At 48.7% G+C, this 57,648-nt stretch overlaps 6 protein-coding genes across 25 annotated transcripts; 4 read left to right on the top strand and 2 right to left on the bottom strand.

The window, feature by feature from the left end:
- The first annotated feature begins 3,512 nt into the window (after positions 1-3,512).
- LOC104581404 (mucin-5AC-like) lies at positions 3,513-5,671 on the top strand. The gene is made up of 4 exons (XM_010228904.1): positions 3,513-4,530; positions 4,644-4,736; positions 4,815-5,233; positions 5,348-5,671. The coding sequence occupies exons 1-4, from the start codon at positions 3,513-3,515 to the stop codon at positions 5,669-5,671; spliced, it is 1,854 nt and encodes a 617-aa protein (XP_010227206.1).
- A 13,364-nt stretch (positions 5,672-19,035) lies between these two features.
- On the top strand, positions 19,036-22,403 carry LOC100833846. Of its 6 annotated transcripts, none has more exons than XM_010241865.3 (6): positions 19,071-19,185; positions 19,297-19,366; positions 20,197-20,383; positions 21,030-21,080; positions 21,536-21,587; positions 21,966-22,403. In XM_010241865.3, the coding sequence occupies exons 3-6, from the start codon at positions 20,255-20,257 to the stop codon at positions 22,172-22,174; spliced, it is 441 nt and encodes a 146-aa protein (XP_010240167.1). In that variant the 5' UTR covers positions 19,071-19,185; positions 19,297-19,366; positions 20,197-20,254; the 3' UTR covers positions 22,175-22,403. The 6 variants fall into 6 exon arrangements, with proteins under 6 accessions (XP_010240165.1, XP_010240167.1, XP_003580192.1 ...); XM_003580144.4 differs by having other exon boundaries at positions 19,072-19,185; positions 19,297-19,417; XM_010241866.3 differs by lacking the exon at positions 19,297-19,366 and adding an exon at positions 19,922-19,989 and having other exon boundaries at positions 19,115-19,185.
- A 263-nt stretch (positions 22,404-22,666) lies between these two features.
- Positions 22,667-26,648, top strand: LOC100833341 (probable polyol transporter 4). 2 transcript variants are annotated; one of them, XM_014896069.2, is made up of 2 exons: positions 22,667-23,009; positions 24,925-26,648. In XM_014896069.2, the coding sequence occupies exons 1-2, from the start codon at positions 22,796-22,798 to the stop codon at positions 26,325-26,327; spliced, it is 1,617 nt and encodes a 538-aa protein (XP_014751555.1). In that variant the 5' UTR covers positions 22,667-22,795; the 3' UTR covers positions 26,328-26,648. The 2 variants fall into 2 exon arrangements, with proteins under 2 accessions (XP_014751555.1, XP_003580190.1); XM_003580142.4 differs by lacking the exon at positions 22,667-23,009 and adding an exon at positions 24,137-24,479.
- Positions 26,612-28,525, bottom strand: LOC100831105 (lactosylceramide 4-alpha-galactosyltransferase). The gene has a single exon (XM_014895688.2). The coding sequence runs from the start codon at positions 28,481-28,483 to the stop codon at positions 27,131-27,133; it is 1,353 nt and encodes a 450-aa protein (XP_014751174.1). The 5' UTR covers positions 28,484-28,525; the 3' UTR covers positions 26,612-27,130.
- Positions 28,526-30,570: 2,045 nt separating this feature from the next.
- LOC100832517 (RNA polymerase II C-terminal domain phosphatase-like 1) lies at positions 30,571-41,571 on the bottom strand. 2 transcript variants are annotated; one of them, XR_733177.3, is made up of 17 exons: positions 40,894-41,571; positions 39,391-39,867; positions 38,837-39,047; positions 38,501-38,658; positions 38,346-38,416; positions 38,125-38,230; positions 37,962-38,048; positions 36,292-36,837; positions 36,130-36,196; positions 34,371-34,504; positions 34,222-34,275; positions 33,841-33,937; positions 33,184-33,389; positions 33,042-33,105; positions 32,617-32,682; positions 32,280-32,353; positions 30,571-31,318 (listed from the first exon to the last, which is right to left on the bottom strand). XR_733177.3 is itself a non-coding variant. In XM_003580139.4 (17 exons), the coding sequence occupies exons 1-17, from the start codon at positions 41,161-41,163 to the stop codon at positions 31,213-31,215; spliced, it is 2,814 nt and encodes a 937-aa protein (XP_003580187.1). In that variant the 5' UTR covers positions 41,164-41,570; the 3' UTR covers positions 30,571-31,212. The 2 variants fall into 2 exon arrangements, 1 of the variants encoding a protein (XP_003580187.1); XM_003580139.4 differs by having other exon boundaries at positions 33,022-33,105; positions 40,894-41,570.
- Positions 41,451-45,476, top strand: LOC104585389. Of its 13 annotated transcripts, none has more exons than XR_002960995.1 (3): positions 41,695-41,835; positions 41,915-41,960; positions 45,229-45,476. XR_002960995.1 is itself a non-coding variant. In XM_024455840.1 (2 exons), the coding sequence occupies exons 1-2, from the start codon at positions 41,486-41,488 to the stop codon at positions 45,363-45,365; spliced, it is 531 nt and encodes a 176-aa protein (XP_024311608.1). In that variant the 5' UTR covers positions 41,451-41,485; the 3' UTR covers positions 45,366-45,476. The 13 variants fall into 13 exon arrangements, 1 of the variants encoding a protein (XP_024311608.1); XR_733178.3 differs by having other exon boundaries at positions 41,915-41,988; XR_733180.3 differs by having other exon boundaries at positions 41,915-41,988; positions 45,185-45,234.
- The last annotated feature ends 12,172 nt before the right edge of the window (positions 45,477-57,648 follow it).

Raw genomic sequence — 57,648 nt, 5'->3', positions numbered from 1 at the left:
GTGGAGCAGCTGAAGCCCACCGACCCATTCCGGGGGGTGAACCCCGGGATCGTGCGCCCTCTGGGGCGCATCACGCTGCCGGTAACCTTCGGGTCCCGGGAAGCGTTCAGCACCGAACACATAGTGTTCGACGTGGCACACACCCCGTTGCCCTACAACGGGATCCTTGGTCGGCCAGCGCTGATCGAATTCATGGCGGTTACGCATTGCGTCTATAGCGTGATGAAGATGCCGTCCGTATATGGAGTTCTCTCCATCAGGTGCGACCTCAAGGACGTGGCCTGGTGCGTGGGTGAGGTCGTCAGGACCGCCGCCGCAGCTGACGCCGGCGACGAAGATGTTGCCGGAGACGACAGCTCGCCGGGCGATGAAGAAAGCCCGCGCTGCCGCGCAAGAGCTTGCCGGGGGAAGTGCAGGCTCGAGCTCATGCCCCGGCAAGGGCCAGAAGCTCCGGGAGGAGGCCGCCAAGGTGAAGAAGCTGCCCCTTCAAGCCGGCAATAAGGAACGCACCGTCACCATCGGTGCGAACCTTACTGCCGAATAGGAAGGCACCCTCATCACTTTCCTCCGGGAGAACGCCGACGTGCTCGCTTGGGAGCCGTCGGACCTTCCCGAAGTCCCTAGGGAGGTCATTGAGCATCGGCTCGCAGTGCGCCCGGACGCCCGCCCCGTCAAGCAGAAGATTCGTCGGCAAGCACAAGAGTGTAAAGATTTCATCAAGCAGGAGGTGGACAAGCTCAAGGCTGCCGGGGCTATCAGGAAAGTTCTGTACCCCACTTGGTTAGCTAACCCTGTAGTAGTACCTAAAGCAGGGAACAAGTTTCGCATGTGCGTAGATTTTACTGATCTTAATCGTGCATGTCCCAAGGATCCCTTCCCTGTACCCCGTATCAATCAAATAGTTGACTCTACCGCTGGCTGTGACTTGTTGAGTTTTCTAGATGCTTTTTCCGGCTACTATCAAATTAAGATGGCGGTCGAAGACGAGGAAAAAACAGCGTTCATCACCCCAGTTGGCTGCTATTGTTATACATGCATGCCTTTCGGGTTGAAGAACGCGGGCTCAACATTTCAGCGCGTGCTGCGCGAATGTTTGGGACCCCAGCTAGGCCACAACGTGGAGGCCTACATGGACGACATCGTCATCAAATCAAAGCGCGGGGACTCGCTGATTGATGACCTGCGGGAAACGTTTGATAACCTCCGCAGGATCAAGCTCAAGCTGAACCCCAAGAAGTGCACCTTCGGTGTGGACTCAGGTCAGCTTCTGGGTTTCTTGGTCTCACACAGGGGGATACAAGCAAACCCAAGCAAGATAGAAGCCATCGAGAAGCTGAGGGAAGCTTCTGGCTCGAAGATCGGAGCTCGCCGGCCGCCGGATGTCGTCGCACGGGGCTCCGACACCGGGGATGCGCGGGCACCCCCTTTTAGGTTCGGCAGTGTGCTACGGGGATCGCTCCGGCGAGGCCAATGCAAAGCGTAAGAATGCAACGAACACGAAAACGCTACTTACCCAGGTTTGGGCCACCTTGCGGTGTAAAACCCTACATCCTGTTTGTTTGAGCTCGTATTATCGTAAGATCGAGTGTTTACAAGTTGCAGGGGAAGGGTCCCTGGGTGCTCTCTTTTTTTGGCTAAGTGCTCCTTGCTACTTTTGGCTACTACTAGTGGTGAACTGCTTGTTGGTTGAATGAGCGAACGAACGAACGAACCAAAGACTGAACCCTTTGACCGTTGGCGGGGGTCCTCCTTTCATAGCCAAGGGGATACCACAGGTGCCACGGTGCATGGATTACAAGTGGCGAGCAAGGAGCTTGGGCAGCTCCTCCTCGGTGCGCTGGCACGCATGCATGAGCGCCAACCCCGCGGCTAGGGGTCTAAGGCCAAAAACTAGCCCTGGGCAGCCACTCTTTGCCCGACTAGACGGACAACGCCCCTTCTGTCGGCTCATTAAAAGCGTCATGCGCCTCACCGCTTGTCCTGACGACCCTGCACACCGGGCGCCTGCCGCGCGCCCACGTGGCGCTGCTGCTCTGTTCGCTCAGCCCCGCCCTCGCGGCAGAAACCTGTGCCTGGGAACACCTCCTCCCGGCAAGCGCCTTCCTGGGAGGTGCCCAGGCAGGATTATTCCCCGAAACCCCGCTAGCCCTGCCGGGCTGGTAGCTTGCCGGGCAGCCTGCACGTTGCCGCCTGGGGTGAGATCCTTCTGGGATCCCAGCGATGCGACCCACGCGTCGTGCTGCGGTGGCACCCCGGGTGCCATTGGTGCGACAGTAGCCCCCGGGCGTGGGCCGGCAACACCTGTTCCCGGGTAAACCCTTCCCCGGCCGGTTGTCAGGCTACGCCTCAACCGACGCGTGGGTCCCGATTCGCCTCGGGCCCGCGTCTCTTCGTCTTCCAGTGACCCCGCCGTTACGGGCGGAGTAGTGGGTGCGAGATTTCCGCTGTGACCTCCCCCTTAAACAGGGAAGTTAAGGCCACTCTTCGCATTATCCTTCTGATTGGTAACTATCCCAGCGTACCCGTAGGGTGCGGAACCGGCCGTTACCAAACGACGGAGTGTTATAAAGCTTTTACTGCTGCGCTGAGGGGGAAACACTTAGCCCCCCAGCCTTCTTCCTCCAGCTTTTCGCATCTTGCGTCCAAGAGCCTTGCTAGCTTCCGCCCTCGGTCCCCATGGCGCCCCCCACCACCAGGAAGGGAAAGGAGGCGAAGCCCCCGAAGGGCAAGAGCGCGGCGGCCGCCAAGGCCGCCGAAGAGAAAGAGCTGAAGAAGCAAGAAATGCGGGCCACGCTTGCCTTCTTCCGACCCGGCTTCAACGGCGAGGCGGTGGGCAAACACCAGCACGCCGTCGCCTCGGACTTCAATGAGCACGGGAGGACCCTGATCTTCCCCGCCGGCGCCAACGTCGGGTCCACCGACTTCCGGGTGTTCGCGCGCTTCATACTCACCGGGTTGGTGACGCCGTTTTCCCTGTTCCTGCGCTCATGGAGTCATACCAGCTGCGGGTGGCGCAACTTCACCACATGTGCCTCTACCTCCTCGCCATCTTCTCCTTCCTCTGCGCGGGATTCGTCGGAGTGATGCCATCGGTGGCATTGTTCCGGCACTACTTCTACCCCCGCATCGATAACAAGAAAGCGATGTCGTCGGGGGTGGTTTTCCGTGCCCGCGACCGGATGAAGTCAGAGTTCATCGTCCGGTTGGAGAAGAAGATCGAGAAGGAGTGGCGCTCGGACTGGTGTTGGGTCCAAGTGGATAAGCCCGAGGAGTTCATCTTCCCGCCCACCGAGTTGCCGGTGGAGGCCCCCGGGTGGCGGGACCGGTACCACCGTGACGCCGACCTCTTCCCCATCGTGGAGAAGATCAAGGCCCTCCGGGTAGCCGGGCTCTTTGATCTTGACGTGGCGCGGGTCTACATCACCCGGCGCACCGCGCTGCTTCAGCGGCGTTCCCTCCCCGCGTGGGCGTACACGGGGGCCAGACACAGGACGCGCCTCCGCGAGGAGGGCATGGATAAGGAGTCGCTCCAGGTGTGGGTGAGGGGGATCTCCCGCGAGGATGTTCCCATCACGAAGTTGCCGCCGGGGTTTTTTGCCCTCCACGTCGGCGTCCCCGGCTTGAGCAGCATCATCGGCTCCTTCCCACCCTGCAACGAGTGGGGGCTGATGGACGATACCCCTACTCAGTCCCTACGCTCTCCTCCGCCCGCACCCCGTGGGAAGCAGGTGCAGGAGGAGAGCGGGAGCGAGTCAGGGGCCAGCCAGCCCCACGACTCGTCCTCCGACGACGAGCCGGGTCGGGTTGCCGCCGCCCGGGAGGTCATCCTTGTGGACAACGCGGAGGAGGACAGCGACGACGCGCCCCTGATTGTGCGCGGATCAAGGGCGCACGCAGTGGCCGCGGCCACCACCACGGCGGCGACGATGGCATCCGCCCCTGCGGAGGCTACCAGCTCCGCGACGGTGGCCGCCCTGGGGGCGTCCCCCGGCACCTCAGTGACGACCACCCCCGCAGCGGTTACCGGAGCCACGGCGGTGACCACCTCGGCAGCGCCCGCTAGCGACCCGGCGGCGGCTCCCAGCTCCGCGACGGCAGCCGCCTTGGGGGCCTCCGCCGGCACCTCAATGGCGACCTCCCCAGCAGCGGTTGCCGGAGCCACCGCGGTGACCACCCCGGCAGCGACTGCCAGCAACCCGGCAGCGGCTACCTCAGCAGAAACTGCTGGAACCACGGCGGCAGCCACACCAGCAATAGCCCCCGACACCGCGGCGACCCCTTCGACGGTTCCCGCGGCGCCCCGGGCCGCGGCAACCCCTCGGGCACTCACGAACCCACCCGCTCAGGGGTTCTTCCAGGGCTTCACGCTCCGGCGCAACCCCCCGAAGGCCGATTCGTCGGCAACCGCCGGCAAGAGGGGGAGGGATGATTCCCCGTCGGCCGCGCCGAGCAAGAAGGCGCGCACGGGCGCTGGCAGCGACGCTAACCCGGCCGACACAGGGGCTAGTGGCGCCGCCACCGCATCCGCCGGCGACCCAGCCCCGATGGAGGTGGCGCCGGCAACAGGTATGGCACCCCACGCTTACTTACCTGCACTTCCATTTGCCAGTTAATCCTGCAACTGTTCCTTCTTATTTTCGCAGGCAATGCTCCGCCCGCAGCAAGCCTCCCGGAGACCCTTGCCGGGACGGAGGAGGAGGGGGAGGCTCCCCCCGCAAGCCCAGTGGCCTCGCAAGGTAACCATCCTAAGCCCCCGCGTCTGCCTTCGGGCAACACGTCTAGCTTCCCACTTCTCATACTTCTCGCTGTTGCAGGCCCAAGCGCGCCCGCACCGGAAGCGGGCGCTACGGTAGTTGACCTCGACTCCGACGTTGAGGATAAGGGGAGGGCGGAGGAGCCGGAGGCAGTCCCCACGCCAAGCCCTGCTGCGCCGGCCGTGGCGGCAGCGACGACCACTGCCGTCACCGGGACGGCACTCGACGACGCGTCAGCGACTGCAGACGTCGCTGGCACGGATTCTTCTACCGCCCAGCAGGGGGCGGTCCCTGCCGGGGATGCAGCAACCTCACCAGCACTGCAGTCCCCGAGCGCGAGGGAGGGGGAGGTCGCTGAGGAGGAGCAACAGGATGCTCCGACGCAAGCGGACGACCCCCCGCCCAGCTATACGGTGGCAGCGGGGGCTTCGTCGTCGTCGGCTGCCACCTTCAACACCGACCTTGGCAGCCTTGCCGGGGTGGCTTGGAATCCCATCACTTGGGATCCGAGCGTCTTCGACCGGGGGCACCGGTTACTTGACGCTGTCAAAGACCCGCAACTGGCCTTCGTCACCTCCAACGAGGTGAGGGAGCACAACGCGATCGCCAAGAGCCATCTTGGCGAGCTGCGGCTGGCCTTGGAGAAGGAGCGTCAGGAGCTCTCCCGGCTGCGGGAGGAGACGCGCCTCGCCCGGGAAGCCTTGGAGGATGCCGACACACCGGTCGTCCTCGAAGAGGAGCTCTACCGGCGACTGGAGGCTCAGCGCCCCGAGCTCCAAGGAGCTCTGGACTCGCTGGTGGTGGCCCAGGCGGAAACCAAGAAGGAGCACGCTGACGTGCTCGCTGTAGCCCAGGCTCGGATCGACGAGAAGAGTGATCTGATCGCTACACGTCTGGATCGCCAAGTTTGGGACTGACAAGGTTGCCAACTGCGCCCGGGAGGTTGCCGAGATGATCCTTCCGAGGGTGCACCTCCGGGACCAGGAGTTCCCCTTCGAGACGCTGCTGGACGCCTGGTCGGACAGCGAGCACGAACCCACCCACACTCAGGCGGTGCGTGGGTTTGTCAACGAGGTGGTCGAGCGGATGCAGCAGAAGCCAGAACCCGAGCCATCCCCGGAGCCCCCGGCGAAGGACGCCGGCAACTAGCTGCCGCAGCCCCCTACCGGCGCTTGCTGCTTCCTTGTTTACCTTCTTTTGTTTTCGTTCCTGCAAGCATGGCGCTTGGCGCCGTTTGAACAATTACCGTTTCATTAGTTCATGTAATCATTTGCTACTTTGTTAATCCAGCTCTTTAGTTCTGTTTAATCCTTGTTCCTTGTTCCCGGGGCTGCCACGCGGGGTGGATCCCTTTGCCTTTATGTGTTGTGCTTTGTGTTGTCGGGGACTCGCGCGCCTCACCCTTGACCGGACCAGGGACCCGGGACGGACCCGCAGTGCCGACCTGGGGTCAAGCAGCAGCGGCGAGCCACTCCGCTTGCGTGGTAACTACTCCAAGCCATGCCCTCCCGGGACGGACCCGGAAGCCGCACGGGGAGGGCACTCCCCCCGCATGTGTCCTTCCAACGCCCCGGCCACACGCAGGTCTCGGGGCCACACTTAGCGAGACAGTGTTCAGTTACGTTTAGTTCTCAGAGAGTCTATCGTTTAGGTTCAAGCACTTAGCTTTTCGTTTGGTCTCGTGCTCGATACGCTTGCAGAAGGTGTGCGCCTGGAACGTCATCCCTGAGAGAGCCTGTTTGAAGGATGCGGCAGGAACGCCGCGGTAGGATCGCCGCCGGCGACAAGCGCCGATGACGATGCTACCGCCGCATCCCCGCAGCAACCCTCGCCTTTGGAAGAGCCCTTGCTTTCGGAGGAACCTATTCCGAGGGGTGCAGTAGGGACGCCGTGACATCCTCGCCACCACCGGCAGACGCGGGTGGCGAAAACATCACGGCGTCCCCGCAGCAGCCCTCGCTGCTTGGGGAAAGTCCATCTGAGGGACGCAGCAGGGACGCTGTGGTGGGCCGGAGCGAGCGGCGAGCGTCGGCACCGGCACCATCACAGCGTCCTCGCGACGACCCTCGCCTCTGGAGGCGCCCTCTGGAGGGGTGCGGCAGGGACACTACGGCAGTGCACCCGTCGGTGCTGAGCGCTGATGGCATGCACCATCATAGTGTCTCCGCGGCAACCCTTGCTACTTGCGGAGATACCCTCTGGAGGGATGCGGCAGGAGCACTGCGGCAGTGCACCCGTTAGCGCTGAGCGCTGATGGAATGCACCACCACAGTGCTTCCGCGGCAGCCCTCGCCCTGGAGTCGCTCGCTAGAGGAGGTGTGGAAAGGACACGGCGGCAGTGCACCCGCCGACGCCGAGCGCTGGTGGGATGCACCACCACCATGTCTCCGCGGCACCCCTCGGAGTGGGCTCGGTGGAGGGATGCGACAAGGGCACGATGGCAGTGCACCCGTCGGCGTTGGGCACTGATGCAATGCACTCCCATCGCGCCTCTGCGGCTCCACTCACCTTCGCAGCCTTTTCCCTGGCTCCGCCGCTTTTATGGCCAGGACGCCCCTTTTATAGGCGCGGGGGAGGGGCTTGCCACCACGCGCGCCGGGCCAGCGCAGCACCCGTGGCACCCCGCCCCATGAAGTGCGGTACAGTTTTCGCCACTCCGCACGCCAAGTTGCTGCGGCACACGTGCCGGCTCCCTCCTGAGTCAAGGGCCTCGGAGTGCGGCGAGTCCCTCGTGATGCGGTCGCTCCTCACCACAAGGCGCCGCTATGCGCCCCGGCCCGTGGGCGGTCCACGAGCATTACAGTACGCAAGATTCCGCCTTTACCCTGCACATTAGATTCTTACCAAGCCCGAGATGCTGCAAATTTTTTTCGAAATTCACGAAAACACAGAGCAGAATGGATAACTCTCCTGCCTCCCAGCCCCCGTGCACAGAAGGGTTGATGCCAAACTTGGATGTGAGCACTTTTATTTCCCAGGCGCGGCGACTGCAAAGAAGGCCTCGCGCGGTGGCGGTGGAGCAACTGAAGCCCATTGACCCGTTCCGGGGGGGAAACCCCGGGATCGTGCGCCCCCTGGGGCGCATCACGCTGCCGGTGACCTTCGGGTCCCCGGAAGCGTTTAGGACCGAGCACATAGTGTTCAACGTGACGCACACCCCGTTGCCCTACAATGGGATCCTTGGTCGGCCGGCGCTGATCAAGTTCATGGCGGCGACGCATTGCGCCTACGGCGTGATGAAGATGCCGTCCGTGTACGCTATCCTCTCCATCAGGTGCATTGGCGAGGTCGTTAGGGCCACCGCCCCAGCCGACGCCGGTGCTGAGGACGTTGCCGGAGACGAAGGCTCGCCGGGTGACGGCCCGGCAACGAAGAAGGCCCGCGCTGCCCCGCAAGAGCTTGCCGGGGGAAGCGCTGGCTCCAGCTCGTGCCTCGGCAAGGGCCACAAGCTCAGGGAGGAGGCCGCCAAGGTGAAGAAGCTGCCCCTCCAAGCTGGCAACAAGGAGCGCACCGTCACCCTCGGTACGAACCTTACTGCCGAATAGGAAAGCGCCCACATCACTTTCCTCCGGGAGAATTCCGATGTGTTCGCTTGGAAGCTGTCGGACCTTCCCGGAGTCCCTAGGGAGGTGATTGAGCATCGACTCGCGGTGCGCCCGGACGCTCGCCCCGTCAAGCAGAAGATTCGCCGGCAAGCACAGGAGCGCAAAGATTTCATCAAGCAAGAGGTGGACAAGCTCAAGGCTGCGGGGGCTATTAGGGAAGTTCTGTACCCCACTTGGTTACCTAACCCTGTAGTAGTGCCCAAGGCGGGGAATAAGCTTCGCATGTGTGTAGATTTTACTGATCTTAACCGTGCATGTCCCAAGGATCTTTTCCCTGTACCCCGTGTCGATCAAATAGTTGATTCCACCGCTGGTTGTGACTTGCTGAGCTTTTCTAGATGCTTTTTCTGGCTACCATCAAATTAAGATGGCGGTCGAAGAGGAGGAGAAAACAACGTTTATCACCCCGGTTGGCTGCTACTGTTACACGTGCATGCCTTTCGGGTTGAAGAACGCGGGCTCAACATTCCAGCGCGCGTTGCGCGAGTGTTTGGGACCCCAGCTAGGCCGGAACATGGAGGCCTACATGGACGATATTGTCATCAACTCAAAGCGCGGGGACTCGCTGATTGATGACCTGCGAGAGACGTTTGATAACCTTCGCAGGATCAAACTCAAGCTAAACCCTGAGAAGTGCACCTTCGGTGTAGACTCGGGCCAGCTTCTGGGTTTCTTGGTTTTGCACAGGGGGATACAAGCCAACCCACAAAAGATAGAAGCTATCGAGAAGATGGAGGCTCCCCGCAAGGTGAAGGATGTCCAGCGCCTCAACGGTTGCGTTGCCGCGCTGGGCCGCTTCATCTCAAGGCTGGGCGAACGCGCTGTAACATCCCAATTTTTCTAATTTGGATGTTATCACCTTTTTTTCATGTCACGTGCATATCATTTTGACCATATTTGATTTTGGAGATGATCTTACAATTTAATTGGGAGTTTATTTGGACCATAAGAGTGATTATATGCATTTGTTACAATTTATTTGAGCTCCATATGCATTAAAAATAGTTTTATAAATTATATTTCATGAGGAAACTATTTTTCCTAGCTTCCAAACAGGTATTTGGAATTTCAGGAATTTTTTGGAATTTTTCCGATGCCGTTTGGTATTTTATTTGCCTTATTTGATTTTCTGACAATTTAGAGACCCAGAAAAACTATTTCTTTATTTGTTTTTCTTCTATTCCACGGAGTACGTTTTCTCTACACGGAGGCGTATTTCCGTGAAATCCGTTTTCACTTAAGTGTACCGAAGGGGTATCTTTTAATCTCATCCATCCATTTCCCATCCAACGGCCATCCTTTTTTTTTTCCTTTTTCCTTTTTTCCTTTTCTTTTTTTTTCTTTTCTCCTTTCCTCCTTCTTCTTCCTCACGCACACAGGCATAGCCTGTGCTGGCTGCGTCCATGGCCAGGCCCAGCTCGGCCGCCGCTGCTGCTCGCCGGCCCCTGCCCCGCCGCCCTGGCTCCGCCCCTCGCCGCCGCAGCCCCGCCGCCCGCCCGCAGCCCCTGCCATGGCCGAGCCCGAGCTCGAGCTCGAGTCACCGGCGTCCATGGCCGTCCACCTCGAACACCACCCTCCAAACCGTTTTTCTCCGCGATTTCTTCGCTAATTCGTGACCCACACAGCAAGGAATCTATCCCAACAAGATTGAAACCCTCCCGGACTCTATCTCGTCCGAATTTTAAGCGAAACCGAATCCCGTTCAAATCTCACCCGCCGCCGGCCTTATCCCGAGCGCCCCGAGCCCTATAAATATCCCAAGCTGACGTCCTCGAGAGCCCAGACCAATCTCTCGAAATCTAGCTCGAAGCCGCAGTCAACCTTGCCACCAATTTCATGTTTTGTCGCCGTTTCCACGCAAACTCCGGCGAGCAATTCCTACCACCTCGCCCCAAATTAGCCCGAACCACCACCACCTTTAGATCCCTATCGACGCCTAGAACACCATACACCACAGCCTTGCCTCCGGAAACCTCTGTTTCGCCGACTCCCGTCAACTCCGGCGAACTCCATCTTCTCCGGTGAGCTTTCTTGCTCTGTTTTCGGGCTGCAGTCTATTTTGATTAGCCTACTTCTATACTCCGTATCTTTTGTTCCGTAGATCCTATTTAAGAAATTCTTTTTGTATCTGGTAGCTTACATCTTGCTCTATAAATTAGACCTCTTTAGAAGCCCCGTCTCTATCATCTTCAGCGGTGCATCATCGTTCCAAATCGGTATTCCCAGTTAGTCTGTTTTAGATTAGATACCTTTCGACGTTCTTGTTGAGTAGATTGTAGACCCGTTTAGGTTGTGAGCTCCTGTAGGATGACGAGTAGGTATTGTGTTACACCCTGTTATTTTTTTCACCTTTTGTAGGTTTAGAGTATGACCTAAAAGTTTGTCAAAACTAGCTACCTGTTAAAAAGAACTTAAGACACCGGTTTAGTCTAGCCAGCACTGTTATTGATTAGACACTTTGTAGAGCTTAATTTTTAAAACCTATAAACCCCTTTTCGTTTATTCTTTCCGTAATGTAAACATTGGTTAAAACTATACACCTCAGAACACTTTTCATGTAACATGTAATTAGATTACACTACTAGAATAATAATTGAAAACTGTATTCACAGAATGCTGTTTTTGATTAGCTACTTTCGTAGGCTTGTATCTTTTGTTTCGTAGCTCCGTTTTAGATGAAACTTTCTGTGTTATAAGCCTTAAGTTATGTTATTAGTTTCAGTACCTTCCGTACCATTAGTTCAGACGTGTTTCGACAGTCCCCTTCCCGTTAGATTCGCTATCTGCTATCAGCTCGTAGGTTATCATTTGTCTCCACTTGGTTCCAAATCTTGTCCCTAGCCTTAGATCTGTGCTTGCAGTTGGATTAGCATTACTTGTGCCTTGTTAGCTGCTTTTCTAAATTTAAGTTTTTGTAATTCTTATCCGGCTCTTATTGGAGTTATAATTTGGAGTTGTTGAACAAGTTATTCATTGTTGCTTTCGTTCTTCGCGATAGATTATCCCGAGTGTGAGTGCGAAGAGTGCCAGGGAAATTTTGATCGTTACAGCAACTCAGGCTCAGGCAAGTGGATACCTTTGATCATCTAGAATCCTATAATTTTTGCATATGCTACTTTGTTTATAAGTTGTAGGCATGCATGTGTAGGTTTATATTGTTATGAAGTATTTATAAAATGCGTTTGCAATTTATTAGCTATGTCCTAAGTAGTATGCCTATAGGTTATTGTCATGCCACCAATTACCCTAAGTTATTACTTGTATGATTTTACAAAGTGCTTGCTACATTATTGTACCGGGAGGGACCCAAAACTATTTTCAAAGTATTAAGTGCTCAGAATTGAGTCGTATGTGTTTGGAAAAATGTTTCGAAACAAAATCCTCAAAATGTTTTCAACTGGGCGGAGTGGTAAGTTTGAGACCGTTATTGGTTGTCGACAAGGGCAGCACCCAATTCGGCTCTGCAGATGCTCAGGATTTTCGGTGGGGACCGCCGTCCAGAATCTAAAAGTTCAATTCTTTTCCAATGGAACCCAAAAGCTTACATGTACAACCACCTGCTATTATGGCTCTGGCTTAGTCGAGTAACTAGCGGGAAACCCTTACTTGGGTATCGTCATCCGGAGAGGGGCCAATGTGCTCATATGGGGCGGGCGGTGCCAGGATTAAGTATAGGGGGCTTCTAGTGAAAGACTTCGTCACAATCTTTACCTGTTGCGCACGCTTGTCGTTAGGCAACACTTTGGACCGATTGTGTCTGGTGGGTAAAGTGTACAAACCTCTCGAGAGTGTCAATCTAATCGATTAGCCATGCCCTTGGTTACGGGCGACCTTTGAGCTACTAAGTCTGGTTAAGAGGAGATCTTCTAGTTTTGTTTTCAAAAACCAAAAACTGTTTTGACTCGATGGAAGCATTCACAGAATGAGTATCTACTCGATGGATCCCACAGAATGGGTCAGGGAAATCAAGGGTTGCTATGTGAGCGTCAGTTTGACCCAGAATACATAGTTAGGTCGTGGAGATTCCATAGAAAGACCATATCTACTTTTCAAAACTATTTTCTATGAAATTCTAAATTTAGAGTTTTGCAAAGAAAAGCTATTATGAGTATTTCAAAATGAAACTTGCTGTTTTGGCAAAAGAACCATAGAAGCCATTTAGGAACTATCCAATAAGCATATACTTGCATTTCTCCTAACCTCACAGGTATTTACTTGCGAGTACATTCAATGTACTTATCTGCACCTATCATGTGCAGAGAGTGATAATTAAAGGAAGGAGGTACGCACGGTCGCGAGTCTACATTCAACTTGCCTGTGGCGTGGATGGAAGCTCATTTATCTTCATTTGATATTTTAGACTTTCGTTGTGTAATAATACTCTGGATTGTTATCTTTTATACGTTGTAATAAACACATGAATTATGATATTTCATCGTGAACTGTGTGTACTAGCATTGATCCAGGGACTAGTACTATAAACACAGTGATTCCAGGACCTTAATGGTCTGGGTCGCCACACGCGCCCTGCCTTTCTTCAAAGTGATGAAGAAGAAGGGCCCAATCGAGTGGACCCCCGAGGCCGAGGCGATGTTCCAGGATCTTAAACAATACCTGAAGTCGCCGCCCGTCCTCGTTGCCCCCAAGCCGGGCGAGCCGCTGCTACTCTACCTAGCAGCGACTGACCAGGTGGTCAGCTCAGTGCTGGTTGCCGAGAGGGAGGAAGACGTTCCGGGGGCTGAGGCTGCAGGGCAGGGGGCTGAACGGCCCCCGGCAACCGCCTCGGACCAGGGGACCACCCCCGAGCCGGCAACGTCGGCACCGCGCAAGCGGCTCGTGCAGCATCCAGTGTACTTCGTCAGCACAGTGCTGCGCGACACCCGTATGAGGTACCCGCAGGTGCAGAAGCTCCTCCTGGGGATTCTGCTCACGTCCCGCAAGCTGCGCCACTACTTCCAGGCGCACCACGTCACGGTGGTGTCAAGGTTCTGCCTTGAGTGAGCCCTCACCAACCGTGAAGCCACCGGGAGGGTGGCCGAGTGGAGGATGGAGCTGTCGGAGTTTGATCTGCACTTCACCAACTCCAAGAGCATCAAGAGTGCGGCCCTGGCGGACTTCGTCGCGGAGTGGACATCGACGGGTGTGGAAGAGGAGGCGCTGGAGACCAGCCTGCCAGGCAAGCTGGACGAAGGCCACTGGGTCCTCTACTTCGACGGCGCGTTCAGCCTCCAGGGAGCTGGCGCTAGGGTCGTCATCGAGTCACCGACGGGGGATCAGTTGAGGTTTGCTGTCCAAGTCGATTTCCCGAACTCCACTAACAACACGACAGAGTACGAGGGTTTGCTCACCGGGCAGCAATCGCCCTGGATATGAAGCGCCTGGTCGTTCGCGGGGACTCCCAGCACGTGGTCAACCAGGTTAACAAGGACTACGACTGCCCGCAGATGGCACCGTACGTGGAGGAAGTCCGCAAGCTAGAACGCAAGTTCAAGGGTTTGCGATTCGAGCACATCAAGCGGAAGGACAACTTCGCGGCTGACGAGTTGTCCAAGATGGCAACAGAGCACCGGAAGCTCCCGGCAGGGGTGTTCTGCCACAAGCAGGCGGCTCCTTCAGTCGCCCCTAAGCTGGTTGCCGGGGAAGCCCCACCGACAACCGAAGGAAAGCCCGCAACAGCAGGGGTCCATGCTGCTGACGTAGCGGCATGCGTTGGCAGGGAGACCCCTCCCTGGGCGGTGGAAATCGCCCGCTACCTGAAGGGAGAGGCCCTCCCGGAAGACAACGTCGCCGCGGAGCGAGTGGCCCGACAAGCCAAAATGTACGCCGGTGGACGGGAACCTCTACTGGAGGCATGCAAATGGAGTCAAGCTCATCTGCGTGCCCCAAGACGAAGGGCGCGCACTGTTGGAGGAGATACATCGAGGCACATGCTCCCACCATGTGGCCTCCCGGGCGCTAGCAGGCAAGGCGTTTCGACACGGTTTCTACTGGCCCACGGCCCTGGCCGACGCGGAGCAGCTGGTGAAGACGTGTGAGGCATGCCAGTTCCACGCGAAGAAGAGCAACCAGCCGGCGCAGGCCCTGCAGGTCATCCCGTCCTCGTGGCCATTCGCGGTCTGGGGGCTCGACATCGTCGGCAAGCTGCCGAGAGCGGTTGGCGGCTACGAGTACTTGCTCGTGGCCATCGACAAGTTCTCCAAGTGGGTGGAAGTGGAACCAGTGCGGAAGGTGACCGCCCTGGCAGCCATCAAGTTCTTCAAGAACATTGTGTGTCGGTTTGGTGTGCCTAACGGCATCATCACTGACAATGACACGCAATTCACGAGCGCTGTGGTTAATCAGGACCACACCTAGTCGGGCAACGGGCGAAACCCTTTTCTCCCTTGTCTACGACAAGCGGTGCTGCCCCTCGAGCTCAAGCACGGATCTCCCCGAGTACGCGCGTACGGCAACTCCAGCCAACACGAGCAAAGGGTTGACGATCTGAACTTCATCGAAGAGCTTCGACGTCGGGTTGCTCTGCGAGCCGCGCGCTACCAGCAGGGACTCCGTCGTTATCACGACAAGCGAGTCCGTTCCCGGGGGCTCGAGAACGGAGACCTTGTACTGCGCCGGATACAAGGAACGAAGGCCGGGAATAAGTTGACTCCGAAATGGGAGGGCCCCTTCCGGGTAGTGCAGGAGACCAGGCCAGGGGCTGTCCGGCTGGAAATCGAAGAAGGCTTGCCGGTGCAAAATAGCTGGAATACTGAGCACTTGCGCAAGTTCTACCCGTGAAGCGACGGAGCCCGACCCTCAGGTGATGCCGCCGATGCATACCTCTTGAACTAGTGTAGCCAGGCAACCCCCGTATGTAAACCACTAGTTATTGTGAATAAAGATAACTGATGTTTCCTAAATTTTAAGTTTGCCTTGTTTATTTGCATGTTTCTCCTCCTTCTGTCTCCTACTCTAGGTGCACAGAAGTTTCTTTCCATACTTGGTTGTGAGCAGGGGGCTGCCGGAGCCTCGAAAATATAAACCCGCTGCCGGATCACTCCGGCACAGGGCATGCAGTTGCGGGGCTTCCCGCAACGTGCATCCCGGGACATGCAGTTGCCAGGCTTGCCGCAACATGCCTCACAGGACATGCAGTTGCGGGAAATCTTCTTCAGCAAACCCTCTCCTGGGCTCGCGGCAGCTTTAGCTGCAAGTTCGGGCGCTAAGCGCCCTTCCTCGACCATGGCACACTTGTGCGCCAGGGCGTACAGATCCTGCGTCGTCCGGATCCGATGCGTGCTTAGCTTCTCGCGCATCTTGGGGTCGCGGACGTTGATGGCGAAGGTGTTGACGATGGCGGCAGCCTCCGCCTCTGGGATGGAGTAGGAGAGACTAGAGAAGCGGTTGACGAAGCTCCGCAGCGTCTCCCCCGGCTTCTGCACCAAGGTGTGCAGCTCCACCATGGTTCCCGGGCGCTTGTAGCCGCCCTAGAACACGCTCACAAACTGCTCACGCAGGTCCGCCCAAATGGCGATGGACCCAGCGAGCAGGTTAAGCAGCTAGGTTCTTGCTGATCCTTTCAGGACCATCGGGAACCAGTTGGCTCTGACCTTGTCGTCGGCGCCGATGGCATGCATCCCCAACGTGTAGGTCAGGAGGAAATCATTGGGATTCACGGTCCCATCGTACGTACCGAGCGCGGGCGCTCGGAACTTGCGGGGCCATGTCACCCGCCGCAGCTCGTGCGTGAACGCCGTGCACCCATCCTCGGGGCCCATAGGAGCATCCTCCTGCTCCTGCGGGCGTTGCCGCTCTACCTCACGCCGGCGACGGCGCTCCAGGCGCCGGCGCAGATCCTCCTGCTGGCGGGCATTCAAAATGCCGCGCACGTCACCTCGCGTGACGGTGGGTGACGAGTCCGAGGACCCCTCCGGGTCCCCGCCTCCTGGGCCTCCCTGCGGGGGAGCATTTTCCCCTTGTCGCGAGGCGCGTGGGGCGTCTCCGTGCGCCGGGTTCTGCCCGCGGCCGGAGCCTGCCGGGGCACCCTCGCCCTGTGGCTATTGGGCGGCGAGCGCGAGGAGCGCGTCCAGCTCCTCGCTCCATGACTCGTGCACCGACGTGCCCTGCTGCGGCTCATACTGCACCATGACCCGCGCGGCGATGATGGCCTCCGCCGGGGTCCGTGCGGGAGGTAGCCTGTTTCCCGAGCGGCTGCCCTCCACTCTATCCTCGGACGCACCTAGGTGCGCGGGGTGCGACCCCGTCAGCGTCGCTCGCGAAGCGGTGTGCTCGTGGCGCAGCTGACGCTGCGCGCCTTCGACCCGCGATTCGACTCGCTTTTAGGTTCGGCAGTGGGCTACGGGGATCGCTCCGGCGAGGCTAATGCAAAGCGTAAGAATGCAACGAGCACGAAAACGCTATTTACCCAGGTTCGGGCCACCTTGCGGTGTAAAACCCTACGTCCTGTTTGTCTGAGCTCGTATTATCGTAAGATCGAGTGTTTACAAGTTGCCGGGGAAGGGTCCCCGGGTGCTCTCTTTTTTTGGCTAAGTGCTCCTTGCTACTTTTAGCTACTACTAGTGGTGAACTGCTTGTTGGTTGAATGAGCGAACGAACGAACGAAACAAAAACTGAACCCTTTGACTCTTGGCGGGGGTCCTCCTTTCATAGCCAAGGGGATACCACAGGTGCCACGGTGCATGCATGAGCGTCAACCCCGCGGCTAGGGGTCTAAGACCTAAAACTAGCCCTGGGCAGCCATTGTTTGCCCGACTAGACGGATAACGCCCCTCCTGTCGGCTCATTAAATGCGCCGTGCGCCTCACTCCTTGTCCTGACGACCCTGCACACCGGGCGCCTGCCGCGCGCCCACGTGGCGCTGCTGCTCTATTCGCTCGGCCCCGCGCTCGCGGCGGAAACCTGTGCCTGGGAACGCCTCCTCCCGGCAAGCGCCTTCCCGGGAGGTGCCCGGGCAGGATTATTCCCCGAAGCCCCGCTAGCCCTGCCGGGCTGGTAGCTTGCCGGGCAGCCTGCACGTTGCCGCCCGGGGTGAGATCCTCCCGGGAACCCAGCGATGCGACCCACGCGTCGTGCAGCGGTGACACCCCATGTGCCACTGGTGCAACACCGGAGCTCCAAATATGGAGCTCGCCGGCCATGGCCGGCCGCCCGCCGTCCATGGAGATGGGGCCGCCGGCGCGCGCGGGGGGCAGAGAGGAGGAGAGGGAGGAGGGGCTACCTACGGGGCTCGCCGTCGGCCATGGCGTCCAATTTGGGCATGGCTTCGCCGTCGCCGGGGAAGAAGAGCCGCAGCTGGTCCGTTACGACGCGCAGCGCGACCAGCTGCGGTTGTGTTCTGCGTATTTAAACCGCGACCCTCATCAGTGGCGGTCGGGACTTGGGTGACCGTTACTGATAATAGGGGGTACATCAGTAACGGTCGTTTTAACACGGCCCGTTACTGATGTGTGGGCCGAGAGCGACCGTTACTGATGTGTGGTTCATCAGTAACGGTCGTCTCTTAACCGATCGCCACTGATGTATGGCTGGGCGGGGACGGACAGATCCCGCTCTGTTCATCAGTAACGGTCACGGCCGCGACCGACATTGATGTTGTTCATCAGTAACGATCGCGTCGGACCCGTTACTGATGTGCCGTGACATATAGACCGTTTTGTAGTAGTGCCAGCATCATCCCTTCCTCGTACTCCACCGCCCACCCGGCACCTGCCGCCTGTGGTACCACGCCCTCCACCCGCCCCACTCTGCTGCTGCCCCCGCCTTCTTCTTCCTTGTCTCCCGCGGCCGCAGCTTCATCGCGTTGATGCTGTACCGCGTCGACGTCACCGGCACCGTCCCGTCCGTGTCGCCGCTGTGCACAGATTTGCACGTAAGAATGATTTGAGGTTTGCCATAGGGGCATAGGGCATAGCTTTTGATAGGCGATCCAGTGTACCTGTAAACCCAAACGTGCAGCCCGGCGCTCATGAGCTTCTTCAGGATGGGGAGAATCGTCGCCGGCGAGTCGTTCCATTTGCTTATGACCTCACTGCGACACACCACAACACACAGTTCGTCCACTCTGATTACCTTTATTGCATCCTTAAACAGCTTACGCAAGCACCGTAAAACATACTGTACGCATGGATGTTAAAACCGTGTGTAGCTTTGCAGTAGAAACGTACTGTACTACTAGTACTAAACCGCATGGCAACACAGGAGAATCAATGCAGATGCAAGTTGCGACATCAGATCTGAGGACGTCATCCGCCATTAAACATTTAGGGGCCGTTCGTTTGCTCCCAGCCCGGCCGGGATCAACTGGTATTTTTTAAATTGTAGACCAAATTTCCATGAATCCCTTCCGATAACCACCGGAAAATCTGCAACCGAACAAGCCCTTACATGGCAGCAGGTGCATGCAGATGCATGGGGGCTGAGGCTCAATCCATCAAGGACTGAACTATGGGACGCCCCACAAAACTTGCGTACGGCGCCCGTTAAGGGGCGACCCACCCGTTAAGGCGCGCGGGCGCAGTGCGAGCGGATGCGGCGCGCAGGGCGGCTTGGCGAGCGAGCGCTTGCGGCACGTGCGCGAGCGAATGGAATCGCGACCTGCATTGGAAGGCTCGGCCCCAGCGCAGCATGGACTTCCATCGTCTGGGCCCAAAAAACGGTAAAAAAGCCCATAAATCCCTGTCGCTATCAACCTATACCATATCATTCGCTCAAAAAAAAAAAAACCTATACCATATCAGGCTGCCGCGACCAGTCCCCATCTCCCTCCCCGATACGGTAGCCGCCGACCATCACCACCTACCTTCCCCGTTATCAGGTGACGGCAAGAGGTAACCTAATCGTCTCCTCTGAGCCCCCTAGTCCCGTCCCTACTCCCTCCCCTCTCGCTTTTGCTGCTGCTGAGTTGCTGGCTTTCTGCTGTTTTTTTTTTTTACCACAAGCTTTCTGCTGCTGCTGTTCCTTCCTTATGGGAGGCAGCAAAGACCACGTTATGAAGAATTGAGGAGTGAGGCATGGCAAATACTCTACTATCTCCATTCTATGTTAATTGGCGCGGATTCAGTACAAACTCTCTGTCACCCTCTCATCTAAATTTACGATTATCTTTATCATGTGTTTTTGAAAACACTTATATAGTCGCGGAATCCCACTATCGCTGTTTTTAGAAAATGCTGTATCCCCATGTCCGTCTGTGTCTCTTATGGTGCAAGCAATTGCTTTTCACGGATCCGTTTTGCCTCTGCAAGTTGAATATTGTTTGGATATTTGGCATATTGTAATTGCACGAGGTTTATAATTGGATCAGCCGATGAGCTACACAATGTATAATTTTGTTCTCGTATGGATCGATCCATTTGTGTTAAGCAGAGATATATATCCTTTTTTGTATTAAGTATAGAGATATTCTTATTGAGTACACACCTTAGCATAGAGATATTCATGCATGTAATTGGAGAAGACAAACAAACAGATAAAGGGCTCAGTGTCTCTGGTTGGGAGCTGATAGAGACAAAATAGATGAGAGGCGTGTATATCATTTGACATGGGGATATATTTTGTTAACAGTTGGCACATGAAGAAATTGGTATATGATCCCCTGCAAGGCAAATGATATGAGACACATGAACTTTAGGGCAAGTATCCATTCTCCCTTATAAAGAAGTTGTACCATCAGTAATCCCTCACTGTGGTATCTTAGTTTATTACTAGCCGTAAGCACAAGGGGATTTAAGTGATGCACTTTTTATCTAGGGAGTGCTGTGTTGTGTATTCACCTAGTGTAAACAAAATTCGTGGTAGTTGCATCTTGTGCGCTCATCTTCTGCTTCTGAACTCTGCAGCTAATCTGGTTGGTAAAGTGCGGGATTTACTACTGTATAAGTCCAAATCTTCTTGGGGATGGCAAAGGAACACGAGAAAGACGAACACATCTGTGAAGAGGAGGAGGAAGAAGAAGAATATATCTTGCTAGAGTTGGATGATTGCCTTTATTCTGACATACAACCAAATGCCCCGTATATACTCTCTGTAAGTTGGTTTTTCTCTGTGTCTGCAGGTTACAGGTACAAATAGACATCAGACTCTGGTGTCTATCTAATAATAAGATGCGGTGGCTCCAAATTTTGAAATTTGCTATCTCTATACCATTGATATCAAGAAAGAGTTTGCTTGAGATTTGGTTATGTCAGAAATGTTCAAATCCAAACAAAGTTTAAGGCATTTTTTTTGTTTAAAGTGAATATGAAACTGTAGGCTGTGTGCTGATTATCTAAGATGTTTTTTGCCATTAGTATGCTACTACCTGCTACATGAAGGGACAAGATATTGTTTCTTGTGTTTGGAACAATTTTTCTTCCAATTTTTTTGGTTGCTATGGTCAATGGATACCATTATCAGACACAAAATCCTGCGTAGTGTGCGTCTATGCCTCTATGGTAGATTCAAAGAGAAAATCTAGGTATAATTATGTCAGGAGATGCTAGTCTGTCAGCATGTCTGCAACTCATTTAGCTTTTTGATGCCTATGTGTGGTTCCTTGATTCATGGATGGAAAAGGTCAATGCTATCTTTGCCTGATGTTTAGTGATTGACTTATTTTCTTATATGACATATCTGCATAATTTTGTTTACCGCCTTTATGTGCACTTCACTAAGTTTTTGTAATGTTTTTCAGGGTTTGGATACATTGACTCCTTCCTTGGTAGTAGGTGATGGCCTGAAGATGGTGAGTATTGTTCATGTTATGTTTTGCTTTTGAAGATGTTTATTTACCAGCTTAAGGAGCACTGTTTATGTTTTTTCATATTGTTGCAGTCTATGTTTAACAATACCTCTGAGATGTGCAATGTCAGTTGGTTGTAGCGATAGATTCATTATTGGAGATTGTCTGGAGTATTTATTCAAGATTTTTTATATAATAACTGTACTTTGTTTCTGTTGAAGTTCTAAGAGAACAAAATGGAACTAAGTTGTATTTGAATTCCATACAATATTTATGCCAGCTTTAGCACTAACAACTCGCAGCGTTTGCTGGTGTTACTTGTACCACTAAACTTCATTGGTTTTCCTTCCCTTCTGATAATCTCAGCAGTTTTAGTTTTTGGAATCTGTACTATAGGGCTTCCAATTGTGAACCTAATTGCTGAGTTAGCTGGTAGCTGATGCCTTGTTTAATGACAGATTGGAGAATACGAAGAAACTGTTGGCATATGTTATTTATTTTCAGAAAGTGGTAAGTGCTTGCACTGATAACATTCCTGCTCCTCTTTCTTTGCAGCAAACATTTCTTCATAGCCTGTTAAATGTCATGCAGGCACTCTAGTTTATTATACTTATCTGAAACTATGTGAATATGCTGATGTTGTTTCCTGAAGATTTTAGATGTTTGTTTTAAATGAGATGCCCATATTTGCACATATACCCACGTTCTTGAATCCCTTTAATGAGTATAGTTCGAACCAGAAGAAATATGTATGCACTGAACTTCTCAGAAAGGCAGGTTAACACCATTCTGCACAATTCATTAGCAGCCCAGAATTCCACACGCTCACATAATGTGATTTTTACATTAGATTCATTTGGTGTTTTATTCTGTTCCTTACCGTGTCAGATGCTCAACCAAAACCCATTCATGGCGAGGCGGCACGTGCTAAAGAAAACAAGGACAGGCAAACAAGCAGCAGCAAGGAAGGAATGAAGGAAGCAGCACCCAAGGAGGTGAAACATCTCGCGAGCGTTCAAAAGATCCTCAAGTTCCGGTCCATCAACGATGATTATGAGCACCCTAGAGCATATAAGCATAAGGACAAGGGATTTTGAAACAGAATATGTAGCTGCTTTCCCTTCTACGCCTGCAGTGTACAGCAAGTAACCCCGTTGACCCTTCAAACAGAACGCAAAGATAGTACGGAGTACTACATTTTAACCTTGATTATCCTCTATCTTGAGTTCACTTTCGACATGTGATTCTGGCAGTGCTCCCTTGGTTGTCTACTCTTGTAACACCGTCTAAAACCTGATAAACATGCAGTATTTATTTTCCTTTTAATCCGTGAAGCCATCTGATACATCAACAAGAAGAGTCGTTGCCCTCCCGGTACATTTGCACGACTAGCCGGAGGACCAGTCCTCGGTCACGCGCAACCAAAACGGATCTGAACTTCTAAATCCTTCTAAACATGAAGACCGGAATCTAATAGTGATTCGAACTACAACCTTGGCCACTTGCAGCATAGAAAACCCCCAAAGCCCTGCCGTGAACGTGGGGGAGACTAAAAACTAATCGCAAAGGTCTTACTAATAGCATAACAAAACTAGCCAACCCAAGCAAAAAGGCAGGAGTTCATTTGAGCTCCTGCGCTAGATCTGAAGAGGAGGACCATACCCATTTCTTCCTCCTAAGTTCTAACCAAAACAAACAGAGCAGAGCAGAGAGGATTGATGATGACAATGGAGTCGGTGAAGGTGAGGTCGCCGAGGAGGAGCAGCAGCGGCAGCAAATACCGGAGGATGGAGCCGGAGCTGGAGGAGGAGATGGACGAGGCGGAGTGGAGCCGCAGGGCCGCGGCGGGGAGCCTCGGCCGCAGGAGGGCCGGGAGGTACGTCTTCACCTGCGCGCTCTTCGCCTCGCTCAACGCCATCCTCCTCGGCTACGGTCAGCGTCAATTCTCCTCTCTTTCTCCCAAGCAATTCGTTTCTTTCTTCTCCTCCAGGAGAATGGAATGGAATTCATCTTTGCGTATGTCGGGGTTTGAAATGTTGAATGCAACGGAAGCGTGGCCATAACGCGAATACGCGATACGGTGCCATGCACGCAAAGCTTATGCCTGCTATGCTCCGGCCGTTTAGAGGTTGTAGCAGAGTCCTAGGAACTCCGAAACATGCCGTTTGTCCCCCGACAAGTAATACGTTTATGTTGGCTCCTGAAAGCTGGAATTGTGCCAGTTCTTGAGTTGTCGAGTGTTCCTGTAGCAAGAACTGCTGGGTATCGTCGAAGGCCGAGTTTGGCAGATTCAGGTAGGTGGAACCGTGGAAGCATCTGACGACGGGAATGGAGGAGGGGACAGCTATTGCTGTCATGTAGTAACGGGGAACTTTCTGAGATTGTTGGTTCCTACTCGTACCGGCCGGAGGGTCGATTGGTCCGAACCACCTGGCTTTGCTTAAACTTGCAGGAAAGCGACATCTGGTTTCAACCAGAACCAGTAGAGCTCGTCTGACCTCGCCACTCGTCAAATTCAGGGCCGCTGTGTGGCCAAATGGTAAATCCCAAGATAATCCTGCTGATCGCACCAGATTTTTTTTTCACCCGGCTATCTGGCCCTGCCACCCGGCGAATTTAGGCTGCGGAAGCTCATCCCATATTCCCACGATCAGATTCAGGACAACGGTTAAACACGCAAATGAATAACCCAATTGTACTCCGTCTAAATTACTCCACAATGCAGCATAACTTAAACACGCAAATGAATAACCCAATTGCCACGGTCCCTTTTGCCGGCAAGGGCGGGGTCCAAGTCCAGCTCCCACTCTCCCAGGACTTTTCCATGTCAAAACCGAGTATTTTGACCCAGACAAATCCGACAAAAATATCAAACCGAACCTAACACAGTCTCCAAATTTAATTCTAGCCCTAAAGCAACTCAGGGCAGGGGATTAGAGATAGCTGTGGAAATACATTCAGTACTCCGGATTAACACGAGAAAGAGCTATACGAAATTAAAAATACATTTTCGCACCTCCTCCTCCAGTAGGAAAGTAACAGGCAAGCGGCGAGGCGGAAGGAACCGCGGAACACGTCGGCATCCCCTACCTTCCTCGCGCGGTCGCTGGGGTCGCACCTCATTCGCCTTTCATGACCCCCAAACCCGGCGCCATTCCGCCGCGAGAGCAGCAAAACCGCGTCGCCGGCAGCGCGGGGGCGGGGCGATGGCGGGCGCGGCCTCCAATGGCAGGAGCAAGTACGCGGTTCTCGATCCGAGCGGCGGGCCGGAGGTCGACACGGCGGGGCCGGAGGCGCGAGGGCGGAAGGCCTCGGCCTCGGCGTCCGAGAGGAGGAGCAAGGAGCGGTTCGTGTACGCCTGCGCCATCTTTGCCTCGCTTAACGCCATCCTCCTCGGCTACGGTGAGTTCTCGCAGTGCCGCCGCGGGCGACCTCGGGGATCCGAGCTTACTGATAGAAATAGTGTGTTCTCCATAAGTCTCTGCACCCGGGCGTGACTGGAATCGTAACAGAAATTTGGAACTGCTAGTGTATTGGTACTTTTTTCATGCCTTCGAGAGGCAATCTTCTCTTGATTTTTATTCCGAACGTTACACGGAAGGTGGAATCTGGAAATTGCAGCATGAAGTTCTTATGATTTTATCTCGATGTTATGTAACTTACAGTTATGTAGTAGATGATTTACAAGTGAGGTTCTGATCCCTGCTTGCCATGAACGTGGAAATCAGCATAAACATGACAATTTAGTTTGTATGGCTGCTATGCTATTGAATTTCTTAGGTATGAAAATAAGATTGACCGTTGTCTAACTCTTTTGTTAACCCAAGACTCATGTGGCTACCTGCAGATGTTGGTGTCATGAGTGGTGCAATCATCTACATCCAGAAAGATCTCCACATTACCGAGTTCCAGCAAGAAATCCTAGTAGGTTGCCTGAGTGTGATTTCTCTCCTGGGAAGTCTGTCAGGAGGAAGAACATCTGATGCAATTGGCAGGAAATGGACAATGGGCCTTGGTGCAATTATCTTCCAGGCCGGTGCAGCCATCATGACATTTGCCCCTTCATTCACTGTGCTCATGATAGGGAGGCTTCTTGCCGGGGTGGGCATCGGCTTTGGCGCCATGATATCTGCTGTCTACATTGCTGAGATCTCCCCCGCGGCTGCACGTGGGACTCTTACGTCCCTCCCTGAGATCTGCATCAATTTTGGGATCCTCCTCGGCTATGTTTCCAATTATGCTTTCTCGGGCCTTTCTGAGCACATCAGTTGGAGGGTTATGCTTGGTGTCGGGATCCTCCCATCTGTCTTCATTGGCGTCGCTCTTTTTGTGATCCCTGAGTCCCCTAGGTGGCTGATGATGGAGAAGAGAGTTCCAGAAGCGAGGGCAGTGTTGCTTCAGATAAGTGCGTCAGAAGCTGAGGTTGAGGAAAGGCTGGCTGAGATTGAGGAAGCGGCAAATATTATGAAGTCGGTGAAATCAGAGGACAAGGCAGTGTGGAGGGAGCTATTGAACCCTTCTCCTGCTGTTCGTCGGATGCTATATGCTGGCTGTGGTATTCAGTTGTTCCAACAGATCACTGGAATTGATGCTACTGTCTACTACAGCCCAACAATTTTCAGGGATGCTGGGATCAAGTCTGACCAGGAGCTTCTTGCTGCAACAGTTGCAGTTGGGTTTACTAAGACGATTTTCATATTGGTTGCAATTTTCCTCATTGACAAAGTTGGGCGCAAGCCTCTTCTTTATGTGAGCACCATTGGCATGACTGTCTGCTTATTTGTCTTGGGGATTGCACTTACGTTGCCAAAGCATGCAGTGGGGCTTATTTCTCCAAGTGTTGGGATTGACCTAGCAATATTTGCAGTCTGTGGGAATGTGGCATTCTTCTCAATCGGGATGGGACCGATATGTTGGGTCTTGTCTTCAGAGATATTTCCTATAAGATTACGAGCTCAGGCATCAGCACTTGGTCAAGTAGGTGGTAGAGTTGGCAGTGGTTTGGTTTCCATGTCATTCCTCTCCATGGCCCGTGCTATATCTGTGGCAGGAATGTTCTTCGTCTTCGCAGCAATCTCAACTGTCTCTGTTGCGTTTGTGTACTTCTGTGTGCCGGAAACTAAAGGGAAAACTCTGGAGCAGATTGAAATGATGTTTGAAGTTGGGAAAGAATCGAGAGGAGGTGAGGTAGAGCTTGAGGATACACAACACTTAATACAGGATGGGAAGAAGTCTGATTCTCTAGGCTGACATAATCAGTAACAAGAAACTTCATGTGATTCCATGTTCCAATGTTGATCAGGCTGCATCTTGCTTCTGTCACCAACAGGATTCTGAACATCCGGTTCGAAAATGATCAACCTGCCTTTAACCACTGCCGGTTTAGAGAGCTCGACACCACTTTAGAGGGCATAGGTGTAACATAGATGAAATTGTTCATGTTTTTAGTGTAAAGATATCCCAAATATGACCTGGGAGGGACGACACATGAATGATGTTGTATCTGGTGGTATCTTCCACCGACAAAAAGAATATAGTTGATGAAGAATTCATTATATAATTTGATGATAACTCATTACAAGTGTACCATTTTTTCAAAAAGAAAAAGGAATATGCTAGTGATATAGAGCAAGTGGTGTGGTTTCCATGTTCTCCTGGTTCGTATTGAATTGGTTCAATCCGAACCAAACGAAGCCATCTTGAATGGTCGAGGAACTTCAACGATACAGCCTCTCTTTTTTTCTCAAAGATCCAGCAATTGCTGGCTTTTCATATTATAGCAGGAGTTTAATTACAACACCCGAAGGTGCAAAACAAGGAAGAAAAACCAGAAAAATAGAGGGAGGGAACCTCTCACGGTGGCTCCCAATTCAGGGTCCCAAGGTGAGTGTTTCCGGCCAGGCGCCAAAAAGTTATCGTACCTTCGTTTCTTTGATCGGGATGGGGAAGCTGTACCAGGAGCACTCTGGTACTCTGGTACCGTTGGATGCACATGCACCCATCTTGAACGGCCGAGGCACTTCTCAAGCACCGGAGTATGAAATCATGTTGATTCAGGACACACTTTTCCCCTTGAGGTACCCTTGCATGGAGGAATTGCAGAACAAGCAGCTGTCCGCAATCAATCTTCCGATCACGCTCCCCTCCTCCACCTCCATCCCCCTGCTCTCCCTGTTCCACAGATGGATGCCAAAGCTCTTGCCTTTGATGCTATCCACCTTGGCTTTCACCCACTTCTCGCCCTTCCTGTCCTTGGGCGAAACGAAGAGCCCGCCGATCCTGTTCCAGTCCACGGGGTAGAACGCCCGGGGCGGCAGCACCGTGACGCCGAGCCACGGCATCATCCGTCCCCGGAGCCTCGCCACCACCCTCGACACCAGGTACGGCCCGTTGTGGCCCCATTTGCTGCCGTCGAACGTGGCGGCGAACTCGGCGATGAACTCGCGGAGCAGCGGGTGGCCCGGGCGGTCGAACACCATGACGGCGTTGTTGAGCCGCGTCCACTCCCCCGTGGCCGCGTCCACGGCCTGCGCGCCGATGGCGTTCCGGGCGCCGAGCTCCATGAAAGGCCTGAGCACGACGACGTCGGCGTCGAGGTACACGCCGCCGTACTTGTAGAGAAGAGCCAGGCGGAGGAGGTTGGAGAGGTTCTGGCCCAGGGGCACGCTGCCGGGGCTGACTTCCCCGCGGCGCACCGAGGCGAGCCAGGGCTCGGCGGGGGTGCCGGCCAGGAGGTGCGCCAGGTCAGGGGAGAGCGCGGCCACGCGGAAGCCGCGGTCGGCGAACGGGCTGAGCTTGGTGGCGCCGTCGGGGGAGTCCATGGTGTCCGAGGCGATGAGGACGCAGGCGTCCGGGTGCCACCGGAAGAGGGTCTCCAGGACGAGGGGCTCCCGGCTGCCAAACTGCTCCAGCGGGGAGAGCCACGTCATGAAGAACCGGCGCGCGCACGGGCGCGCCGGTGGCTGCGGAGCGAAGAGCTCGGCCGCGCGCGACGCGAACCGGCGCGTCCGGGGCGTCTGCCTCAGCAGGAGCTTCACTAGGCTCTTGTTCCGCTTCTTCGTGGACGCCTTCTTGCTGTTCGTCGTCTTGACGACCACCAGAGGAGGAGGCGATGGCGGCGATGAGGATAAATGGAATGCTCGCAGGGTCTTGTCCATGGAGGCATCGAGGCTAGTAGCAGCAGCACTGGGAGGAGAAGTGGTGGTCGTGGCATTTGCTGACCTCGAAGGCGACTGCGGGAGGAGGGGGCAGAGGAGGAGGCTGAAGGTGGTGTGCGACAGGAGGAAGACGAGGGAGAAGAGCAGGAGCAGGACGGGGAGTGAGAGGGAGAGGAGGAGCAATGGCTTCCGAGGGGCCGGCGTCATCGCCGGAGAAAAGAAGAGGGTTGCAGCAGGAGGGGTGGCCATGGCGGTCTTGGTTCCTTGCGCTACGTGTGCAATGGCTAGCTGCCCCCGTAGTTGCCAAGTAAACTCTTGTTAATTTTGCTTCCCTGTCTTTGTAACATGGGAAGGGAGGGAGCGCCATCCGCATGATCGAACAGCTGCTGATAGGTTAAAATTAAGTACACTTGCTTTGCTGTTCTACGAAGGATTTGTTTTACTTCGGCTGCCTGTCGTTAGTCTCGTATACATGCATGCATATGTGTGCGCGTCCTCTACTACCGTTTACGATAAAGGATTGACCCAGGTGTGCCCTTTGCATGAAATTAACTTGTGCTTAGTGATGGCTCAAATGAGGACGAGCACATGCTGGCCGAGCATTAGTTCATTTTTACTTTGAAACTATGGCCCAGAAATAGTCAAGTAGCGCCGCACTTGGGAATTATTACTTACTAATGAGATCGACTTCCACGTGATTCCGGGATATCTTATCAATGGACGATGCTTGATCAATCCAGCGTGTTTCATATAATTGAAAATACGCATGTGCATGTCAACGCTTTGGTTATGCAACTGTCCGGGGATTGGAAAATACACACCAAATAACCAGGGTACAGAGCACGCCGTGTCGGTGTGTATTGTTTCCCCACCCTCACTCTGTGGGTCCTTTTTTTCCCGGTCAAGAAATAAAGAAATAATACTAGCTCAGTCACAATTGTTTGAATTTTTTTGCTATAACTGAGCCATCTGAATTTTTTTTATAGATCAGTCGATTGTTTAGCTGTTGGATTTGGGTAGTTTAGACTTTTCGCGTCCAATATTTTTTCATAGGCCTTAGGCCTGACCGGATGAGGCCCATGAAACCCAAAAACTACCGATCAGCAAAAAAAAGCAGGGATACATCGATCGATCTCCAGACGTCGGCATCATCGTGAAATAAACGGAGCGCCGCTCCGTCCTGTGCCGTCACCACCCCTTCAGACTGTCACCGTAGTAGACCTCTCCCTGGTCAGGCTGCAACCATAGAGCTCTCTCTCGTCATGCTTGCCGCTGTGCACGCCGCCTGGAACCCCAGCCCTTCGCTCCATGCTACCATACGACCTTCGCCCGGCCTGCTCCAAAACAGGCCGGCGGCACCAGCTCCGCCCCCAGGTTCCTCTGCTCCAAAACAGGCCGGCCGACTCCGTTCCTCGTTTGGCACAGCGTGAGCGGATGAGGAACGACTCGTTCCGGAGTTTCGAGCGACCGAGACGATGAGGGAGAGCTCGGTCAGATGGGCCTGGGTCGGCATTTTTCTGCAGGAGTTTTTTTTTTCGTGTCGTGCGCGATATTTTTTGGGACTACGTACCGATTTTGCCCTTCATCTAAGTACCAGTCCGTTTTGATACTCCTGTTTTTACCCTCAGTATAAATTAATGTGGGCTTTCGGATCAAATAAAATAGACGCCTCACAACAACTTGAAGGCACCGTAAAAGATCTCAAGAAAAAAAAGGAAGATGGTTAGCATGACAAGCACACGACGGAGTTTCAGCTTTGGACAGTACGCACGGTAAGGAGTGAAACCTACGTAGGTGGAGTATGAGTAGTAGTTTGCTCAAACAAATGGCATGATGCCATGATGGGACGATCGATGAGTAGATCGGCAAACCTAGATCCTCTGTGGTTCATCATCAGCATTGCACTCCTTACGTCGACGATTCGTTAACCCGAAACACTTCATACAGGAGTAAGAAAAGTTAACATCCAGGACCCAATGGTTACTTCTACGTCCGCTACTCCGTTATAAATACCATGCAAAACAGAACACTCTAGTTTCAATCTGGATAGAACATTCTTTTAAGCCGGCACCAGAGGCAGAGGCAAATATTCAAGTTACAAGAGAAACTCGACCACATAGCAAAATTGAAAACTCTAACTACTCCACCTCCTAACTAAATAAATAATATACAGGTAATTTAAACTAAACACGTGCATACTCATCTATTGCTATGCAGCGGGTTTCAATTGAGCGTCTATAGGGGAAAAATACATGAATGAATCCGTCGTCATTGAGACCTGTCACGGGGGTGGGAGCAGGGACAGACGCCATGGCTTCAGAGGAGAAGCCGCCAGGTCTGAGAAGGAACGTAACCACTTGGTTCCATTCCATTTTGATGTATTACCTCAACCAAACACAAGAACCACCCACAAAAGTAGAACCATTACATTATATTACACTTTTCATTCCCTCAACCAAACACAGCATAATATGGAAGCTCTTGAGGGGCAACAGATTGCGATGAACTACTGATGGATCCTGTCCAGCTTTTTTTTTTAGAATACACCCAAGTAGGTGTATTATATATTGAAGAAATTACCGCGACGCACTTACAGGCCCGCAGGCAACAAAAACAACTATTCTATTACAACCCACTCCGTACCCACTCTACAACCGATACAAAAATCATTCCCTTTGAACAACCCTGCACGACCCACTCCGGATCCTGTCCAGCGTAGGCTCTGTTTGTTTCGGCTTCTGCTTCAGCTTTTGGTGCTTCTAGCAATCTCAAAAGCACTTCTCCCATTTACACATGAAGTTGAGAAGCACCTCCGGACGTGCTTTTGGTACTTCTAGCTGAGAAGCACGTCCGGAGGTGCTTCTCAGCATCATGTGTAAACGGAAGAAGTGCTTTTGAGATTGTTAGAAACACCAAAAGCTGAAGCTGAAGCCCAAACAAATGGGGCCTTAGAACTCCAGGATTCCGACACAATAAAATCAAGGAACACGGCCATCATTCCTAGCATATCTGCCAGAAGGAACCCTTTGCACCGTCCGCTGGAAATCTGGCTTGAAGCGCTTACCAAAATTGGATGGAAATGATCTGCGGAAAGAGCAATCACTATTATGGTCAACACTAAACTAAAATCAGCCAACTTCATCATCAACTACAAAACTGAACAAGGTAACAAATGTGGATTTTCGACAACTAAATGCGCGCACACTCTATATTTCAAGTGGCTCTTCTGATTGTTCAGAAAATTTGAAAAAATAAATCATGGAGATAGGTTATGTTATATTTACAAAATTCATCATAAAATTATGACCATTTGTGAACTGTGCAAAAAAGAAAACAAATGAATAGTATCCTGCGCTATGTATGTATCTCTTTCTTTTTTTTCACAGGTCACAAATAGCCGTAGTTTGTGATAAAATTTTGCTCGTGTACAACAATAACCTAAGCTACATTAATGAATTAAAAAAAACTAAAGAGGACCAAATGCAATATGGGATGTGTGCACAGCTAGTTGTTGATTACAGTTTCTCTAAAACTGACTAGGGTGCTATAGCAGTACAGCATATCTCTGTTCAAAGGGCATAGAATTTATCTCTTCTTGGCTAGCTGTAATCAAACAAGCATCATTCCTGCTAGCCCAGAATCTAGACAATGGAAACTTTTCTTCCAACACTTCTGTCAAGGGTTTACAGCAGTGCGCCATTTATAATGGCTAAATGGCGTCAATCTAAGCATCCAGATTTCATACTACGCCATTGTTAATCATCTAACTTTAAACAGCAAACAAGTGAGCCTCACGTATAAGCTGCTTACTTCTATCTTACGGCAGACTCCTTAGTGTGTGCTAGATGTGCTTTAACCTGGTATTATATTTACTTGTATGAAAAATGAAAATAGGGAAAATATCCCCTGTTCAGATAAAACCTAGCCCCCCATCCAAAAGCATGAAACACCACATTCCAAAAGAACTTTGTCCGGGTCTATTCCAATACTCGAGTGCTAATGATCTTACAGATCTACAACAAACAAGAGACTGGCTAACAATCACCTTGGAGATCCAGACCGTTTCTGTCCAAGTTGACCGAGCATGTATTTCAAAGTTCCCAGAGCCCCATCAGCAGCCTACAAAAGGACATTTATGTAAGAGAACAGGCTCAGGAATAAATACTGAAAATTAACTGCACGTAATCCAGAAAAGCTCTCCAAAACAAATGTACATTGCATCAAAAGTAAACCATAAAAGTAATGTCTTAGACACCTTAGGAAACCAACCCCACATTGCATCCAGAAAGGATGGTAATTAAGGTTGTAAAGAGATTTCAAAACTCCAAGAAGAATGAAGTGAAGAAATGAATAAAAATATTGTTCTTATCAGCTCACACAACCTGCAGCTTGGCTTCCTCCCATGTTGCTCCAACTCCTTGTCCCAGGATTTGCCCACCTATTTCGACCTGAAAAGCCAAATGCAAGTAAACCAAAAGAAAAAGAAAGTACACCGAGAGCACGAGTTCCTTGAAAAATGGAAGTAAGTTCAAACGATGTTTTCTATTGAATCCATCAGATCAAAATCTTATCGGAGCATCCCTTAACCAATGACGAGTTGATAACAACATAAAACAAATGCTATTCTACTGGCATTACCGTAATACAAAACATCACAATCAGAATATCATCTTGTACCATCTTTTAAAGTCAACGGAAGTTTGCTTTTACTAAGTACACTCATAGTGCGCACATTGTTACATGTATGAGATAATTTCAATGAGCATTCGCCAAAATGGAGTACTAACCTGCGCATGAACTTCTTTACCTGTCGAACTATCTGACAGAGATGGCTGAGCGTGGAAAATTAAGTTATACCCCTCTGCTGTACACTGCAACACATGGAAACATATATCTCAGTTATAAGGATACACTTTGTTCATAACTGATAATTAAAGCAGGTAACTTACAAGCTCCTTGAGAGCAGCAACAGAGCCAGTAGATTTGCTTGAATTGTCAAGTCTTTCATTCATATATCTAGAATCATCTGAAGTGTTTGCAGGTGTTAACATGTTATCTCTGTTACTTCCTGTATACCTGAATACGTTTGGATTGCTACTAAAACCGTTATCCTTAAGAACTGTCATCTTATCTGGATCAAATGACAGAAATTTATCTGCAAGAAAACTTCACCGTCAAAATCTAACACATACTGCGAGGAAAGAAAGCGACAATTATATACACTTTATGGGAAGATTGATTCATTACAGTATTTATAATTTTCTGCCTAATTTGGATTGACAATATGTGCCCGTAGATCAGATCAACCAAAGTGGAAATTAGGAAATTATGGACAGACACAAAGAAATGGAGGAACATTTCAGCGACCTCAGATAACTAATAGCTGAAACATGCTTAGAGCGTCAGAAATCAGAACAACAAGCTGTCCAAAGATTCAGAGACTTTGATGATATCTTTGAAGTAAGCTAATATAAAAAAAATCCTCTTGAACAGCCGATTGCTTCATATGCTATTAATACCCAGAATCAACCACCCATAAGTCCAGGTTACATATTTGCCAGTTGTCGTCTGGAATCAAGAAACTAGGGAGCTCAACACAAACCCACCTGCCAAATTTCTTAAAGATATATCAGCAGCCTGCCGTTGTGCTTCTTTCCTAGTTCTTCCCATTCCTTCACCTACTTTTTCTCCAAGAACCCAAACCTGGAAGAGCCACACGGAAGTTAAAGATGGAAAAATGTGAGAAATTGTGAAAACTGCAAGCGGACTAGAACAATTTCCATTCAGCAGCATACTTAAATTGTTCATGAAATTTAAATGTATGTCAAATAGTTGCTATCTGGTGACTCTTGTTATCAAGATTATATCCTGGCGTCCACATCAACATCAAGTTTTCGAATTTTCCAATAAAAGAAAATACCATTTTTCATTAACAAGATTGTTTATTAAAACATTGTTGACATTTCAGTCGGCAGGAGTTGTAATACCTCAATGGAGAATCGCAACTCTGCAGTATCACATAAAGTTGACTGGTACTCCACCTAGAAACAAGTGATGAAACACATCAGATACGGTAAAACTAAAACATACTGAAGATAAGGTATATCTGATTTGTCGCTACTTGCAACAAAACTACCTTAAATCCACACTTCGCCGCAATCTCCTGCAGCACACCACCAGATGTCTCTGTATATTGTACAAATTGATGTCCTGATTCCAATTGGCCGCTTCTCTGCCCTGAATGAAGGCGCTGGGTTGCTGTGCCCTCTCCTTCACATTGAAAATACAGTTTCAGATACTCTAGACTAAGACAAATAAAATAGTTTAAGAGGGGCATCCATGAAATTGCAATTTATTTATTTATTAGCAAAACTGTAGGGGAGTCCCAGGAGCACCACTGAGAGCAAACAAGAATTTCTTACATGTAACAAACCACATTCAAAGGACAGCACTAAAGGGCGCAATCATCTATCCAGTTCTTATTTTTATCACCTCTATGGTATTCCCAAACATTAGCATTCAAATGACCATGTATACAGGATTACTAAGAGGCAGAGGGCAATCTTATTATTCTCCGCCGTAGCTGGTAACAGTCACACACTGATGGGTTTACATACACTGGGGTACTGGAGCATGAAAAGGTGCACAAATATTCAATTAATTGGCATGGAAAGAGCATCTTACATCATCGTCTAACCACAGGAGAGTAGGAGAATACACCAAAAGAAGGAAAACAATACATGACAAATGCACTTAGATATGTTAAACTAATTGACGCTTGCGCTTGCAATGAGTTCAGAAATAGTACCATGGTGTTCAACCACTAAATATGCATGCAATTAATTTACTTATGCAGCTAAAGTAAAATTAAGAAAATCATTCAATATAAGAAAACATATCAGAAAAAGGTACCACATAACTTTACTACTCCCTTCGATCCATAATAAGTGTCTCAGACTTGGTACAACTTTACTACTCCCTCCAATGCAATTAAAAGGATTTAAGTCTGTTTGGTTAAAAAAAAGGATTATGCCCATCCATTGTAGTCATTAACTTAAGGCATACTAACAAGACAGTACTCCCTCCGCCCACTTTTAGGGGGGCGTGTTATTTGTATGGTGTTGTCCAGATTTTGCAGGCGTATAACCTTTTTCAGATGTACGGTGCCCAGAATGCTCCTGTTTTCTCTCTCCGTTCTGCCATCATACGCATGCATGCAGACTAAATTAATCGGTCCCTTGGCTTCCCGAGAGAGCCCCTTTGCTTCCCAGCCAGCGTTCACACTTCCCATCATGCACACTGCCAATCACTTGCTTCTTTTCTATTCGCATACAGTGCTGCAAGCTAGGGGTAATTTCGTCCAAAATATAGCCACTTTAGACTGCCTTGGTACCCGTGTAAAATCTAAGACGCCTCCTAAAGGATGACCGAGGGAGTATAACAAAACCCAGCCAAAATAACTCAAAGGACTTAGTATATTATCATTTCTAAAACTGAACCAAACTGTAATGACTAACTTGCGGACATATTAACAGAGTACAGATTATGCCCAAGCCATAATGTCTAGCCATTTATGTCAAAACTGAACCGAACTGTAATGTCTAGGTTTAAAGGCTTGCGCCCTTATATTCCCCAATTTTGCGCTAAATAATAATTATCTCAAGGTCAAATCAACTATAATTGAAAGATTGTGGTATGTATATCTACCACATAGAATAGGTGGCAATTACTGCAATTTGCTGCTAGTCTATGGAGTGACCAGACCAACCAACTCAGATCTTTATAAGAGTAATAAAGATATTATAAATTAAATAATATAATAGCATATTCTAAATATCTTAAGCTTCTACATTCAGTAGGCACAAAAGAAATATCAACGGCAAGCAAAAACATACCAGAAAAGGACCTATAGGTTGTAGGTGCCTGGTTCGGAAGCATACGGCAATCCTCACTGTGAGGCAGCTGAGCAAATCAAGCATTTGTCACCACATCATCTAGAATCACCTCATTAATGAACAAAGATAAATTAAATTTGATCAAAATAGATCATTAGTCACCTGAGAAGTATATCTCTGGTTCTGATAGTTAAATCTATCAGAAGATAAATGATCATCCCCACCATGGAAGTATGATGGCTGCGGCGGTTGCTTTTTATCATAATGTACAGAATCAGATTCTAAAGGAAAACCCATCGAGGTCCTATCTAAGCTTCTTGGGTCCATCCAATCCTCCATGAAAAACGAATTTCCCTGAGATTGCACTGGAGGAACTGAGACCTGTACTTCTACAGAAGGTTCTGCAGGAAAGGGTGGTGTAGGATCTCTGGTGTCTTGGCCATGCTGTAATATGAGAAGCCTTCTCCTTGTGTCAGGATCCAACTCAGACTCGGGGACCTCACCCTCTTCTCTAGCTGGAGAACCTTGCAACGGATCCACAATAGCAGATTGATACTGCGGACCTTGAACGTTATTCAAAGGCACCATCCCCAGTACTGGTGCTAACGGGATAGATGAAGGTGTAACCAATTGCTGGTTAGAAGCTACTGACATCACATCGACATTTGTAGTTATTGGACCCACAGTTTGAACACTGTGGCCTGCTTCCTGAAAAGTAGTTTAGATATGCATTACAAACAATGGTAATTGCTAAGAAATGTGAGGATATTGGCCTGCTGTTTACATCAACATTTGTGTTACATGAAGACAACCCATTGAATCACCACCATAGGGCATATGCATAGTTTTAGCGTTGTGCGTTAGTTGTTTCAACAAAAAAAAGAAGCGATGCTAATATAAGCTCATTCAGTTTAATAAAAAGGAACTCTTGTATTCTTGTATTCAGCTAATTTAGGGGTTATCAGACCTAGAGCATAGAGATATACTAAACAGTAAATTAGGTGGATAAGATCGTACAAATAGAAAAATGCATGTTGCAGACTACGTCCATGTCCTAAATGCCATATATTTATGGAAGGGGGAGCATATTTTTGTATTGGGTCAAATAAAACAATGACCCGATGTTGCAATATTGTCTCCTGCAACCGCATTTTCAAATAAATTTTATGCTACTGTTGGTAATGAGACTCTTAGGTAGTGTTTGGTTCTAGAGCGAGGTGGAACAGAACGGAACGGTTCTATTCTTATAGGAATGGAATGTAATGGAACGGTTCTACTTTTCTATATCCTAAGAACCAAACACTTAGATCACTGGTTCTACTTGGAACCAACTCATTCCTACATTTTTGAGGAATGAGATGGTTAGGCATATTGAGGGAATATTCCCTTTTGAGGAACCATATGGTTCCATTCCACTTCTCTGTGTTCTAAGAACCAAACACAGGAATCATCTCAACTTTTGGAACCATTCCATTACATTTCAGTTCGTGATCTCAACCAAACACTACCTTATTGTATTCAATGACAAATGAACCAAGAGGTCAAGTTATGCAAAAAAGGTGTTGATATGTTAAAGAAAGAATTTTAGTTTATTTATTTTCAGGCCTAACTCAACTTACTAATTTAATAAACTTTACACATGAAAAATATTAAACCATTATTTCCTTCTGATTCATAAATGTATTCCTTAACTATAAGAGCAAATGGACAAAATATTTTTAAAAGCGTCATAGAACCTTAGTACTCAACCATAAGAGCAAATGGATATCATTCGTTTCACAATTCATCTTTTTGTAACAAGGAATTCAGAACAAGATAGTACAAGTGCAAACCTTCAGTCTCCTCTCCACCTCTGGACCTGCCATCCCATCAAAAGCCAGTGGATCTTTGTTTACACTCAAAATTGAGGCACTTTCATCCTAACAAGGCAAAAGAACAGTGTAAGTTGGTACTTCAAGGTAGTAAATCTGAAGCATCTGCCTTTACAAAGTTTACCTCGGAAACCAAATAATTACCAACATCAGGAGCAGAAGGAACATGATTTAATTCATCATCAAAATGAACCTCACTAATCCATGGTAGGAGACCCTCATCAAATTCCCTGCAAACTGAACCATAAATTTTCTGCATGGACAAATCATCCGACGTTGCTTTCTGGTGCAAGTAGCAGGAAAACAAGTTTATGTGGTAGCATATAGCAAAGATGTTGTTCTTACTTGAAGAAGCCACCCCTAACATTGCACGCAATATTTCTAGCAACACAGAGAACTGGAATAGGGAAGTTTTCCTGTAACAAATTAAAGACGAAGTGACCACGGTAATCAATACGGTAAGATAACTTGATGGTAGAATAACTACAAATAGACATTACCTCTGCCTGGGGAGCGTAATATGGAGAGAAGGCAGGAACAACGTGAACTCGACCCTGGTCCTTTTCATCCCAAACTTTCAGACGGTCATCAATCACTAGGGCCATTCCAGGGTGGCAAGATCCATCATGGAATACATTGAGCAAAGACTTTCTAGAACCTACATGAATAAATTTAGCATTAACCTCAAAAGGATGAAAATATCAAGTTATTATATGAATGCACATGGAAATACATAATAAGGAGGTAAATGATAGACATCACGATTCAAACAGTATGTAAAAAAAACTACACTCATTTCGTTATTGTCATGATTGGAGGCAAGATTTAACACATACCGGATTTGACACAGACAAGCCTGTCAGGAAGTTGAACCGAGTTTATCAGTCTAGAATCAGGATCGAGCAACCTCCACATTTCCAAAGCGTAGTCCCTCTCAGCCATTGTGCACACATATACCTCAAAACGCTTGCGGCCTCTTGCAATTAAGTAGCTCCGAAGATCATCCCATGCAGGCCTTAACCGTACCAGAACACTGGTATCTCTTATCTAACAGAAAAAGGAATGGAAAATCAACTCTAAAGTCTAACAACAAGCAAACATGTTTGAATCAAGACCAAAGAGAAGCAAGTGCCAAGTATTAACAAAGCAAAAGTCAGCACGCCCAAGAAAACAAGAACAGCTTTTGGTTGTCCACAACATCTAATGGACGCAACCTGCCATGAATACTATGGGCAGGACTTTATTTAATATGATCCAAGCTCTGCAAGCAACTGTGTAATGCATGAACAACAGACAGCACCGTAACCAAACAGGCTGTGGATATAAATGCAGAGAGACAGCAGGCTTTTGGCTATCACAAGCTTTAAGAACAAAGTAATGAACTACGTACCGATGGATTTATGCGTGTGAATATAATACTTTTCTCTTGTAGCCTTATGATAGGACGTATCATAGGTTGAGGATTATCAGCTAAAGGCGGGACAACCTCAGACTGTACTTTATAAACTTTCCCACCATCAATAACTTGATCACTTTCTATATACTGCTTTAGCATAGACCTGTCATCTTGGTACCTCTTAATCTCTGCCAACATACCACTGATGCGCTGCGGATCAGTCTCATTACTCAACTTTCTCTGGAGTGCGTCAATTCTGTCTTCAAAAGACCGAGTGGTATTGGCGACAATTAGTGTTTCATCAAGGTCAAACACAATACCAAGGCACCGAAGATTCAACATGCTCAAGCAGGAATTATACAAGCCTAACGGTAGTTTATAGGCCCAAAAACACACATGGTTTGGCAAGTTTCTCTTGTCTTTCATAGCTACTAAATGGATCTCTTCTGCTCCAAGTGGAAAAACCGCTGTCTGCAAGCACAAAGAAATAATTAGAATGATATAAGGAACAGAATGGACGCTTCATTAGGAAAGGACGCACAATAAGGATAGAAAATGTAAAATGCAACCAAGTATAAGGGAGGGTAATTCCCAAGGCATTTAGCACATACCTGTACAAAGAGCACTACCAAAAAAGGGAGAAAGGGAAGGCAAAGGACAGCATATTTTGTTCCATATTTTCTTGCATGGATTGGCTGAGAACTATCTACATTGAATCGTAAAACAAACAAATAGAACCCAAGAATATTCACAGCAATGTCACCATATGGCGAACTACAAGGGCAAAACAGGTTACTTTATATAGTTGTGCTCCTCAAAGAATTCGCGTCCAGTGGAATCAAGTAGCACATTAACTTGGTAGCAGATGAATACCATGCACATTAATGTGTTCAAACTCAAAAGTAGTTTAAGGCTTTAAGCAACACTTCGCTCATTCCTCACATATCACTTTCAGTATGTGGAGTTCCGAGTTCACACTGAATTGTGGTGATGAACATCTGAGAACAAGTAATGTCAAGTCCAAAGTCCACAAGTGTCGAAGAAAAGAAACCCTTCATAATCTCTAGTAGGTCTCCACAGACAATCTTTCGTATTCAAGAATTGAAATATATGTTGCCCTGTTTCAATTTTGAAACACTGTTCCTTTAAGGCTATAACCTTATTGTTAGACAGGCCAGGTTTTATATTTCTATTAATTCAATCAAGTAAAAGCCAAGTCCTTAGTCCATAGAAAAGTGAACTCTAATATATAAGTTCCAATAGTATCAATGTATCATTAGTCAACTACACATCCTTGCAAAAATCCCTGTCCACAGAATAAATTGTTCAGTCTGAATTGTTGTAATCATTAATGCAGTAAATGTTTCAGAAAAAAATGCACCAAGTACATCATGTGCTAATTAATATTCCTTTGCTCGAGTGAACTTGTCAGTTAAAAACGTTTGCATTTTTCATTTATTCAAATTGTCTTCTGATTGTCGGGAATAATTCATATACCTTGTTGTCTCTGAGGCAAGCGGTGTGCATGTCAACAAGCGGCGGCGGGGGCTCGTCCGCTGTGACTGTCAGCCTCGACTCCATCACAAGGCAGCGGGAGGATACAGTGTGCAGAACGGCGAGCGGCGGGCACCGCTCGCTGGGCGGGGAGAGGCGGTCCAACCGGATCTCCCGCACCCACGCCGCCGCTGCCAAGTTCGTCTCGCCTTTTGGCCACACATCCACGTCCCCAATGGGGATGTGCCCAAAATACACCACAGATTTGATCATGTCCTGGGCACCAAAAAAACAGATCGCACGAATCGAATCCGAAGCAACCCAATGATCCAATCCTCAGGTCAGTGTTTGTTCCACGCGTCCACAGACGCACACTGGTCCAATAGATCTGAACACTGGTGGATCTGTTCTTATCGTGTGGTCAAACCAGCAGAAAATTAGAGGAGAACAAGGAAGAATGGAATTGCGCGTGTGGTCCTATGGTGCCTGCTTCAAATCGCGTTCAAGTTCTTCGCCGATTTCGGGGCGCGTTTGGCGCCCCGTAGGCCGTAGGACGTTATGACCGGGTTTGGGGAGTTCGTCTTAGACCGCGGCAATGGCGACGGCTGGCAGGTTCGAGGGGGGATTAGAACTTAGAAGAAGAAAGGGGAGGCGGAGATGTGTGTGCGAGCGGTTCAGGGGAACCCTAGGAGTGGGGATTTTTGGTCATATATATCCCCAAGTTCACCTGCCTCTGATAAAATCCAATTTGCTTCCGCGGATGAATACTCCTACCTGCAAACGAAATGACATATTTGCCCTTGGGAAAAAAATACGAAACGAAGAAGCTAGTCCGTTCGACTTCTTCCTCTCACGATCTCACGATCCACCAGGCATCCGCGATCAGCGGCCGGTGCGGAGGACCTGGCCGGCGACCGGCACAGAGGGCCTAGCAGCTGGCAGCAGGTAAGCTCTTCCTCCTCTCTTCTTTTCCCTCCTCTTCTATCCCAGATTTCTTGAGTACATATCTTCGAATCTACTCCAGGTTTGTGAGAAATTCACTGAACTGAGAGGGACTAAGGAGTAGCAGAGTAAGAATTGAATCGAGCTTTATGATAGGTAACTTCGTGATTTTGTTGTTTCTAGTGGCACCACCGATGAGTAGTTTCATCCTTTTCTTCGCCAATTCGGATTGTTGCAGAATCGAATCATGGATCAAACCAGTCGGTTACGACGAACAAAGCAGGCATCTTTTCTTTTATGGGAAAAAAGCACTCAATTAGCTGGCTGATTAACCAAATTACAGTTACATTTTAGGAGACCCTGGACAGGCCCAGGATCGAACCAATTAAGAGACCAGACGAAGCTTTTTCTCTAGCAAACTGCCCAGACCGGGCAATCCAGCTAATTCTAACCTGCCTATCAAGATCGCGAAGACTGAAACAAGCTGACAAACGATTAGCCTCCGCCGATTTGACACTGTCAATGAGCACCTGACAGTCGCTTTCCAAATGCACATAAGCACCAGTATCTGTGCATAGGCCAGCAATGCCTTCCCGAGCAGGCACGACTTTCGGCTTCCAGAAAGATGATCTGACCGTCGTGTGAGCGAAGAACCGCGCCCCACCATGAGTCGCCATTCCTAGGGATGAGCCTGGGTCGGCGTTTGGTTGACCATGGTTGTTGGTAGTGACGGCGGATGACGTGGCATGTTCGTAATTTTGATGAAAAAACAACGACCTACCGCCGTCCGCCATCACCACTAACTGCAATTTAATACTCTTTCCGATGCTAAATTGTTGTCGAAATATTATACGTATCTAGACGCTTTTAAGAATAGATACATTCATATTTGGACAAATTTGAGCCAAGAATTTAGTATCAGAGGGAGTAGATAGTAATAAATTTTTGCAAAGGTTCTTGTTGGCGGCGGTGGCTTGTTAGCAACGGTTTCGACGCTGATGTGTTGTTGTCGCCGAATTTAGGGATTTGGGTGCTCTTTGGTTGTGTGGCTGTAGCCGCTGAGGTATTGCACTTCTTCCTCCTCTGGTTATCTAGATTTCATTTGTTGACTATGATGGTTCGGAGTCGGTGATTCCGTTTGCCATTTTACTATTATGGCCGGATATGTAAATCTGAGTGTTGTTTCGTTGTGTGTCCGTTACGGTGTTGCACGTAGGTGGTTTTGTCTTCCCCGATCGTTTGGGGTTTTGTTGTGCTTTATCTTTATTGATTATGTTTTGTTATGTAGGTTGTTTTTTGTTAGCGACGACACTCTTCAATATTTTGGCGTTGTATTTGCGATCTTGCGCCGCTTTTCCCGACCGTTGCGGGGACCTCCCTCCTCTACTTGGCACCCACCACCCTCTCCCACCCCCAGCTCGTCTTCTAAACCCGCAGTGCCGCCGACCTCTGCCTCCATCCACTTTCTCGAGCATCGCGGCGGTCTCCACCTTATTGGCTCCTAGGAGCTAGAGCTAGGATAAGAATTGAAGGAGCTTTCGCCTTTGTTTTAGAATTTTGTTCAACTCATTTTTACTTGACTTACTAAACAAGATGGATTATGTTTCCTTTCTCTGATTTCTAGAAAGATGATGAATGTAAATGTCGTACCAGTGGCCCACGGGGTCCCACTGATACATAACGCGTGGGCCGCCAGTGACGAAGCCCCGCCAGGAAGGCCACCCGGGAAGCGGCAAGTCCGGGAAGCCTGCCTTAAGGAGACAGCCTCTGGCGAAGTTAAAGCTAAGGGCCGAATACAAGAGACTCCTGGGAACACCGGTCCCGGGAAGCCAAGGGAACGCCTCCCGGCAACTAGCAGGTGCGCTAGCCAGGAGGGTGCACCCTAGCAACCCGCGCTCGAGCATGCAGACGGGACCCGCAAAACAGTGAAGACAGGACAAGACGGCGGGCGCAGTGCATTTAATGCACCGACATGAGTCTTATCAGCAGGTCTAGTCTTGCTGAGCAAGGCTAGGGCGATCATCCTAACAACTATTTTTTCTACCGTGTACAGTGAACAGGGCGCTGCATGGCATCCAGCATGCATGAACAAAAGTGTATTCTGTGTGTCTGTGACACGCGTCTAGGCGACGTGTCACCGGCACCTGTGGTATCCCCTTGTATATAAAAGGAGGACCAATACCACTGGTCAAAGGGTTCCAACCCGAGTGAGAAAAGATTAGCATAGCATTCACCTAAGTAGCCAACCCGAGAAACCCCTGGGTGATCTGTACGCACCCAAACTTGTGAATACAACTCAAAGCAGGACGTAGGGTATTACACCTCCGGGTGGCCCGAACCTAGGTAAAAACTCTTGTGTCTACACTTCATGTCTATCGCCACGCCGGCGATCGCTGGATCGATCACCTTGCCCTCCACCGAACCAAAAAAGGGGTGCTCGGCATCCCCGATGCCGGAGACCGTGCTCCGACAGTAAAGTTACAATTTCTGTTTATGGTTACCTGTTATTGGCAAAAATCACAGGAAAAATAGGCCCACAAATCTTGTTTGGGCTTTCAGAGCAGCTTTCAATAAAAAAAAAGCTGAAACCCAACCAAACAACGAATTTGGACCCGCTTTCTCACCAAAGCTCAAAGCTACTTTTAGTTATATTGGCTGAAACACGTGTACGAGGTACTTCTCGGGCTTCTTGAAAACCCACGTCCGTTGTCCACTGGAAGTTGATAGAAATTACCAGACATATGCCACCACTAAAATGAAATCAGCCCATTATTTCTCTCTCATCTCTCGCCCGTGAAATATCTCTCTGTCTCTCCCTTGATCGACCCATCTCCATTGGGAGCAGGGTCTAACACCGCCGCCTGCCCTCCAGCTGCCGTTGGCTGTTCCTCCTGGCCCGGCCTCTGCTTGCCCTCCAGCCGCCGCACTCCTTCCCCGACGCCCCTCCTGCCCCCACGCGCCTCGCATCCTCCTGCCGCCGCCCTCCCTCCCGCCCTCTGCATCTCTCTCCGGCGCCCCGTCTGCCCCCGCCATGGCCTTCTGCCGCCGACCTCCCTCCCGCCATCTGCATCTCTATCCGGCGCCCCGCATCCCCCCTTCGTTTATGTCATTCTCGTCTCCTCTGAACCAAGCCGGCTTGTTGTGGTAAAAAAAATTCTCTAATTTTGTGTGGTGCTTGATACTTGGTTGTGCTTTGATTGATAATATTTGTTGATAATTTCTAGCTATAGTTGTACTGATGCGATGATGTTGTTGTTAATTTGTTGACGGTGGTCATAATACTCCTATCTTAATTTTACTACATAATTCCGATAATTATTAATTCTTGCATGGCGCTTCACAATTTTATCAGAGATAGCAAGCTACGCGATAAAGAGTTTGACAAATGTGATGCAGATGAAAACTACATGTCTGGAGGTGATCGAGCTACACCCTTGCTTGGCGAGGATGTTTCAATTTCACTCGACGAGAGCAACATGAACACCACGCGTGACAGAATTGTCAACTCTTTGTATATCTCCCGACAAAGATAGACTGCTACATATTTTAGTAATATGAAAAACACTTATCTATATGAAGTATTAAATGTTTCTGATATTGTTAGGACCATACAAGAGAGAAAGCAAGGAATTTTTGTGTGTGCATGTAGGTGTGTACATGTTATAGTGGTTTTATCATTATAGGGGCATTTCAGGTATTTTCTTAGCTCGCAGCTACTCCACAACTGTGTTGCCAAACGGCCAACCTTGATCACAGCCGCTTCCCCAGCACAGCAGCTATGGCAGCACAGCTAGTCCACAGCCGCTTCTGTCATAGCCGCAGCCCAAACAAACAGAGCCTAGCGGGCGGCGGGGCAAGGCCTACGTATCTCCTAGTTATATATACATGTAAAGAATACAATAATTCATCCATAAAAAAATACACTAAATATGATTGAGGGGCATGATTCTTTTGAATCTGATAAATTAGTTAGATTCATGGGGTTTAAATGTTTGGAACGGGGAGATTATATTAGATTCGGGGTTATGATTTTTTTGAATATGTGAAGAAGAACATAACTGTATTCGAGGTACTTTATTTTCGAAAAGGGATGTCAATTGTCTACATCTACATCCTCGGATGCACACAACTAAATTATACTATTAAGGAAGATACCAGTCAGCGCGAACAAAACATCAACTTACAAATCCAAATACATGTCGCAACCATTGAAGACAAAGCAGGACCTACGAACAATTGTTCCAAAATGGAGCCTTCAAGAAGGGAGATCAAGCGCACACATCAACATTGTCGTGCCTAATCGGTGAATTAAGCCTAGTCATGGATTTTCATTTTGGATGCTAGGGAAAACAAATAAAGGCTAGGTCATGGGCATAAAGACAACGTTCAACCAATTGACAACGTGCACATGTCGCTGCCAACCAGGGACCTATAACTCCACTTGAAAATGTCAAGGTATAATCTGACACTAGCTACTTTATCATGGTAACCTTTGGAACATGTCCCGACCCGACTAAGATCAACCTTGGATCGGACCAGATCGAAGTCCTGTGCCTCACCTCCTGCAAGGGAAGGGAGATACATGGCACGAGCAACCACCGAGGTTATCTGCAAAGTTACTCGTGGGCATGCATACACATCGGCGCGTTTTGGGTGAGACAGCCTCTTTGATCAGAGCATTGCCGACATTATATACTCCCTCCGTCCAAAAAAAAAAGTCTCAAGTTTGTCCAAATTTGAATGTATCTAGACATAATTTAATGTATATAGATGCATTCAAATTTAATCAAATTTGAAACATCCTTCGTTAAACGGAAGAATTAATACATTACCGTGCATGACACAGAGAGTCATCTTTCTTCGTCGGAGAAATGCCCAGCCGCGGCGGCGACCAGGAGGAAGTGGTATTACGGTGGGTCAGACAACACGTTGCCGCCCAACACCAAGCTGGGTGTCTGGATCTATACCAGCAGTGTTTTTTGTCCGCCGCCGCTCCTGACTTCATGTCTTCTAACACATGAAAAAGACACCCTCCTCCCCCGCCTCGTTTCGACCATGTCGACTTTGCCGGATGATGACGGCGATGGAAGGAAGGGAGTATTGGGTTGGCGGCGACGCGCCTCCGTGCAGACTGATCCCGAGGGGCCGCTAGCTCCCGGCTCTAGCACCTCTCCGCCTCCTATTTCATCGGGTTGTTCCACTTTCACCTCATTCATTCATTCATTCTCCTCACCATGCACCGCCAATTCTCCACTGTCCAGCACTCCTCCAGGACCTCCACTACCATTAGAACTGCTGATTAGTTGCTAGATATTCTACAGTGTACGGCCAGTCGGCCACCAAATACATCTTGCAGTTGCAGATTTTCCATAAGTACATACCCTGAGCAAGCAGAAAATTGTTCCGACCTAGTCTCTTATACTCTGTTACAGTGCCAGCTCATAATCTTCTTTGTTTCTTATTTCGTTCCTTACTGTAGAGAACTGGAGTTCGGTTGTAAGCACTTCGATAGCGCTACCTTGCATTGATCTCATGAATATATGGTACAACAGGGGGCCACGGAGGGCATGCCGATCGTGTACAACATGGGCCGGCGACGTGCACGACGTGCGCCCAAGCGAGGAGACTACCAAGAAGCAGTTACAGAATACTATACTATACAACAGCTATCGTCTAACACTTACAAATTAATGATTGAGGGTAAAATATATTGTTCGGGTCGCTGTCCACAGGAATCTACCACGAAAAGATGCACGCAACAAGCAATGCGCAATGCCAACAACCGATCTGCAATTTAAAAGTCATGTGCTTATCAAGATTGTCGTTTTATTGTCTGAAACATATCCTACTTAAATTAGCTAGAGTGCATCATCGTAGCCACCCCCTATCACTAGCTAGCTAGGCGTGACGACGACTCACATAAGGCACGCAAAGCCTGTCTTAACAGCGATGCTTGGACTATGATAATATTGACACGACACTTGTTACATTGAGACAGTAAGCCATAGCAAGAAGATAAGCAGATTCAATTACGGCACTTGTTACATTCAGACAGTACGTAAGCCATAGCATGAAGATTAGCAGATTCAATTCCCACACATCGTCGTACGCTCCTCATCGTACGTAGAGTTATTTCGCTGTCTCAATCACTCACTCCGCACAGAGAAATAAACTAGAGTAGATTTCTTTGTGCTAATCCGTTGGGTCCAACCATACACATCATGTGGTTGTTCTCTCCATGGTTAGAAATACAAGTCTAGATTCTAGTAGCCCAGCTAACGTTGTCAGCCGAGAATTTATGAATTAGCTTAGACCAGGGACCAAGTATGTGGCGATAACTTTGTTATAGCATAAGCCTTGGATGCACAGGCAGGATACTACTCTTTACTATTCCTTAATTTGCAGTTTCGTTCATGGTAGGTTCGTACCTCGTCCCAACTTCAGAGAAATTACATCTCTAGGCCACCGCCCGAACTCCCAAATCATTTTTCTTCTCTTTCGTTCTCTCGCGTCTCGCCCCGCCGGCTGCGGCCCGCCGCTCCTCCCTACCCCGCGGCCCGCGTGCTGCCGCCACCGCCCACCTGTCTCTCCTCTCCCTAAATCTCTCATCTCCACCAGAACCCACTCGATCTCTTCCTCTCCCTCACGATCCCTCCCACGCCCGTCCCTCCATGTGCCAGTCCACGCCGCCGTCGCCATGGGATGGAGCACTGCCGGTCCCCACGGACGCCGCCATGGGATGCAGTCCCGCCGCCGAGGACGGGCGCCTAAGGAGAGCTCCGCCGTCCTGGCCTCCTCCTTCGGTTCCAGTTGCCACTACCTCAACCGGAAAAAAGGAAGGAAAAAAAAAACTCTGACCGATCCAATCAAGCCGCCGCCGCTGCTCGCATCTCGCCCGGCCGGTCCCCGCGCCGCCTCCTCTTCACAACCGCCGCCGCTGCTCGCCCTCTCCCTTCCTCCTCCGCCGGCGCGGGACAATGGCAAGCGCCCCACATTCGTGCTTGTGCTGGAGAAGGAGGAGATCGAGGAGGACATCTACGCCCTGACCGGCGCCCGGCCACCGTGGTATCGCGAGGATTGAAGAGAGACGAAGACCAACACTGAAAGATTGCGAGGATTGACAGCGCTCCATCAAGCACCTCCTCGATCTCTGACGTGCTGCCGTACACACTCCATCAAGCACCTCGACGGGAGCCAGGGAAAGAGGTGGGCAGATGTCGTAGCAGGGAGAAACGGATGAGGGGGAAAGAGAAGAACAATACGCGACTCGGTGTTACAAGTGTCAGATCCTGACAGCAAAGGAGCCAGGGGGAATTAATTAGAGGACCACCAGATTAAGAGGAGGAGGATCTACGATTCACCTCCAACAATCAGATTCGTACATCTCCAAATCGAGGTAGAACCTAATATTTAGGGGCAGCTCAAGTAGATATCTTAAGGGTGATATTTTAATGAAAGAAGTTTTACTGCTTGATTGTCATTGTGTTGGTTGATGCTTGGTTCAGAAAAAAAAAAGGATTTCGATTGGTGAGGTAACGAGCTTCAGTTTAAGTTAATCATCAATTGGTTTTAGGGTTCTTTGTCTCAATGCCTATCAAATTTTCTTGTTTACAAGGAACGTACTCCCTCCGTTCCATATTAATTGGCATGAATTTAGTGCAAGTTGTACTAAATCCGTGCCAATTCATATGGAATCGAAGGGAGTATATTCTAAGATGAGATGCCATCTTGTAGAAATCAGGAAGCAAGCTTAACAGATTTATACAGAAATGATACAGAGCATGGTCAGAATTGTAGAGTTCTAGCACGTGAATAAATGTTTGAGGAAATATGTAGGTATCAGCATCTTGTGGAGTTCTTTAGCAGACCAGGTGTAAGATAAAATCAGGATTTCAATTGAAGCAATTGCCAGCATTCTGTTTAAGTGGATCACCTGATTTGACATACTAATTTGAGGATTTAAGTCATATCATGTTCTAACATAGTATATCAATTAATTGGTGTTAACAGCAATCGACTTTTTAGGATTCAAAGGACTCTACAATTAAGAATCGCCGGTGCAAAATAGTTCCATCTCAAATCAGAGAGAAGAAAATTTAAGTTACCAAGACAATGAGGGGGAAAGAATAATCGAGCACACGGTTAGTTCACGAGTCATGTTGTCATTAACATCAAAACAATTAGGGATCGAAATGCCCTTTCACATATGCTCTGCGATAACTGTGGCCTTTATGAACAACACAACTAATGCGCTCATGAATTTGTAGATCTCTGCAATTCTATGAACAGGAGCTGCATTTTATGAATTTGGTGTGTAGCTGCATCAATTTGAACCGATAAGTTGAATTGGATACAGTGAAACTGACCAGAACTGAAAAATGATAATGAAACGAGGTAATAACAGGAGAAACAATAAGAAACTATGGCTCCGAGTGGAGAAGAAATTAGAATGACCCGAGCATCAAAACTACTGGTTAAAAGGCTTAAGGGAGGATTTAGTGCATGAGAGCTAACCAAATGGCGTGATAAAACTTGGTAGTCTAGACTGTGTTGATTATGAATTTACTGGTGCAAAGAAGGGAAAGATTCGATGAATGCTTAAAGGAGCACTTACGGGTTTCCGAGGTACTTTAGGTAGATTTTGGCAAAGCTTGTTCAGGTGATGTCGATGGTGTCATTTTATTATCGAGTATACCATGTCTGAAATCCTTTTATTTTTGTAGGTTTGGAGTGCTACAAGGTTGAAATCAAGAGAAGGTGGAAGTGCACATCAGAATTTTTAACTCACTGAGGTATTAATACCTGCATTATGCATTTGGGGACTTTCATCACTGGTAAACTAGGCTCTTTTCTCATAGAAAAAACAGCAGTGCTAACATGCCGTTGAAGTGAAGAAACCTTTAACATTTCTGCAGAGCTACGACGAAGCATGAGCAGCATGTTTCAGGACAGAGAGAGGTTGTCGAAAAGCAACCAGGCATCCCCCGACAGGACTTCACTTCTTAACACATGGCTCTGGAAAATAATCACATGTAGCTCTATCCTACCAAATCACATGGAAGACAAACTGAAGTCATGACGACACGAGGAGCATTCGTCAGGTCCATAGCTACAGACATCCCGAGCAGCCACAGCATAGACTTTTATCTCCAATTCTCCATCGGCATCTTACTTGGGAGATAGCCAGATCGGAGTCAGAATCCAGCTGCCTCGTTGCCCTTCAAAGCAGCGAGAGGAACAATTTCAAAAATGAAGGAAAATTGAGTATAATTTGTAATCAAAATGATATATTAATCAATCTTACAATGCCTAATTTTGTTATTCCATAGCAACACACGTGTAGCTTACTAGTACTCATAGAATTACAAAACTTCACTTGTCCAGTCAAACTGAGCAGCAAACACAACGTAACTTGAGCCATGCCACAGCATGATTGCACTAAACATGAAATAAAACCTAACAATTTAACAGACTTGAGCTCCCAGAAAAAAGAGAGTATATGAGAATAGGCTGGCACTTCAGTCAGGTGCTCTTGTATACATCAGGTGGTCAGGTACATTCATGTCGAATACAACCAGAAAAAGTCAGGCTCGGATCAAGGGATATATGCATTATCAATGCTATACTTAACAAAGGGTCACATTGACATATAGCGAGTAATATTTAAAGGACCACACTGACATATGCATGCAGAAGTTCTTGGTTTACATCCAGAAGGCTATGGGATTCATCAAGAAGTCACTGCACTCCGTCAGTGGCTTGGGAAATTCAAAGGATCGAACCCCACGTCGCGCTGTGGTTCGCAGGTCTCCGTTCTTGTCATACTTGAGGGAAAACGTGGTCAGTCGAAGCACATACCGCTCACGTTCAGGCAGGTACTCCTTGTACATGCTGTCCTCACAGTCGTCAATGGAGAGGCACTGCAAGAGGCAGAACTTGCTCCTAAACCCTTCACCCAGGTAGACAAGGGCAGCACCCCACTACAACAAAACATGCCTGTAGAGTCGTTTTTTTTAAGACGCCAATGTATTTCGTCTCAACACCAAATGATGAACGCTAAGTAAAGACGCTTTTTGAAACGCTTTACACAGCGTCACAATAATCTCTTGTAAATTAGGAATTGATTAAAAAAATGCATTTACGTTTAACATAGAGACGATATTTGAGACGCTATATAAGATGATTCTTAATCTTTTCTTAGGAATTGATTAAAAAAATATTTACGTTCAAGGTAGAGATGAATTTGAGACGGTATATAAGATAATTCTTAATCTTTTCTAAGTAATTGATAAAAAAAATTACATTTAAGATAGAGATGAAATTTGAGACGCTATAATGACTATTAATCTTTGCTAATCAAAGTAATTAAATCTGTTAAATACTTGCGTGTTCCAAATTTGAACGCTCAACCGAGAAGGTAAAAACATCTGAAAGGTTGATAGCCAACATGACAGAAGTGTTTTTGTGTTCATGTTTTAACTGATATATTTTTTTCATTTTTGTTTGAGCAAAACATTCCTTTTCATAGAAGATAGCGTGGCTCAGGCTTGCTTCGAGCAGCCCTGCTGCTCCCTGGGCTGGGTGGTGCTTCCATGGGCCTGGTGGTGCTAATGGGCTAACAAATCTTGACTGGCCTCATTTCTTTTTTTTTTGCCTGTTGTTTTATCCTATTTTGCTACAGCCCGGGTAGCACCCGGCCCAGCTCAGCCCCTCAATAAGAGCGCACTAGATTGATCGAGACAAAGCTGAACGGGCGCCCAACCTCCAACTGAATCGGGGACGTTCCCTCAAATAAAAAAATTCCCTCAAAAAACTGAATCGGGGACAAATTGCCTGATCTGATCTGGATGGCGGCGGGAGCAAACTGAATCGGGGAGAAAGCTGAAGCGCAACGCAACGCCGCCGGCCACCGCACGGTTCTGCCGCAGTGCTGCCCGCCGCCCGCCTCCTCGCCTCCACCCAGCCACACACCTCCTCCATTGTCCGGCTCCCTGGCTCCCGTTGGCCCCGCCCGCTACGTCAGGGATTCACGTTCGCCGTCGGCTTAGCGCGGCAGCACAGAATCGCCGTCCGGCAGTCACCCGTCGCCCACTCGCCGTCTCCTCCGACTGGCCGACTCCCCAAATTTGTCCAATCTTCAATTTGACTGTGGTGCTGTTCAATCTTCAAGTCCATTGTCGGCCTGAAATCCCCAATTGGTAGCCCCTCTCTCTCTCTCTCTCTCTCTCTCTCTCCCAAATTTGGTGTTTTTTTTATATAAATTTTGTGTCCAATACCTGATTCATAAACGAGTTTCTTGTTGACATGGCTGAGCTGCAATGGTTACCTCCTACTTGTGAGCCACGTGTGACAGAGCACATTGAACATATTATAGAGTAGATTACCGAGGTTCTTTTGACTTGTGCAGAAAATGCCGCCAACTTAGCTGCGTTGTTGTTCTGTGTTGTTTGTTTAGAAAATCCTTAGTAATTGTACCATCGAATATTGTGTTCAAAAAATTTGTAGCGTGATAATTTGGAATTCATTACTGATCATTCACACCCATGGACAGCTCAACACGGAAGATATATTATGCTAAATCTCAAAAGAATTAAGATACCTCCCCACTTAAAACTTGTTAATCAATAGCTGCATGAATGTACCGTAGGTAGAAATATACATCAGACAATTAATTACAAACTGATCTATTTTGTGTTAATTACTGCAGCATATCAAAGAGTGATGGATCGAGGTTGGATGAGTAAACCAAGAACAAGTGCTGCTTATAAAGATGGTGTTGAGCAATTCCTATCTTTTGCCTTTCGTGATGTTCCACATGATGAAAAAATCTTCTGTCCATGCGTGAAGTGTCGAAATAGAAGAACGCAAAATTATGATGAAGTTAAAACCCACCTGAGGTGTGATGGTATTCTTCCGGGTTACATTAAATGGGTTTGCCATGGAGAGGATTATAATGAGCCATCATTTGCATTTGCGCGCGTAGAAGATAACATCAGTTCGCATATTCCTGGTGTTCCAACAAATTCTGTTGCTGGAGGCGGTAGCGGAAGAATGCATGACATGCATGGACTCCTAAATGCTGCATTTTCTGTAGTTAACAGCTTCGAAACAATGTCAAGCACATCTGATGGTGAACAAAGTGATGTTCAGTTTGAGTTTGACAATGTGGAAGCTAGCATGCCTGAAGATGTAAATACTGCAAGTGCAGAAGGTGATATGGGAAGGAAAACTGATACATATGCAGACTTCTTGAAGGAAGCAAACACAGATTTATATTCAGGATGTGAAGCATTTTCGAGGTTGTCATTCATCGTCACTTTATATCACATGAAATGTTTACATGGGTGGTCTCAGAAGTCATTCACACACCTACTTGGAGTATTATCTATTGCATTTCCTCACATAGACCTACCGAAGAAATATTATGAAGCAAAAAAAATAATCCGTGGTTTAGGGCTGGACTATGAGAAAATTCATGCATGCCCAAATGACTGCATGCTTTACCGAGGTGAAAGAGCTAACCAAGAGTCTTGTCATGTCTGTGGTACCTCTCGTTGGGTTATGGATGACAAGAAAGGGTGTCCAAGTAAATGTAAAAAGAAGAAGAAACCAGCCAAGGTGTTGCGTTATTTCCCTTTGATACCAAGGCTGCAAAGGCTCTTTGCAACTAAAGAAACATCCATAGACATGCGTTGGCATGACGAGGGCCGTACAAAAGATGGATTCATGCGACATCCTGCTGATGGCGAGGCTTGGAAGGATCTTGATTCTAGATATCCTAATGAATTTGCTGCAGATGCCCGTAATGTCCGACTTGGCCTTGCGAGGGATGGATTCAACCCTTTCGGGAACATGAGCTCACAGCATAGTACTTGGCCAGTGATGCTTATTCCATACAACCTACCACCTTGGATTTGCATGAAACAAACATCTTTAATTTTGTCGATGATCATTCCTGGACCACATTCACCAAGAAATGACATTGATGTATATCTACAGCCGCTGATCGACGAGCTCTTACTCCTGTGGGAGGGTGTGGAAACATTTGACTCTTGTACACAAAAGACATTTTCTCTCAAAGCTGCACTATTGTGGACTTTGAATGATTTTCCTGCACTAGCTTACCTGTATGGTTGGAGCACCAGTGGTAAATATGCATGTCCGTCTTGTGCTGTTTCTACAAGATCATTTCGCCTAAAGAAGAGTAAAAAGTTTTGTTATATGGGTCATCGCCGATGGCTACCACAGGGACATCCATTTCGGAGTCGGAAGAAGCAGGAGTTTGATGGCACCAAAGAGACTGAACTTGTGCCTACAACTATGAGTGGTAGCTCAGCCTTGAGCATCTTGCAGGGCAAAGTGTTTGTGTTGGGGAAACCGGTCACCATATCAAAGAAAGGGAAAGGGAAAGGGAAAAAAGGGGGAGGAAATGGTGAAAAAGAAAGAGAAAATGGTGGAGAGAAGAAGCGTAAAAGAGAGTCGGGGAAGAACAAATCGAGTAATCACGCGGGTAAATCTGAAAAGAAGCCTGAGGATTGGTTCAAAAAGAAGTCAATATTCTTTGATCTGCCGTATTGGGAGCACAACAAGTTAAGGCACAATCTGGATGTGATGCATATAGAGAAAAATGTGTGTGACAATTTAATTGGAACCTTATTGGATATTGATTCTAAAACAAAGGATGACCTTAATGCACGACTTGACTTGGTAGAACTTGGAATTCGACCTAAGCTTCAACCTGATCCTGTAGTAAACAATAGGAAACCGGTATTGCCCCCTGCACCTTTTACTATGTCTAGAGAAAAGAAGGAGATTCTTTGTTCAGTGATTAAGAATATGAGGACCCCTGATGGTTATGCCTCAAACATTTCAAGGTGTGTCAACATGAAAGAATGTACTTTGACTGGCCTCAAAAGCCATGACTGCCATGTAATTCTAGAAGACATTCTTCCTATTGCATTTCGATTTTGTTACCCCAGCAAATATGTCATGACAATAGTTATTGACCTAGCTAATTTCTTCAAGAAGCTATGCTCTAAAGTGTTAGATGTTTCTGAGCTTGACAAGCTGCAAGAGAGTATTGTGATGACACTTTGTAACATGGAGAGAAATTTTCTTCCATCATTCTTTACTGTCATGGTTCATTTAATGGTGCACTTGGTTGAAGAAGTAAAACTTGGTGGTCCAGTGAATTACCGGTGGATGTACCCTTTAGAGAGGTATGTAAACTTTGCTTTGATTTGTTATCTTCCACAATGCGTATAAGTAACACTATTTCTTAATTATATTTTAGATATTTTGTTCGGCTGAAAGGATTTATGCGCAATAGAGCGTATCCTGAAGGTTCGATTGCTGAAGGATATATTGCTGAAGAATGCTTGACCTTTTGCTCACGATTTCTAGAAGGAACCACACGTTTCACAATAACATCTAGAAATCCTGAGCCTTCAGAGAAGATTAAGGACATGTATATGTTTGATAGTGCCGGTGAACCAATCGGAAGAGCTATCACTGTAGGCTAGTTTGATAACCAGCTTTTAATTCAAGCACATCGATATGTCTTGCGACACTGTGATGAGCTTGAACAGTTTCGTAGGTGGGTATATATCGCTGCTATATACATTATAATTTTTCTTAACAAGTTGGCAAAAAATAATCATATAATTTGTTTCGTTGTTACAGAGAATTTGTGGAACAAGAGAAAATGAAACCATGCCACTTATCTAATTTGATGCCTGATGACATTGAGAAGTTGATTAATAGACACTTCGCTGACTGGCTGGAACAAAAGGTACTGTTTAGCATGTTCCAATTCTATGAACTGCATACATAGGAAATTAAATTGTAACTCTTTGTACATACAGGTTTTACAAGATGATGGACCAGAAATCATGGAAAAGATAAGAGCATTGGCTGCAAAACCAAGCAAATGTGGCATGTGCTACAGTGGATATATCATTAATGGTTTCAGGTTTCACACTATGAGTCGCGAGATAGGACGTGTCATGCAAAATAGTGGTGTAGTGAACACTGCAGAAGATGGTGTCTGCTACTATGGCAGATTGTCTGACATTTGGGAATTGTCATACAAAGATTACAGGGTTGTGCTCTTCAAATGTGATTGGTATGATGTTCATCACCGAGCTGGCCTTACAAAAGATGATTTTGGTTTCACTCTTGTGAACTTCTCGCGGAAAATACATACTGGAGAGACGTTAGAGCGTGATCCTTTTGTATTTTCGTCCCAAGTGGAACAGGTTTTTTATGTCGAAGATCCAAAAAGTGATGTTTGGAATGCGGTGATGAAATTCAGGCCTCGTGATTATTTTGACATGGGTGCAGAACAGCCGTCCGATGAAGCAGAGTAGACCATTATGCTTTGAGTATATTTTAGGCAGCTCTTATTTATGTTTCTTTTCGTAGGTCCTTTCAGGTTTGTAAGGCCGGACATGTATGCTAAGTCCATTTATGTTAGAAACCAGCTCAAGGAAGCAAATATGTTTAGAGTATTGATTTTAATTTAGTTTCTGTTAGCTGATACATCTGCACTTCTATGCCTGTTCAGCAATTGACTTGGGAATGCTTCTTTATGATTGCTTGTTTGGATGAGTGGGGTATATTTAGACTTTAGAGTTTAGACCATGTCTGGAGGCAGAGTTGGACAAGCAATGTTCTGACAATAGTGCTTAACCACACAATTTGCTTTCTTTTTATCCTTCTGTAGCAATAAGCTGTCCAGGACAACAAACCCCTGAAATCCTTTTGTGCCCTTTGATACCTGTGTCTGTACAGTTACAGTTCAGAATCCTATTTGCT

Source organism: Brachypodium distachyon, chromosome 5, assembly GCF_000005505.3.
Source record: "Brachypodium distachyon strain Bd21 chromosome 5, Brachypodium_distachyon_v3.0, whole genome shotgun sequence".
Taxonomy (NCBI): domain Eukaryota; kingdom Viridiplantae; phylum Streptophyta; class Magnoliopsida; order Poales; family Poaceae; genus Brachypodium; species Brachypodium distachyon.
Note: the sequence above shows the minus strand (reverse complement) of the source record. Positions and strands in the feature narration are given on the sequence as shown.

Coding starts and splice junctions, on each gene's coding strand:
- LOC104585389 (XM_024455840.1), top strand. CDS start 41,486: ATGGCGACGGCTGGCAGGTTCGAGGGGGGATTAGAACTTAGAAGAAGA. Junction 41,836..45,184: donor GGCCTAGCAGCTGGCAGCAG/GTAAGCTCTTCC, acceptor CAATTTTATCAG/AGATAGCAAGCTACGCGATA.
- LOC100832517 (XM_003580139.4), bottom strand. CDS start 41,163: ATGATCAAATCTGTGGTGTATTTTGGGCACATCCCCATTGGGGACGTG. Junction 39,048..39,390: donor TCACACGCATAAATCCATCG/GTACGTAGTTCA, acceptor TTTTTCTGTTAG/ATAAGAGATACCAGTGTTCT. Junction 34,276..34,370: donor CGGCGAAGTGTGGATTTAAG/GTAGTTTTGTTG, acceptor ACTTGTTTCTAG/GTGGAGTACCAGTCAACTTT.
- LOC100833341 (XM_014896069.2), top strand. CDS start 22,796: ATGATGACAATGGAGTCGGTGAAGGTGAGGTCGCCGAGGAGGAGCAGC. Junction 23,010..24,924: donor CGCCATCCTCCTCGGCTACG/GTCAGCGTCAAT, acceptor GGCTACCTGCAG/ATGTTGGTGTCATGAGTGGT.
- LOC100833846 (XM_010241863.3), top strand. CDS start 20,255: ATGGCAAAGGAACACGAGAAAGACGAACACATCTGTGAAGAGGAGGAG. Junction 20,384..21,029: donor ATGCCCCGTATATACTCTCT/GTAAGTTGGTTT, acceptor AATGTTTTTCAG/GGTTTGGATACATTGACTCC. Junction 21,081..21,535: donor TAGGTGATGGCCTGAAGATG/GTGAGTATTGTT, acceptor GTTTAATGACAG/ATTGGAGAATACGAAGAAAC.
- LOC100831105 (XM_014895688.2), bottom strand. CDS start 28,483: ATGGCCACCCCTCCTGCTGCAACCCTCTTCTTTTCTCCGGCGATGACG.
- LOC104581404 (XM_010228904.1), top strand. CDS start 3,513: ATGGATAAGGAGTCGCTCCAGGTGTGGGTGAGGGGGATCTCCCGCGAG. Junction 4,531..4,643: donor CGCCGCCACCGCATCCGCCG/GCGACCCAGCCC, acceptor TTATTTTCGCAG/GCAATGCTCCGCCCGCAGCA. Junction 5,234..5,347: donor ACCTTGGCAGCCTTGCCGGG/GTGGCTTGGAAT, acceptor GAGGTGAGGGAG/CACAACGCGATCGCCAAGAG.